Raw genomic sequence first — 72,089 nt, forward strand, 5'->3', positions numbered from 1 at the left:
CTGTTCGTGTCTATTATCTTCACCTGCAAAAACAAAGAATTACCTGTCTATTTTCTAAAAACCAAAAAGAAATCCAATATGCAATACCTGAATATTTGTCATGGGAGTTAGAGGAGTCATTTACCAATAGTACGTAGGAAAATTGGGCATCTCAACACATAAACAAAACAGGCAAAATTTGAAAAAAAAAAAAAAAAAATTTATACAAAAGTTGTATCTGCAGACCAAGCGCCAGCCAAAAATAAATAAAAAAATTTGTTAAACAAAAGGCTCAAAAGGAAAAACATAAATTGTATACACTAAGAACGGATTACGGTAGTGGTCTATGCATAGGTATTTTGTAGAAGTGCTTGGGGTCAAATTGTCAACAATCAATTGTTTCATTAGTAAATGTGGATTGGATGATTTGGGCAACGCAAGTAATAGAAAATTAACAACGCAAATATACATTGAGAACTAAATAGCTGAACAAATTATGTACCTTCAATAAATAGTTGTGGTTCTTGAAAGTGAAGAAGAACAAGACCAGACAGCAATATGAAGCATTTGATTACGAAGATAAAATCTGCAGGATGCCAAAATGAGAATTTAAACGTAAAATTTATTTGTAAATTAAAAACTGAAGGAAGAAGAAGAATAAATGAAAAAAGAGGCACATCAAGAAAAGAGGGCATACCACTGCGTGGTTGAACGCTAATCCAAAATGACTGCAGGTGGGAAACCATACCTGCCACTGAAGATGCAGATGAGCATCGAAAACAGACAGCTCGCAAAAGGGTTATAAACAATATGTTTATACTAATCCAACTTCTTCATGACCTATTTAATAGTTGTCTTGAAAGACAACACACAAAGACAACCTGCCGGATTCATAGCGTGCTTGGATTCAAAGACCAGGAGCCGAGTAATCAAATCATTAAACGGCGACAAAGGTGGAAAGTTGGTGAGCATAAACACCCAATTCTTACCGCCAAAAGGCCTCATCCCTAGTCAGATATATACGTACACATTTTGCCATAATATATCTCCTTCTAGTTTTAAGAAAAATATTTTGCTGATCATGTTCACATACATAGGTGTTTCTGAGATACAGAAATAGATTACAATTGTGTTACTTATATACATCCTTTCCTACTCACATATAACTATATTCTTCTAACTAACTTGCCACCTGTCATAATACTCTCAACTAATTATTACAGCCATGCACAGCACACATTACCTATTTCTAGGGTTTATTACAAACTGAATCTTTATTACTACAGTCCTTAACAACACGCATCTAGACATAGCTCAAAGAAATAATAATCAAGCATAACACTATTTTGCTGATCATCTTCACATACATAGGTGTTTACTTAAAGATCTCCATCACCCAAATGCCGAAGACAAAACATTCAAATTTAATGCCACTAAATCCAGCACCAGTTGCCAAAGTCATGAACTCTTCTCGGCTCCGCTCCTTTCCTCCCCTGTTTTGACTCAGCATAATCACATCAAGTAGGGAGGTGCTCTTCACGGCGGTGCTAGTCTCTGGCTTCACTGGAAGAAGTGCTTCCACGATAATCACTTTTCCATCATCTGGAATAGCGTTGTAAAAATTTTCCAACAGCTTTAGGCAGTGTTGGTCACTCCAATTGTGAAGTATCCACTACAAGTTTATCATAAGATACATTGTAACCATTGTTCGTATGACCTCAAACGGAAGAGGAAAACAAAATTAATGCTCGGGAAAATGAAAAATAACCTTCAACAAAATGACATCCCCAGATGGAACACTTGCAAACATGTCTCCTCCAACATGTTCCACCCCTGCAAAAATAAATTAATTCCTATTTTAAGTTGCATGGCTTGTGCATGATAAATAAAATAAGAAGAAAAATAATTCCCGCATGTCGTTTGCTTCTTTTGTATATCTTTGAATGTTTATGTCTTTAGATTCTCTGTATGATCTATTCAACCTAAAGCTAAAACATAAGTGTGTAGGGAATTAAAAATGGTGAGTGTGTGAACATCATGTTCCAACTAACTATTACGAATCAAATTAACTAAAGTGATCTTTACCAGGATATGAAGCGGCATGTTTTATGACATGAGGCAAGTCATAATTGATACCCTTAATATGGGGATGCTTAGAAGTGATTAGACTAATAGTGACTCCCAAACCACCACCAACATCAACAAGTTGGGTAATTTTCTCAAAACCCTTGTAGAGATGAAGAATCTTCTTGGTGACAATAGTGGTGTGGTTAAACATTGCTGTGTTGAAAACTTGATTAAACCTGGGGTCTAAACCTAGGTACTCATAAGAGTGCTTGCCGTGGACCCTGTTAAATGAAATTCCTCCTTCAACAACTGCATCTTTCAGTTGGGACCTATCAATGTCAATGTGTATCACCCAAGTTAGAGTTAAAAAGATAAATTACTTTTTTTTTTTTTTTTTGAAACAAGATAATTACCATTAATTAGGCTAATTAGAAAATAAAAGCTAGAGAGACCAATTTCTTTTCTACAATGATTGATGTGGCCATTTCTAATTTGTTGTGAATAAATAAATTGTAAGTGATTCCAGAATGAAACAAATGAAAAATTGCCAAGTGAGTTTATAGTGATTCATGCATAATAAATTATTTTCAAGTTATATTGGTTTCTTTTTTGTAATAATTTGAAAAAATTGGAGCAATTTTGGCACAATTTGAGCTTTGGCTCCTGAACAAAAAATTTTTGAGTATTGCTTTCTGAACTTACCATAATGTGAAGCAATAGTCCTTTTGAATAACATTCTTGGTAATTTTCTTTTAGAATAAAAGGTTTAAAGCGGCCAAAAAGGGACGAAGTTCAAATGGAGTTATTCAAAAAAATTATTGTTTTCCATTGTAACAAGTATATAGACAGATATTTAGAGATATTTAATTTAAAGACCAAGGTTCCAATTGAACTAAAATTCAGAACTATTGCCCTAATTATCTCTAATAATTCTACCAAAACAAAATATAGATGAATAAAAAGAGAAAAGGGTTAAGACAATGGTTAATTAGTAGGGGTTAGAGAGTAGTACTAAACAGACCAGGAGTCTAGGACGACCTTGTCTTGCACCAATGCCATCATGGGACCTAAAGAAACACCATCTTCATTAGTCACAAAGTAGTTGGACACAGGACCAAGGCCGTAGAGCCTCTGAGAATCAGACCCATCTTCTTCATTAGCAACGACAGAGCAGCTGAGAATAGAGTGACTGGCTAGGAGCCTTAGAATACGATCCAACATCATCGGTGCCTCAGAATTCCTGGTGCCGCTGTCGATATGGGCTGCAATCTCTGATGAAGACAGCTTGGCACCAGGACCGGCTTTCGCTATGATGTCGAAAACGCCTAGCTCGATTGCTGATTGCATAGACATGGACAGCACAGAAGAAAACACCAGCTGCATGGCACAGCCGAAGTTTTCCTCTTCTTCCAGCTGCAGGGCCATTGGACTGTCTATATTTGTATTGCGATACTTAATGCCACCTGAATGTGTTTACTTAACTTCTTTATATATAAAGCCAGAACTTCCTTTTGGTCAATTCGCGCTTTGTTATAAATAGATCAAAGTTGGAGAGATAACTTTCACTAGTGACAGGAGCGAAACAAATGTAAAATATTACACTATAACTATAACACAAGATGATGACAAATAAACGACGTAGGAATAGATACTGATGTTATCGATCTTTTCTTTTTTACTCTATATCTTGATAGTAGTCGGAGTGCTCTATTTATAGAGCAACTCCACACAAATATTTTGAAATTTTTAGTTCACATCTTTGAAAGTATAATCCTCCTTCAACTCCCAAATCAATATCACTTTGTGTGGGCATTCATAACACTACCAATGTTTTCAATATTGCATTCAACATTGCCAATGTTTTCAACACTGCATTCAACATTGCCAATGTTATCAACACGCTTTATATTTTAAGTCTTCTTACATGGCAACAAATTTTAGTTTATCAAGTTAGCTTAGCTGATATTTGAATTTTTGTTTAAATCCCTCTATTTTATACGCCAGTCTATTTTACATGACTCGATCAAACTTCCACCTAAATGTACAAGTGCAATTCTACTTGAAGTCTGCATAACTCTATCATCTATGTGGGGTCTGTCGAAAAATTCAAATTCTACAAATGTTATAGAATTCCACATTCAATACATGATAATGCATTGAAAACGGGAGACGTGTCATGAGAATCCATTAAAATAAGTGACTAATTAAGAAATTTTTGTTGTTGATCTACCCTTCACGGTACTACACTATGGCGGCGGGACGAGAAGACAAGGATTGGCCTAGGGCGCCTATCCTGACTTTTTCTTTTCAACACTCCTCCAATTATCATGCTTCATTCATTTACAGTCATTCTCTTATTTGTCAACAATGCAACAAATTTAAACATATTATTTCCTAATTCCAAATGCCAACTTCCATGTCTGGTTACATCCCACCACTATTATAATATTTATATGACATAAAATTAGTAATCTTTGGCATTTGATAAACAACCTTTACTTTTTTTTTTAGTACAACAAATATATTTTACACTAAGGGCAGGGGGGAGTTCGATTAAGCCATACAATGACAATCTAGTTTGGTATTGAATTCACCATCCACGAGATTCTAACCTAAGACCTCTCACTTACAAATAAAGAGGAATATCATTAGACTATAATACTAAATGGCTATAAACAACCTTAACATTAAACCTTCACTTATAAATTAAAAAAAAAAAAATCTACATTAAAGATGATCAGTGAACTCTGAGTATCATTGGTTTCAGATGATCAGTGAAGGGGAGGAAATTGAGAGCGAGGGAGGGCTAGTTCGAAAGGGACAGAAATCCCCAACACTCAAAAGCTAAAAAAACCCAGAAATTCAAAACCACAAAAATCCAATCTAAAAGATCCAATCACCAAGATCGTTTAACATGAATCACGGCCATCCAAACACAAATTGTAGTTCATAACTATTGTAGAAAATTCATTTCCAAATGCGAATTTACAGTTCTAGAAATCAGAATATATTACGGAAAATAACAATGAACTTATGAAGCAAAGCAGGAGTGGGATTTACTTGGATGCTGATGTAGAGGTTTGGAGGGTGCTTTCTTGGTAGTGGCCCGTGTGACTTTGTGAGGGTTAGGGATAGTCTGTTGGTTGCTAGTTTGGAGTTGACGCGTTATTCAGATGTGTAGGAATACTCTGTTCGTATCTATTATCTTCACCTGCAGAAACAAAGAATTACTTGTCTGTTTTCTGAAAACCAAAAAGAAATCCAATATGCAATACCTGAATATTTGTCATGGGAGTTAGAGGAGTCATTTACCAATAGTACGTAGGAAAATTGGGCATCTCAACACATAAACAAACAGGCAAAAATTGAAAAAAAAAAAAAAAAAAAAAAAAAAACCAAAAGTTAAACAAAAGTTGTATCTGCAGACCAAAAAATTTGTTAAACAAAAGGCTCAAGAGGAAAAACAAAAATTGTATACATTGAGAACGGATTACGGTAGTGGTCTATGCATAGGTATTTTGTAGAAGTGCTTTGGTCAAATTGTCAACAATCAATTGTTTCATTAGTAAATGTGGATTGGATGATTTGGGCAACGCAAGTAACAGAAAGTTAACAACGTAAAATATTTGAGACATTGAGAACTAAATAGCTGAACGGATTATATACCTTCAATAAACAACTGTGGTTCTTGAAAATGAAGAAGAACAAAACCAGACAGCAATATAAAGCATTTGATTACAAAGATAAAATCTTTAGGATGCCAAAATGAGAATTTAAACGTAAAATTTATTTGTAAATTAAAAACTGAAAAATAAATGAAAAAAGAGGCACATGAAGAAAAGAGGGCTTACCACTGCGTGGTTGAACGCTAATCCAAAATGACTGCAGGTGGGAAACCATACCTACCACTGAGAAGATGCAGATGAGCATCGAAAACAGACAGCTCGCAAAAGGGTTATAAACAATATGTTTATACTAATCCAATTTCTTCATGACCTATTTAATAGTTGTCTTGAAAGACAACACACAAAGACAACCTGCCGGATTCGTAGCGTGCTTGGATTCAAAGACCAGGAGCCGAGTAATCAAATCATTAAACGGCGACAGAGGTGGAAAGTTGGCGAGCATAAACACCCAAATCTTACCGCCAAAAGGCCTCATCCCTAGTCAGATATATACGTACACATTTTGCCATAATATATCTCCTTGTAGTTTTAAGAAAAATATTTTGCTGATCATGTTCACGTACATAGGTGTTTCTGAGATACAGATTATGAGCCGGAGTTATTTTTATTTATACACGCATCTAGACATAGCTCAAAGAAATGATAATCAAGCATAACACTATTTTGCTGATCATCTTCACATACATAGGTGTTTACTTAAAGATCTCCATCACCCAAATGCCGGAGACAAAACATTCAAATTTAATGCCACTAAATCCAGCACCAGTTGCCAGAGTCATGAACTCTTCTCGGCTCCGCTCCTTTCCTCCCCTGTTTTGACTCAGCATAAGCACATCAAGTAGGGAGGTGCTCTTCACGGCGGTGCTAGTCTCTGGCTTCACTGGAAGAAGTGCTTCCACGATAATCACTTTTCCATCGTCTGGAATAGCGTTGTAACAATTTTCCAACAGCTTTAGGCAGTGTTGGTCACTCCAATTGTGAAGTATCCACTACAAGTTTATCAAAAGATACATTGTAACGATTGTTCGTATGACCTCAAACGGAATAGGAAAACAAAATTAATGCTCGGGAAAATGAAAAATAACCTTCAACAAAATGGCATCCCCAGATGGAACACTTGCAAACATGTCTCCTCCAACATGTTCCACCCCTGCAAAAATAAATTAATTCCTATTTTAAGTTGCATGGCTTGTGCATGATAAATAAAATAAGAAGAAAAATAATTCCCGCATGTCGTTTGCTTCTTTTGTATATCTTTGAATTTTATGTCTTTAGATTCTCTGTATGATTTATTCAACTAAAGCTAAAACATAAGTGTGTAGGGAATTAAAAATGGTGAGTGTGCGAACATCATGTTCCAACTAACTATTACGAATCAAATTAATTAAAGTGATCTTTACCAGGATATGAAGCGGCATGTTTTATGACATGAGGCAAGTCATAATTGATACCCTTAATATGGGGATGCTTAGAAGTGATTAGACTAATAGTGACTCCCAAACCACCACCAACATCAACAAGTTGGGTAATTTTCTCAAAACCCTTGTAGAGATGAAGAATCTTCTTGGTGACAATAGTGGTGTGGTTAAACATTGCTGTGTTGAAAACTTGATTAAACCTGGGGTCTAAACCTAGGTACTCATAAGAGTGCTTGCCGTGGACCCTGTTAAATGAAATTCCTCCTTCAACAACTGCATCTTTCAGTTGGGACCTATCAATGTCAATGTGTATCACCCAAGTCAGAGTTAAAAAGATAAATTACCTTTTTTTTTTTTTTTTTTTTTTTGAAACAAGATAATTACCATTAATTAGGCTAATTAGAAAATAAAAGCTAGAGAGACCAATTTCTTTTCTACAATGATTGATGTGGCCATTTCTAATTTGTTGTGAATAAATAACTTGTAAGTGATTCCAGAATGAAACAAATGAAAAATTGCCAAATGAGTTTATAGTGATTCATGCATAATAAATTATTTTCAAGTTATATTGGTTTCTTTTTCGTAATAATTTGAAAAAATTGGAGCAATTTTGACACAATTTGAGCTTTGGTTCCAGAACTAAAAATTTTTGAGTATTGCTTTCTGAACTTGCCATAATATGAAGCAATAGTCCTTTTGAATAACATTCTTGGTAATTTCCTTTTAGAATAAAAGGTTTAAAGGGGCCAAAAAGGGACGAAGTTTGAATGGAGTTATTCAAAAAAAATATTGTTTTCCATTGTAACAAGTTTAGAGACCGATATTTAGAGATAATTAATTTAAAGACCAAGGTTCCAATTGAATTAAAATTCAGAACTATTGCCCTAATTATCTCTAATAATTCTACTAAAACAAAATATAGATGAATAAAAAGAGAAAAGGGTTAAGACAATGGTTAATTAGTAGGGGCAAGAGAGTAGTACTAAACAGACCAGGAGTCTAGGACGACCTTGTCTTGCATCAATGCCATCATGGGACCTAAAGAAACACCATCTTCATTAGTCACAAAGTAGTTGGACACAGGACCAAGGCTGTAGAGCCTCTGAGAATCAGACCCATCTTCTTCATTAGCAACGACAGAGCAGCTGAGAATAGAGTGACTGGCTAGGAGCCTTAGAATACGATCCAACATCATCGGTGCCTCAGAATTCCTGGTGCCGCTGCCGATACGGGCTGCAATCTCTGATGAAGACAGCTTGGCACCAGGACCGGCTTTCGCTATGATGTCGAAAACGCCTAGCTCGATTGCTGATTGCATAGACATGGACAGCACAGAAGAAAACACCAGCTGCATGGCACAGCCGAAGTTTTCCTCTTCTTCCAGCTGCGGGGCCATTGGACTGTCTATATTTGTATTGTGATACTTAATGCCAACTGAAAGTGTTTACTTATCTTCTCTATATATAAAGCCAGAACTTCCTTTTGGTCAATTCGTGCTTTGTTATAAATAGGTCAAAGTTAGAAAGATAACCTTCATTAGTGACAAGAGCAAAGCAGGTGTAAAATATTACACTATAACTATAGCACAAGATGATGACAAATAAAAGAGGTAGAAATAGATACTGATGTTATTGATCTTTCATTTTTTACTCTGTATCTTGATAGTAGTCGGAGTGCTCTATTTATAGAGCAACTCTAGACAAACATTTTGAAATTTATAGTACACATCATTGAAAGTACGATCCTCCTTCACCTCCCAAGTCAATATCACTTTGTGTGGGCATTGAAAATCTGTGTGGGCATTCATAACACTACCAATATTTTCAATATTGCATTCAACACTGCCAATGTCTTCAACACTGCGTTCAATATTACCAATGTTTTCAACACACTTTATATTTTAAGTCTTGCTTAGCTGATATTTAAATTTTTGTTTAAATCCCCCTATTTCATACGCCCGTCTATTTAACATGACGCGATCAAACTTCCACCTAAATGTACAAGTGCAATTCTACTAGAAGTCTGCATAAATCTATCATCTATGTGGGGTCCGTCGAAACATTCAAATTCTACAAATGTTGTAGAATTCCACATTCAATACAGGTTAATGCATTGAAAACGGGAGAAGTGTCATGAGAATCAATTAAAATAAGTGACTAATTAAGAAATTTTTGTTGTTGCTCTACCCTTCACGGCACTACACTATGGCGGAGGGACGACGAGACAAGGATTGGCCTAGGGCGCCTATCCTGACTTTTTCTTTTCAACACTCCTCCAATTATCATGCTTCATTCATTTACAGTCATTCTCTTATTTGTCAACAATGCAACAAATTTAAACATATTCTTACAGTCATGCACTTATTTGTCAACAATGCAACAAATTTAAACATATTATTTCCTAATTCCAAATGCCAACTTCCAAGTATGGTTACATCCCACCACTATTATAATATTTATATGACATAAAATTAATAATCTTTGGCATTTGATAAACAACCTTTACTTTTTTTTTTTTTAGTACAACAAATATATTTTACACTAAGGGCAGGGGGGAGTTCGATTAAGCCATACAATGACAATCTAGTTTGGTATTGAATTCACCATCCACGAGATTCTAACCTAAGACCTCTCACTTACAAATAAAGAGGAATACCATCAGACTGTAGTACTAAATGGCTATAAACAACCTTAACATTAAACCTTCACTTATAAATTAAAAAAAAAATCTACATTAAACCTTCACTTATAAATTTAAAAAAAATCTACTTTGTTCTTTCTTTTTCACGGTGCAACCCAGAAGTAGGACTCCAAGTCTTGAAAGCTATTCTTCTTTGAAATTCATATATATAGTCAAAGCCCAAAATTCAAATTCATATATATAGTCAAATACCAAAATTCGAATTAATTCGACAACTATAAGATTTGTAAAATCTATCTTGTTGTATATAACTTTTTATTGTTTATCTTCTATCTTACCTCTTATTTATGTGTTAGTGTTTAGATTTTTTTGTTGATTCTCCCTATTAAAATTAAGAGTATAAATGACAAGATTATCACGCAACGATTAATATTATACATGTTTGGATATGCTTTTAAAATAACTGAAAGCGCTTTTTGGGAAAGGTTTTTTGTGTTCCAAAAGCATTGTAAGTGAATTTTGGAAGAATCACTAATTATGTACGTCTTGCAAGAAGTATTTAAGTTCATTTTTAAGATTCACTTGCATTTAACTAAGGATTGATTCTAAAAGCACTTTTTTTGTTTGTTTGTTTGTTTGTTTTTTTTTTTTTTTTTTTTTTTTTTTTGTGAAGATTCTAAAAACACTTTCATTAAAAACGTCTTCAATCATTTTTAAAGCACTTTCAAACATATCAGTCTGAATTGCAACTCAAAACTTATGTATATAGTTTTGGTCTGAGTCGCAAGACAAAACTTATGTTATATAGTTTTGGTCTGAGTCGCACACAAAACCTATGTGTGTGTATAACTACTGAAGATTAGCTATGAAACATTCATATCTGATGCCACTAAATCCAACACCAGTTGCTAAGGCCATGAATTCTTCTTGACTCCTCTTCATAACCCAACACATACGGTGAGTTGGGTTATGATTTAATCACATTTTTTCGTTTGAGAATCGAACGTCCCTTACATTTTGGGGAAATCATGGACGTGCACGTAAAAGGAGTCGATCGCAGCCGTTAGGTTGTTAGGCGGCCATGTATTGTGTGCTTTAATTGAATTTAGGAAGGGCTTTGGTGTTCATGTGACAAAGGATCTTGGACACCCACCAAATTGATATGGTCACCACCATGAGGAATTAACCAAAATGGATAGCTCTTTGTTCAACCTTTCATCTTGATTTTACAGTTTCAATTAGGAAAACCTAACCACATGTAAAGCATAAAAGTTGGAGTGATAAGCTTAAATCTAACTCTCAATTAAGCTCATTTTGCACATTGCTAATTAAGAATGCTAAATATGGATGAACAGCAATTATCCACAAATGAAAAATGCATGGATGGTCTATTCTAAAATAATTTAGTCACACCCTTAAAACGTGACAAATGAAAACATAATCCAAGCTTCCAAATACTCGTCAATACAAATATGTGCGTGTACGTGTGTGTGTGTGTGTGTGTGTTTTTTTTTTTTTTTGGGAGAACGAATACCAAAAAATGGAGTACTTGAGTATATCATTTTGGCAATTACGTCAGGGGCAAGGAAACAACTCCATTCTTGAAATCCAAGATTTGTTTTAGGGTTTTGGGTTGAGAAGTGATTTTTGGACGTCATTTTTTTTTTCATGTTGATCTTTTAATTAAATAAACCAAAGAATTGTTGTAATTAATATGTGATTGTGCAATTTCTTAGTAGATTTGGTTTAGGATTCCTATAAATCTAGTGATTCTATCCTGTTAGGTTTTGTATTATTTGGAAAATAAGTATCTCTTCCTTGTGGTTTATTATAACTAAAAGCACTGGCACAAGGAAAACATATCTACAATTTCCCTGAGCCCTATTCTCTCTTTTTCTCTTTGTTGCCGCCGGTCCCCCTTTCTCTCTTTTTCTTTCCCTTCAATAAATAGGCCACAACAAGAATTATAAATTCGACAAAAATAACCATGAGTGTGCATAAATAATTTTTCTTTTGAATTATCTATATTAGGGGAAAAAGATGAACCAAGAACAAGACCAATACCAAAAACCAAGAAAATAACAAGTTAATAACATTCGAGCGGCAGAACGACGACGACAAAGTAGGCCGGTCTAAAATCTTGATTTAAGCTTGAGGAAAGACTTCTTCTTGTTTCATCCTTTGTAACAATCACATGTAATTAAAGATGTGTTCATGTGATTATTGTCACATCCCGGTCCAGGCCCCCATCATATCCTGGGCTCGACTCCACCATAACACGATATTGTTCACGTCGGGCCCCTAAGGGGGGTGGATTGTAACATCCCACATCGCTCAGGGGAGTGAATCCTGTAAGCTTTATATGTATATTCCCATCTCTACCTAGCACAAGGCTTCTTGGGAGCTCACTGGCTTCGGATTCCATCGAAACTCCGAAGTTAAGCGAGTTCGGGCGAGAGCATTCCCAGGATGGGTGACCCACTAGGAAGTTCTCATCTGAGTTCCCAGAAACAAAACCGTGAGGATGTGGTAGGGGCCCAAAGCAGACAATATGGTGGAGTCGAGCCCGAGATGTGGTGGGGTCCGAGTGTTGTATAATTAGTACTTGTCCTGTTAGACTGCACTTAGGCTACTTATGCTCTGGTTGTGTATTTCACACTTAATCTCGCACTAGCACCTTTTCTTAGCTAGTACTTTTAGTAGTTTGGCTTTTATTCACTTGTATTTCTCTATATGATTATTGCTTCCGCACTGTGCATGGTTACGTCATATGCTCTGGTTGTGTATTTCACACTTAATCTCGCACTAGCACCTTTTCTTAGCTAGTACTTTTAGTAGTTTGGCTTTTATTCACTTGTATTTCTCTATATGATTATTGCTTCCGCACTGTGCACATGGTTACGTCACTCTCACGTGATGGTCAGCACACCTTGATTTAGGTTGAGATGTGTCAATTATGGTTGCACTTTACACATGTGTTAATTAGCTTGTTAACAAATAAAAGAATGATTTAAAGGATTCCTAATTTGTTGGACAAATTTGGTTTATAGTTCATCCCAATTAATGAAGTCTACAGAGATTAAAGTTCCACGGAAGCTTTCCTCTTTGATAAATTCCTTGCATGCTATGGTTTTTCTTTTTCAATGCATGGAGAAGGATTTCATTACTCATATACATTGTTGTTGTGACAGTAATATAACGTGTAAAATTATTTTGAAATTAATATAGTATAAAAAATGTGAGACGATACAATAAAAGTGTCGCTCTTCAATACATAAGAAAGAGACATGCCGCATGACAGTTCATAATTAACTTTATGCCGTGAACGTAACATATTTACCAAAAAAAACGCGGGACCAATTTTGTCTTTCAAATATTGTATAGGCCGTTCATTAAACAAATATTAAAATCATCGTCCGTAAACCGCAGTTAAAGAACCGGGACACCAACCGTACTCCGCTTTCTCCTTTCCCCTTCCCACTTCAATACCACTTCAGATTAGGGCCTACAACTCATCACTATAGGCGCCTTTTTACGAGTGTGTATTTTTGCTTATTATTATTAGATGAATTTAAATTTTAAGGTTTATGTATATTTATTTACCAATTTTTTGAGGCTGTTATCCTTGTTTATTAATTTCTCTGTCCTCTCTCATTTATCACTCTCAACTAATAGACCGTTCCATGTATTTTTTTTTTTTGTTGTTAAAGGGTAAGCTTTATTAAATCCTAATAAAAACGCTTACATCTTCTGCAAGAATATTAAAAAGAAATTCAGGATCAGAGGGCATTCCAAGAAAAAAGCCACCATGTGAGGTAGCATATGAAGCAACATTCAATATATTTGATTGATTGATGGTTTAATGTGGGAAAACTTTGAAACTAAGAGATTTATTTTTATTTTTTTTATAAATCTTATTAATTGATTTGCCTCATGAAATTGTTATTTAGTCGGTTTTGTCTCACTTTGTCCCAAAAGACTGTCATTTCCATCTCATTTAGTCTCAACTTATCCTATTTTTTATCCATTTCGTCAAACAGATGTTAAATTAGTTTCAGAGTATAAAATGATACTAAATTACAATTTGAGGGCAAAGTAACTAATAACTTTATTTTTATAATTATTTTATTTTTAGTTAGAGCAGAAAACTTTATTTTTATTAGTAAAACTTTATTCTCATTAATAAGTGTAGGAGCTTATTTAGTGCTCTCCCACTTTCTCCCTAAAGCAAAATCTTTATAAGCTTAAACAAAAAAATGCTGTAAGAGTTAGAAACGCTTTAAAATTTTTGCTTTTGAACTTAATCGTGACATGTTTCACCTTTTTTTTAACCGTTTTAAAAGCAATTTCAATTTTTTTAAAAAACTTTTTAACATGTTCATACCAAAAATATTTTAACGGATAGGTAACGATCAATAAAATTAGTTTTAGCAAGACCAAAAACCAACATTTTATTTTTTAATTTTTGATTATGCCATCTCTGGCAAGTTTCCGGTGAGTAATTGGAGTAGTCCCCGTCATTGACCTTTTGTCGAAAAATCCCTCAATCGGACAGGGTTCGCTCACAAGGTACTTTCTTCACTCTTCGTATACTACTGATCGGAAAATTCAAGTTGAAAATATGGACTGTTAAATGCATAAAATTAAAAAAAGTTATTCTCTTTCTTGCTTTCAATTTTCTCAGCAACCAAACAGATGGTAAAGATTGCAGAACAAAGCTTCAGTCAGTACAGAAATTGCTGATGTTTACTGATCAAATTCGCCTTTCTTTTTTCCTAGTAAGATTTTTTGGAGTGTTCCGTTTCGATTTGGTGAGGGTTCTGGATAAGGAAATTTATTTAGTACTTGTGGTGAATTCTGAAATTTTCAATTTTTTAATAATTTAGGGAAATTCGTCGAAATGGTACCCAAATTGCTGACATGATTTTCAGTGTGTTGTCAATATTTAATTGATATGTCACTATTTAATTCAACAACTATTTCCAAATAGTTTCAACTGCTCACTAGGTTTATTTAAGTATCTATCTAGTAGCTTCAGTGTCAGTGCCAACTGAAATTGAACTGCTTAATTGCTACCCAAATGATAATTTAACTGTTGAAGTGTGCTGCTATAACATTAGAGACCGATTTTGTGGCTTCTTTTGCAGTTGTATCGACTAGTAATGGACACACACTCATCTGGAGAAGACTTCTCGTCAAGGTAACGCAGCAGGGTGAATCTCTTTTGTTTAAAATTGTGTCCAGTGAGTGCTGAGAGGCTGAATTACTGTTTTCGTGTTAATGGTTGTAGGCAAGAAAGCCCTATACTACTACCAAGCAACAAGAGCGATGGACAGAAGGGGAGCATAATAAGTTTATTGAGACCCTGAAGCTTTATGGCCGAGCATGGCAGCGCATTGAAGGTTACGATACATTTGCTTTATTTTTATCTTATCCGATTCGTTTGTTTCGTTACTTACAGCTACTGAGAGAGATGGAACTTGATTTGTTTGCATTCAATGTGTAAAATTCTTGTTGAGATTGAGCTAAATCTGCTTGATAGCTCTTGTTAGCAACGACTTCAACTGCTATTTTTCATGTATTTCTTTTCTTTATTTAGTAACATCATCCTATTTTCACCCCCTTTTTTCTTCTGTTTTTGATTTGCAGAACATTTTTGAACAAAGACTGTTGTGCAAATCAGAAGCCATGCTCAGAAATTCTTTTCAAAGGTAAGTGCCTTCTCATCACATGATGATCATTTGAGATGTGTGTTTGCGCTTCCTATTGCTTGGTTTTCGACAAGATCGATTCTTTAATTTGCACTTACAGGTTTTCTTTTACTGTTTTTTATGTTATATCTTTGCTATGAAACTCAAGTCACCATTTGTTTTGTATACAAAATTAATTGGTAAGTCAACAACAGTAAATTCTGGTTCCGAGTATTATGTTTGATGCGATCAAGTTCCAACGATTATGGATGCACTTCATTTGGAACCTATCTCTCAACGGTAAGATATAGTGAGAGTCACAGCGAGGGTTACTGTGCACAAGTTCTTGAGGATATCAATAGGAATCTTTCTTTTAGCTTATGCAATTGGAATGGTCGGTGGTTCCACAATAGTCTTTCCCGGAACTTCAGAGCAAAAAGCTTCTTACACTTATTCAGGAGTTTTCAGTGTAATACTATTTCAATGGCTTATTCATTTAATGTTGGAAACTGCTACCAGTTTCCAGCCGCAATACTCATATCAACAATCCTAGACAATACGATGAGATCATTATTCTTTTTCTTTCAAGTACAATTTCAGACAAATAGGCTGAATTACCGAGGCTTGAGATCTTGGAGTTTCATCAGAGTATTTGGGATATTTCACTTGTATTCTGTCTGGCATCACACCTGTAAACATGAATACTGACAAGAAAAGGTTTCACTACCAGCTGGAGAAGGAGGCACAAGCTAGTGGTGTTTCGATAGGACAATCAATTGGAATAGATATTCCACCTCCACGCCCCAGAAGAAAACCAAGCAATCCTTATCCTCGGAAGTCTAGTTCAGCTCCTTCTACATGGGCCACATCATATGCGGGAACAAAGGATGGAAGAAGTTTATCATCAGCATCTTCTTCACACTGTAAACGAGTAGTGAACTTGGAGATCAAACCACTTCATGAGGTTATTGTTTTTATTATATACGTTAGTAACATTACTAATAAATAGCCCTTTCTTGTGCTCATGCTTATTCTTTAAGCATGTAAGTCACTTAACCTACGACTTCTTTACTGTCAGAGACCTATGAGAAAAGAAGTGTCAAAAAATACAGAAAATCAGGATGGCAGTTCCTCAGATGTCTTCACCTTGCGCCGAGAAGATCACAGTTCCTCTGTTTCTTCCGCAAACAATAATGCCATACCTTCACAGGTAGCACTCGAAAATCCTGGTACGTATAGGGAGTTTGTGCCTTCGGTGAAAGGGGTAATAACTCAGCATGCAACAAATGAATCTCATGTCACTATGAAACGAAAAGAAAATCCGCATATGCATACAATATATGCCAAAAGGATAGCTGAAGATAATGGCACAAGTGAAGCCTTAGAGTCAGGGAACACTAATAGTACTTTCCATAAGAAGTTTTTTTCAAGGTGAGAAAGCAGGTCATCAGAATTGTGCGTTCCACCATAATCTAGAGGACTTCGAATCATTTCCCTGCAGTTCCTCTACATTTTCAAGTCTTATTGTATCTTCTCTGCTACAAAATCCTGCTGTTCATGCTGCGGCTAGTTCTGCTGCGGTCTGCTGCAACTGCATGGTAGGCTGCCCATGGCCTGCTTCCTCCTGTGTCCATGACTAGGGTACCTGTTCCATTAATGGATTCTGGTCAAGCTCCACCGACCAAAATTGAGAGAGGAGAGAATTCTCTTCGAATTCCTTCTTTGCGGGATCAACAATCGGACCCAAAACACTCGGAAGCTGTGGAAGCTCACCATTCAGCTTTGAAATCACCAACGATGCCTAATAGCGATGATGACATGGACATTGCATCAACTGAAGAAATTCACGATTCAAACAATGCAAAGAAAACAGGTTTCCTTCAACATTGATTGGTTTACTCTATACTTCTCATCTATTTTCAGAACTTCTTGTCAAAGAAAAAACGAAAGCAGGTCTACCATTCCTCATATGGTTCCAACACACCTTCCGGCAGTGGAGTAGAGACAGATGCGTCAAAGAAGCGTAAGAAAGGGAAGGAAGAGCTGAAAGAAACTGACATAAATCACCCATCTGCCACGTCTAGTGATCATTGCAGTAGAACTGTCAACAACACGAATGATTCATGGAAAGAGGTCTCAGAAGAGGTATTCAAACATATATGTTTTGCAATCGGATTGGATTATTGAATAATCTGTTTTTCGAGTTCATTGTTCTCTTATCGTGTTAACTTCCTCTGTCAGGGGCGGATGGCCCTTCAAGCACTATTCTCTCGAGAGGTATTGCCCCAGATTTTTTCACTTCCACATGACCTCAACCATAAGGGGCATCAGAAGGACATTATGGAAGAAGAAAAGCAAAATTTTCAATTGTAAAACTACTAGGTATAACCAAGGCCATATGTTGAATTGCAGTCCTGGCCATATTTTCAGTTGTGTCTGCTTTGCACCAGAGTTCAAATCTCCCTTCATAGTTTGAGTTATATTAGAATATCGTTCGAATAAAGAATGATCAGAGTTGGAATTTGTCACCAATGAGAAAAAGTTCGATGCGTAAATTATCAAAAGAATAAGGAAAGTTGAAAAATGTTCATGCAGTAGGTGGCTGGGGACGTGGATTCTGTACCATTCTTGTATAATGTTATTCAACCGTCTACAAAAATTCAATATTCTAGATATGGCACCATATCAGCAAAATATGTAAAATTCATTTGGGTAAAGTACAAAAAACTACCCCAACTATTGGTGTCACAACACTTTCATACCTTATCTTTTAAAATTGACAATGTCATACCTCATCTTTAGAATTTGGTCCAATGTTATATCTTTCGTTACTTGGCCGTTTACTTTTTAGTTAAATGCTGACGTGGCTGGATTCGGAGCCCACTTGCTATTAAAAAATTAATAAACGGCCAAGTAACGGAAGGTATAACATTGGACCAAATTCTAAAGATGAGGTATGACATTGTCAATTTTAAAAGATGAGATATGAAAGTGTCATGACACCAATAATTGAGGTAGTTTTTTGTATTTTACCCTATTCATTTTTAACTACTTTGGTGACTTTTTTAGAAGAATCGAATTTGACACGACAGAAGAAATAAGCTTTGAATGGAAGGTTCTTCTGATAAGTTAATGTATCCAAAGAAAATTGTGTTATTGGAAAGTTCTCTAATGGCGATTAAGTGCTTAATTAGGTAGATACAATTAAGTGCCTAATAAAAAACTAGAGAGACATTCATGGTACTGTTCACTTTTAACGAAAAATCACTTTTTAACTTTCTCTTGTACTATTCATTATATATATATTTTTGTCATTTTTCATTAAAACTAAAGTTTTTTTTTGAATTTTTCGTTAGTTTTCCTAAAAAACTGATGATGGGCAGATTAATTTTTATTATTTTCGTAGATGCTGCTACCACAAATTAAATGTATTTTATCAACTTATGGTATGGGTAGTCTTTAAGGGAAGAGACTTTCATTTTTTTTGTGAGATATACAACATATCGAATTTCAACGATTTGAATCATTTATTTTTTAAGTTGCACCTCATAGATCATTCTTACAAAATATTAGCCAAATCGGAAATACTTGAGACATCTAATTGAGTTCAAAGAAATTGACGAACATTATGTTCTAAAAAACATTGAAATTTTATTGTGAGAATTAAATAGGCAAATGATTTCAGAGTGAATTGAATTTTTGCAAGAATGATCTATGAATCGAGACTTACAAAATAAATGATTTGATTTATTAAAGTTCGATGTGAAGTGGATCTCACAATCAATCTCTATTTATTGAAAAATACGGAATTTTAAAAAACGGTGGAAGTAAAGGTGGAAGTCTCTTCTCTTAAAGAGCATAACGGTATGTGTAACATATATGATAATGTATAAAATTTTTCTTTTAATTATTTTTCCATGTACGTAGTTAGATTTTCATATTTAAATTAAAATTTCGCATAAATTAAGAAATTTTATTTTTTTGAAGTGGATCAAAGTACCCCTTTTATTACATATGCAAAATGTTAATGCAAAAGGTATAAAATCCATAATAATACTTGGCTATTCAAAGATGAGTAAGAACTCCTATTTAAAATTCTTAGTAGTTTAATCACAATGCTTTGTGCTTATGATTAGAACCGTTCATACTATGAATCACACTGTACAGATCATATCTGCAAAAAATAAATTAAAACTAAGGTCGTTTAATTAATCTATTGTGATAAATACATAAACAATTCGAAATGTTTTTACTAATACTATTTATTTGTTTTTAAACAGTTTGATGACTAAACGACCTTAGTTTTCATTGATTTTTTTGCGGAGACGATCTTTATATGGTAATTTATAATATGAACGATTTTGATTATAAACACGAAATTCTATAAATTGACAACGAACAATTTAAGAAATTTTAAGTTGAAATTCCTACTCATATTTGAGTAGTCAAATATTATTTTAAAATCCATGGAGGATTCTGTAAATGTAATACGTACCATTAGATCTCAAAATACAGAAAACACGCACAAAAGGATCCTGTAATTACACCCTACACTTATTTCTCTTTATCCTTTTCCATTTTCTCTTCTTTTACTTTTTTTAGTTTGCAGTTATGCTGCACTGATGACATTGTAAATTGATAAGCTTTGCTCCCACAAAGGGCCACCGCCCCAACTTATAGAACTATTTGAAAATCAAGCACAAGCACCAGCAGGGTCCTTGTTAGAGTTACAATGGCTACACTTTTATCTGACCTTGTGTCTGGTGCAACCCATGTTCCCTCTAACTATGTCCGACCGGCACACGATCGTCCGAATCTCGACCAGGTCCAGTCCTCCGATCACTCCATTCCTCTCATCAATCTCCAAGGCCTTGAGGATTCTAGGCGCTCGGACACAATCAAACAGATAGGCCTTGCCTGCCAAGATTACGGTTTCTTTCAGGTACAAAATTAAAATACGTCCCAAAAAACATACATGAATTTTCGAGATTATGTGTTATATATAGTTCCTTCAAACGAAAGTATATATTAACTTAATTTCTTTCTTTTAATTAATTTGTTTCCCTGTAAAATGGAGGTCCAAAACCATGGAATTGAAGAGGCCGTGATCGATAACATGCTGAGTGTATCAAAGGAGTTTTTCCATTTGCCAGAAAGTGAGAGGTTAAAGAGTTTCTCCGATGATCCACTTAAAACCACGAGGCTGTCGACGAGTTTCAATGTCAAAACTGAGGAGGTCTCCAGCTGGAGAGACTACTTAAGGCTCCACTGCTACCCTTTAGAGGACTACATGCATGAATGGCCGTCCAACCCTCCATCTTTCAGGTAATTTTCATGACATTTATCTAACAAATTATCGTGTTTTTATGAACGTTTAAGATGACCAAACGGTTTTCGATTTGATAACCTAAAATATAAGACGGTTCTAATTGTTTAAATAACCTTAGGAAAGGATATATTTAACATGCAATTATACACATACAAGTTTTGAGAAAATTTCCTCTTATTATACAGTTTGATATGCATGTTAACTAATATCGTCATACTGTTAATAATTTGTATCATTCATTTGGCAAACTTCTGCAGAATTCTAAATATCTGGCTGGCTAATTAAGAGCCTTATTAAATCAATTACAATATGTTAACTTAATTAGAACATTTTCTGCAGAGAAGATGTGGCTGAGTATTGCAGGAATGTGAGAGGATTAGCAGTGAGACTGCTCGAATCCATATCAGAAAGCTTAGGGTTAGAAGGGGATTACATGAACAAGGCACTGGGGAAGCATGGACAGCACATGGCAATCAATTACTATCCGACTTGTCCTCAGCCAGAGCTCACCTATGGCCTACCTGGTCATGCTGATCCTAATGTCATCACTGTTCTCCTTCAAGATGACGTAGCAGGCTTGCAGGTTCTGAACAATAGCAAATGGGTGGCTGTCAAACCCATCCCACATACTTTCATTGTCAACATTGCTGATCAAATCCAGGTCAGTTAACTCTCTCGTAAGTCTAAATCAAATGAAGGTAATTAAAAATGCGTTCTAATATGAGCCTACGTTAGTTGAGGATGAATCCTCCATTGATTGAAGGGAGAAGAGATTTACATGGACTTATAAGTAAGTTAGGTTACTTTTTATATTGGCAATTGATTTTATGATAGAACCTCAACTTTCTTCATGGTATTAGAGCAGGTTGTCTCTCATATGAAGCCAAACGGTTATACGCGCTCTACGTCATCCCGGTCACACACACTCCACGTCATCCAGTTGTATTGTCCACATGTATTATAAATTAGTTTTATGGTGAAACCTCAACTTTCTTCAACATCGACGGTTTAGATAATTGTCACTCGTTACATAATAATATTGAGGGTAATGCTAGAAAACTAAATTTGTAGATAAAAATGCTCATTTCTATTGATGACACATCATTTAGTTGTAAACTTTATCTTAAAATTTAGTCTCTCTAACATTATCCTACAAAGAAATATGTCTTAACATGGCCCACATCTTGCATGATTTTCTATTAATAATATACCATTTAGTTTGTAAATTTTATGAAAAATTTAATCTCTCTAACGCTAGTCTGTCAAAAATTTCTTAGCGTGGACCATACTTGCATGGTTGACAAGTGTGGCAAGTATTAGAGTAAGGACTAGGCAATAGGTGGCAGATTACGTGACCCACAAAAAAGCACAAAACTAGCCGAGATCCTGCCCGTTCAAATTGCTTTCTGTCAAATGATGTTGGCATAAATATGGTGAGATCATCGCCGATGTGCATATTTGATTAGGTCTTCCTGAATCCTGACACATAATAGTATCGATCCGAAATTCAACAACAGAAACGTGTTATTTTCAACAATCTCTGCTCCATATAACACATCTTCAACCTTTTAATTGGACCGCCAATGATCCAGTGCTGCCTACGGCCTGCAGATACTGCACGTAGTCAGTTTTGAAGAATCTACCGTTTGAAATATAATACAAATTTACCAAGTCTATGCAGTGCATAAATATGTGAAGTGTCGATCTATTAGTCCAACTTATATAGTGTCATTTGTTGTGAGTGTGATGTCGTACCTCACGCCCACTGGTAGGTACTTAACCCTCACTCGTGCTAACAAATACTATTCTAACACGCACGCTATGCATGTCACACTGTAGTTTCAAGACAACAGTACAATATCGTACTGAAGCGTTGATAAAAAAGCCATGACATTGTATATTTGCTCAAAACACTACTATTTGGACAGATGTATATAATTCACTCTCCCAATAATGGCGCACAGGTACAAATAATGCTCAAGAATACTTTATAACTATTTTGAGCTGCATTAACATGTCTTTATCTTTTATACGCTTGATTAGAATTTTTTAGGAAAACTTAAGTTATAAGAGCAACTCTACTCTTTAAGACGATAGTTGCTTGCGCTATTAGGCAATTATTGGCTTAATGATAGTAATTGTCTAAGGGTATCTCTACTAGAAATAAATTGCCTGGCCAATTGGCATTAATTTTTTTTTAAAAATAAAATATTATGTTTAATTTCAAATTCTATTCCTTTTAATTTTTTTTCTATTTTTTAATAATTTTTTTTTAATTTTATTCCAAATGAATGACATAGACTATTGGATTACAATTTGTGCAATCCAACATCCCATGTTGTACCACGTGGGCTCAACCATTTTTCAGATTTTTTTTTTTTGAATTAAAAAAAGGAAGATTAATGTGAACCGTCAAATCTCAGAAATCAAACGACCCACGTTTGAACAGAAACTGAGTGCACCTAAGTGCGGGTCCCGTCAACACTTTTTGGTCAGCTCACCCTCCCTACTTGTGCATGAAGACCAAGCATCTGATGCACAAAGAAAAAACAAATTTTAAAATGTGATTGACGTCGGATCCACTAAAGCGGACAAAGGGGCAAGAATGACCCAATCGCTTGGTCTAGGAGTGGTGTTGGGCCACTGAATGGCCCCACTGATTTGGGTGGGCTGGAGCAGTTTTTGTTGGGGTAAGAGGATTGCATCACCCAATCGCAAGGGGAATTGTGAGGGAGGTGGTGTTGCTCCAAGGAATAAGCTGGTTCCGGCCATTCCGATATAAGAAACCATATATCTTTTCCCATAGTAGAACTTCAACCTTTGCTAACTGCATGTGTGCGCTTTTTCTAATTGTTTATTTCACAGGTTCTTAGCAATGATCGTTACAAGAGTGTACTCCATCGGGCGGTGGTGAATTGCAACAAAGAAAGGATCTCCATCCCGACATTCTATTGCCCATCGTACGATGCTGTGATGGAACCAGCCCCACAACTGATTGATGATCATCATCCTCCCCTCTACAGGAGCTTCACTTATGCTGAGTTCTATGAAAAATTCTGGGACCGTGGCCTTAACACTCGATCCTCTTTGGACTTGTTTAAGACCACTTCTCATTCTGCTTAATGATTTCATCTGTTACCCCTCAATTTCTCGATGCTGCATGTTCAACATTTCAGAGCTTCTAGTTAACAGTAACAATAAATCCAGTACTGTGTAGTGTTACTATGTCTTTGTTATCAAATATTTTAGAAATAAAGGATCAACTCAAGTGATCAACTTCCCATCGTATATATGGTCAGAACTGATGTTGGATCAATTTTCTTTTTTCTTTTTGCTTACAGTGGTGTAAGAAAATCGAAACCTTTTGTTTAACCACTTGAGCTAACTCGCAAGGGCGTCCGATCATTTCAGAGATAGCAACAATCATGCCGTTGATTTGATGAAAAATAATAATTCCAACAGGTATGGGCTTAATTGATTCAAGGCTGTAAATAACTGAAAAATGCATGGCTCTTGTATCTCTAAGTTAAATAGCTAGAAAAGGATTGTCACGTGTCAGCTGGTTAGGGAGCCAAGTAAGGAGAAAAGTCTGGCTCCTTAAGATTGAGGAGTTTCTCCTGAAAAATACATAGTGACCGACATACGAAATTACAACGGGACCAAAATCCAAATTAAGTTACCTTCGCGTGTAGTACTCTTGTCTACAAATTCGTAAGCGACAACAGAGTCAAATTTGGTGAATTATGGAGAGTTTCAAAGCACGATATTCCACGTGATTGATGCAAGAACTTCCTACAGCTTGCTCTTAGGAAGACCTTGGATCCACGCAAATGGGGTAGTGTCGTCCACCCTTCACCAATGCCTAAAATTTTACCGAGAAGGAGTGAAGGTGATCCAAGGTGACACCAAGCCATTCACCGAAGCCAAATCACACTTTGCAGATGCCAAGTTCTACATGGATGAAGACATGGTACCCGAAGCCCTTCCGGAAGAGATCAAATCCACGGGCAGAGCAGCACCTAAAAAGCAAGAGTCGCAAGCCATGCCTAAAAAGCAAAAAGAGCAGGCCATGCTATCTTCAAGCAAAGACAATGACGAGTTTGCTAAACCTGCAACAACCAAAGGGAGTAGGAGTAGGATACCGTCAGAAGGACCGCACGCACCCATATTCCGGTATATCCCGATGTCAAGAAGAAAGAATGGTCAATCTCCATTCGAAACTGGAACAAGAAAAGCCGACACACAGTGGCACACGGATAATGTGAAGTTGCTCAAGACGAATGCAGTTTTGCCTCTGACACAGCTAGGGGTTGCTAAGGTCACAAGACTACCACAAGGCTTCATAAAAGCTCCACCAAAGAAGGTGGAATCAAGCTTTCTTCCAACCAAGAGGACCGAGGAAGGTTTCGACCCAAACGCCTACAAACTCATGTCAAAGGCCGGGTACGACTTCGCTTCTTCTGCGGCGGCTGGAAAGAAGGTTTCAAACACTGTCAATGACGAAGAACGTAACCTCACCAAAACTCAAAAGAAGTTGAAGGAGCATGGTTACCGAGTTAACAACAACAAAGCCGGACTTGGCTTCACACCAAATGCACCTGTGATGATTTCAAACAAAGCGAAAAACACTAGCACTCAATACGTCAGCGTGAGCATTGAACAAGACCAAGAAGAGCCTAAACCCGCCCCTCGGACGTCGGTCTTCGATAGGATGAACCATTCAAGCTCCAGAATTTCAGTGCTTAATCGCATTGGTGGTCAAGACCAAACCTCTGTCTTCAAGAGGCTTAACGCGCCAACATCCCAAAGCTCTGTTTTTGAAAGGTTGTTAAAGCCTAAGAAACAAAGCAACACAGCTATCTCTCCTCTGCGACGATCAGCTTTGGAAAGATTTGAAGATAATGAGAAGCCTTTTGGAAAGAGGAAGACAACACCAAAGGAAGAAAAGCTCGATGGGTTAGCAGAAAAAGGCGACGTTCGAAGCTTAATTCCTTCAAGGATGAAGCGCCAAGCAATCCTGGAGGTCGACACAAAGGGACCACTGAAAGTAAGAAGGTTTACTATCATCCACACCAGACAATCCTTATGCCAACAAGTTCGAGAAGACAGCACTGAAGAGGAGATCCAAGATGTTTTCCACATCACGGTTCAAGAAGGTAAAGAAGACGAAATCCTCGAGGAAAATGTCACTGCTGCACCACCACAGCTCGAAGATGGGGGGCAAGCCACGGTCGATGATCTCAAGGAACTCAACTTAGGTACAAGCAAAGAACCAAAGCCTATCTTCGTAAGTGCATTATTAAGTACAGATGAGATAGAGGAGTATTATCAGCTGTTGTTAGAGTACAAAGACGTCTTTGCCTGGACCTACAAAGAAATGCCCGGCCTGGACCCTATCATCGCTGTTCATCATCTTGCGGTCAGGCCTGGAACACGACCGATAAAGTAAACTCAAAGACACTATCGATCTGAGCTTATCCCACAAATCGAGGTCGAGATCGACAAGCTAATTGAAGCAGGCTTTATTCGAGAAGTGCAATACCCCAAGTGGATCTCCAACATCGTCATTGTCCTTAAGAAATCAGGATAAATACGTGTTTGCGTAGACTTCCAGGACCTCAACGATGCTTGCCCAAAGGATGACTTCCCCTTGCCAATCATTGAAATCATGGTGGATGTAACCACTGGCCATGAGGCATTATCATTCATGGATGGCTCTTCTGGGTACAATCAAATTCGCATGGCCCTCGAAGACGAGGAACTAACAGCCTTTCGTACTCCAAAAGGTATCTACTGCTACAAGGTGATGCCTTTTGGTCTAAAGAACGCTGGAGCTACGTATCAACGCGCAATGCAGAAAATCTTCAATGACATGCTACACAAAAACGTAGAATGTTACGTAGATGATGTGGTGGTTAAGACGAAGAAAAGATCAGACCACTTGAAGGATCTGCGAATAGTGTTCGAAAGGCTGCGAAAATACAACCTCAAGATGAACCCGTTAAAGTGTGCGTTTGGCATCACCTCTGGAAAATTCCTCGGCTTCATCGTCAAGCACCGTGGTATTGAAGTAGACCAATCAAAGATCAAGGCCATTCAAAGCATGCCCGAGCCAAGAAACCTGCACGAGCTGAAAAGTCTACAAGGACGGCTAGCCTTCATCAGACGCTTCATCTCCAACCTCGCAGGGCGTTGTCAACCGTTTAGTCGCCTTATGAAGAAAGATGTTCCATTCGTATGGGACAAAGCATGCCATAATGCTTTTGAAAGCATAAAGAAATATTTGTCAAATCCACCTATCCTGAGGGCACCTGTGCCCGGGAAACCGCTCATATTGTATATTGCTGCTCAGGAAAGTTCAATCGGAGCACTCTTGGCGCAAGAGAATGAATCCCAAAAAGAATGAGCACTTTACTACCTCAGTCGAACTCTCACCGGCGTTGAGTTGAACTATTCCCCAATAGAAAAGATGTGCCTCACTTTGGTATTTTCCATTCAGAAACTCAGACATTACATGCATGCTTACACCATCCACTTGGTTGCTAAAGTCGACCCTGTCAAATACGTTATGTCTAAGCCAATCTTGACAGGGCGACTCGCTAAATGGGCTTTGCTTCTTAATCAATATGAGATCATCTACGTCCCAGCTAAAGCCGTCAAGAGATAAGCGCTAGCAGACTTCCTTGCCGATCATCCAATCCCGGCTGATTGGAAAATCTCAAACGACTTGCCTGACGAGGAGGTGTTCTACATCGACATCCTCCCGACATGGACGATGTTCTTCGACGGATTCGCACGAGCAGACGGAGCGGCGGCATGAGTAGTATTCATGTCGCCACAAAGGCAAATACTTAATTACTCCTTCTAACTGAGTGAGCTATGCTCCAACAATGTTGCTGAATACCAAGCATTGATCATCGGGCTCCAAATGGCGATCAACATGGAAATCACAGATCTTGAGGTATATGACGATTCTAAGCTCATAATCAATCAACTCTTAACTGAATATGAGGTGAGGAAAGATGATCTCGTCCCATACTTCCGGCTAGCGACTCAACTGCTACAAAAGTTCGAAGCCGTGACATTAGAACATGTGCCAAGAAAGGAAAATCAAATGGCAGACGCTCTCGCCAATCTAGCCTCGAGTATGACACTAGGAAAAGATGAAGCTGCAGACGTGCCAGTTTGCCAAAGATGGGTGATTCTGCTCGTTAATGAAATGTCACTAAATGATACAAATGTCATCTTAGTACTTCTAGTCGATGCTGAAGAGTGGAGACAGTCGCTGATCGACTACTTAGAGCACGGAAAGCTTCCAGATGATCTTAGACACCGTTCCGAAATACGTCGACGAACACCTCGCTTCCTTTACTACAAAGGAACACTCTACCGACGCTCTTTTGAAGGAGTGCTCCTGAGATGCCTAGGTGAGGAAGAAGTTAATCAAGCCATGGAAGAAGCACATTCAGGTGTGTGCGGGGCACATCAGTCTGGACCAAAGCTACATTTCCAGCTTAAAAGAATGGGTTACTACTGGCTGAGCATGGTGAATGACTGCCTGGAACACGCCAAAATGTGCCAAGCCTGCCAATTCCACGCCAACTTCATACATCAACCGCCTGAACCATTACACCCTACAGTTGCTTCATGGCCGTTCGACGCATGGGGATTGGACGTTGTAGGACCAATTACGCCAAAGTCATCTGCAGGGGAAGCTTACATCCTAGCTGCAACAGATTACTTCTCCAAGTGGGCTGAAGCCATACCTTTAAAGGAAGTCAAAAAGGAAACTGTTGTTCGTTTCATCAAGGAGCATATCATCCACCGATATGGGGTGCCTCGCTACATTATCACTGACAACGGAAAGCAGTTCTCCAACCGACTCGTGGACGAGCTTTGCGACAAATACAAGTTCAAGCAGCACAAGTCTTCTATGTATCATGCTCTGGCCAACGGCCTCGCGGAAGCATTCAACAAGACGTTGTGCAACCTTCTGAAAAAGGTAATCGGCCAAACAAAGAGAGACTGGCATGAAAGAATAAGTGAAGTACTTTGGGCATATAGGACTACACATAGGACTCCTACCCAAGCTACACCTTATTCTCTCGTATATGGCGTAGAAGTTGTTCTATCGCTCAAAAGTCAAATCCCCTCACTAAGGATGGCTATACAAGAAGGCTTGACTGATGAAGAAAATGCAAAGTTACGCCTTCAAGAGTTGGAAGCGCTGGATGAAAGAAGGCTCGAAGCTCAACAACACTTGGAATGCTACCAAGCATGGTTATCTAAGGCATTCAACAAGAAAGTCCGCCCAAGGTCTTTCCAAGCCGGAGATCTCGTGCTGGCATTGCGTAGGCCTATCATTACAACTCACAAGACAAAAAGCAAGTTCACATCAAAGTGGGATGGACCTTATGTAATACAAGAGGTCTACACCAATGGCGCCTACTTAATCATGGCAGAAGACCGGTTGAAGATCGGCCCCATCAACGGCAGATTTTTGAAGCGCTACTACCCCTAAAGCAAACGCACCACGCTCCTGGCCCACAAAAGCATAAACTGTGTACGGCAAAATCATCACCAAAATCACCATTAAAATCATTTAAAAAAAAAAAAAAAAAAAAAAACCATCACTCATTTGAACTACGTCATGACTTGATCCTTCCTCAACCAAGGGTACGTAGGCAACTTGAAACTTCAAAACTTCAAGTACAGTCACATCATCAACAAAAACACAAACACCTTGGAGAATAAAAAGCAAATTCAAGAATGCAAACACTTTATTTCTTTGAAGGAAAAAGTCTGATTACAAAATAGAAGGCAGAAGACACTACTCGAAAACTATGTCCCTAAAACTGCGGAGGCGATCTTCAAGCAAGCCTTCCAAAGTCTTCAAAGTCTCTACCTCGGTGAGAGACAAGATAGGCAACTCCATAGCCATGTCTTTCTCTTGTTCTAGGCGTGAAATCTCCTCCTGGCATTGAGAAAGTGTAGCTCCCCGCTCCCCGAGAACACTTTCAAGTCGTGATGCTTCGATGCCCAACTGCTCTTGCTCTCGTATCAACGCATCTCGACGTACTTGGACGGAAGCTAAAGAAGTTTCTGTGGCTTGATAATCTCCCGAAGTAGCTTGCTGAGAAGACCGGACTTGGGTTAGTGACAAGTCTATTGCAGCAAGTTGGTGAACTCTAACATCTGGACTCAACTTCTTCAAGGAAATAGCACGCAAGGAAGAATACTTAGTTATTGGCAGCGCAGGATTGCAGGACAGGGCAGTCGAGATGCGAGAAAACAAGCAATGCAGTGGCTGTGCAATGGTTGTGCAGTGACGATTCGATCCGATATAAATACATACATATATATATATATATGTGCACATGAACCCAGAGAAGCGAATGAAGTGCAACGACTGTGCAAATAATGTTGCAGTGACTGTGCAAATAGCAATTCGCATGCAGTGAAGAATGTAATGAGATGACTATGCAAACAGAAATCTGCATGCAGTGAAGAATGTAATAAGATGACTGCAAATAAATAAATTAAAAAAAAATCTGCATGCGGTGCAGCAAGGAACCCAGCAATGCCAATCTACCATACTCGTCATCAAAACAATGTACATGCACACAAAAAAAAAAGGTGCAAGCTACTGTTAGCAAATTAAGAAGAAAAAGGAAAAGAGATGGTGGTGACAGAATCATTGAAAAAAAGAAAATAGGGGAAGGATGGTGCACGGCACCAGCTTGCAAAAGTATCATTTAAAAAAAAAAAAAAAAAAAAAAAAAAAAAGGAAAGAAGTAGCACATTTTAATATGTTTTGCTTATACTTAACACAATACGCTGAATGAAATAAAGCATGTCCATTGATCCTCGAGAAATTACAAATGCGTACAAAAAAGGAAAAAAAAAAAAAAAAAAAAGATGGAACGTTCACAAAGGTTGCTCACGTGAAGCCCCACTACTTGGCAAAACTCCAGGAGCGGGAGGCATCGGGGATAAATCATTCGAGGCCTCAATACTTGGTTGAACGCTAGATGACGAAGGCAAAAGGTGCCTCTGGAAGAAAGCCACAAGCCTTTGACGGTCACTTTAAATTCGACCTTCAGATTCTTGCAGCTGATCAAGCTTCTTCTTCATGCTTGTCGAATAATTATTTGCAAACATGTGCAAATCTCTATTCTCGCGCTTAAGCTGTTTGATCTCTTGTTTAAGATTTTCCACCTCCACCGTCAATGATTCAACTTGACGGGTTCGAGCAAGTAGGCGTTGGCCCATGTTGGACACAGAGCCCACACATTGAACACTGAGAGCTAGGGACTCTTGAACGGCCAACTCATCGGACCGTCTTGAAAGCAGCCTATTATCTCTAGGAGTGAGGAGGTTCCTAGCTACTACTGTAACCGTTGTTGCATCCATCATCACGGAGTCTTCACCTGTAAGAGGGCCATTAAAAGATAAGAAGGATGGGCACCATATATTACCTTGACGCAGCGCACCTATATCACTGCTGAGACTCAAATCTAAGCAAATGTTAGATGGGTTAGCCATTTTCAAAGATGTTAAGGGAAAACGGTGAGATGAAGTAAAATCTAAAAAAAAAATATACGCCGGAGATGATTTTCACGAGCAGGCAATCTTCAAAGTGTGCATGTTGGATGTGATCGATACCTTTATAAAGGGAGAGGCAACACAACCACCAATTCAAAAAAAAAAATCGAAGAGACACTACTCTTCAAATCTTAAAAGCCGGATTTTCCTGCGTAAAGTTCGTCAATGCTTTTCAAACGCAACCTCAGCTTTTCAGATAACACGTGCAACTTTGTCAAAGATCTCTAACAAAGTTGAAAACGCGTGAAGGTCATTATCCCAACCACCACACTTTTGCCAATAAGCGTGGGTGACAAAGCCGCACCCGCACTACTACTTGCCATTAAAATCCCTATATATGTCAACATTCATGGCAAGGCATACATCCAAAAACGCATGACTCTTCTTCTCGACCGAGAATGTAGCTGCAACCAAACCTCTCAATATGCTCAGTTTTCTTCTTTCCTTGAGAACACCTATTCAACCAAGTCTTCGAGAGTAAACGTATCCCATATCATTAGGGTTGAAAGCAAGAGTATCTCATAGCATGCCTTTCCCCCGTCCTTTCCTTTGTTCTTGTTCTTCCCTGAAAGACAAAGAGAGAGAGAGAGATCAGTCGGCACTTGGAATCAAGCTTCCCGTTTGGAGCCAACTGCCTGGAATCCCTTCCCTGATTGCTTATCCAGCCCTGCTCTCAAGTACTCATCTTCAACCATTGATGTACCCCCAAAGAAGATACCAGATGCCTGGAGTACAGATGAGGCAGGAGGAAACGGTAGATCGAAGCATGTGGAGACAAACGCAACAAATATATGTGCTGATTCATTCGCTGCTTCTTCAAAAGCAAAAGTATCTCATATCATCAAGGGCGAAAGCAAAGGTATCTCATATCATGCTTTTTTCCTGTCTTTTCCTTTGCCCTTACTCTTGCCTCCAAGACAAAGAGAAAGAAAGCAATCAGTCAGAACCCGAAATCAAACTTCCGATCTGGAACTGATTGCCCAGAACCTTTGCCTGGTTGCTTACCTAGCGTTGCTCTCGAGTACTCATCTTCAATTGTTGGTGAGTCTCGAATTCCCTCAGCGCATACTCCTGGACAGGTGACGGAGTGTCGGCTCTTTACACTGAAACTGCCAAGCATAGATGAATTACTGAGAAATGATGCCCTGAAAGACCATTTAAAGGCAAAGGGTTGCGCACCACCTCAGGCTATGCAAAAGAAACAAGCAGAGAAGAATGCGGTACAAGGAGCTGGAACAAATTGCTGGAGCGCGACGCCTTCCCCTGCAGAACCATCCAGACAGAGGAGTTTAAGTCAAATCCAAGCTCGACATCATTGTTCTAATCAAAGAGCTCGAGAGGCCTCAACAACCCTCCGCTGGCGCCGTCGCCAAAGAGCAAAGCCTCGCCGAGCAACGCTGTTAAATCGTCAACACTTCTTCAAAAAGCAAAAGTATCTCATATCATGCTTTCTCCATGTCATTTCCTTTGTCCTTGTTCTTACTCGCAGGGCAAAGAGAAATAGAGCAATCATCCGGCACTTGGAATCAGTCTTCCGATCTGGAACTGACTGCCTGGAATCTATTCCCTGGTTGCTTACCTAGCGTTGCTCTCGAGTAGTCATCTTCAACAGTTGATACACTTCCAGAGAAGGGACCACATCTGCGTGGAGAACAGCTAAGACGAGTGACAATGAAACATCAATCTTGTGGATCGTCAGCAAACGCAACAACTGCATATGCTGAGTCATCCTCTAACCCTCTTCAATATGAATTGGAAAGATTGAACAAAGAAACAGGTCATCACCTCCACCTCGTGCTTGCCTGCCATGTGTCTGAATCCTGAAACCGCTCATGGTCCTATTTTCACTCAAGATCAAACCTCGATGGCCCTTGAAGAAATCACAAGTCCGATTCAAAATCAAGTGTTCACCACCCTTGAATCAAATTCAACTCCAGATAAAAGGAGTAAGTTCAGACCTTCGGAGGAGACCAAAAGAATCCTCCAGCCCAGTTCAAGATTAAGCCTGTGGAAAATCAATGATTGGAGGAAACCAGAAAATCTTCCAGTCAAATTCAAGTTTAAGCCCCGACGGCCCTTGAAAAAATTTCCAGCCCAATTCAAGATCAAGCATCGACGGCCCTTGGGTTGACATCTACATTAAGGGACTTCAAAACGCATCTTCTACACGTGACAAGCACATGTATACGACGTGCCTTGAAGTGGGGGTATTTGTAGACATCGAAATTTCAGTGAAATAAATGTTAACCAATGTATTAAAATTACAACATTTATTTATTTCACCTACATCACACACTCATTTCACCTACAACTTCCACTTACTTCACCAACCTCACACACTTATTTCACCTACATCACACACTCATTTCACCTACAACTTCCATTTACTTCACCAACCTCACACACTTACTTCACCTACCAACTCCATTTACTTCACCTACAACATCCACTCACTTCACCAAAAAAATGGATGGTGGTGATTCACTCTCAAAGCCTATAAATAGGCTTCTCCATCAAGAGAAAAAAGGAAGGAATTTTAGAAACCTACACCAAAACCTTGAAGCCTTGAAACTCTAAAGCTCTCAAGAAAATCCTGAAGGATCAAGAAAGCACTCTTCGTTCTTTGTCAAATCCTCCTTCAAGGTCAAGCCCCAATGGCCCTTGAAGAACTTCCACCGACTCAAGATCAAGCCCCGACGGCCCCTTGAAGAAAGTGTTCATCATTCATCATCTATTCATCCTAAGATCAAGCCCCAACGGCCCTTTGGATCAACAATCTCAACAAACCTATACACCCATTCTTCAAGATCAAGCCCAACACCCCTTGAAGATCCATTCATCAACTGTTCATCCCTAGATCAAGCCCCGACGGCCCTTTGGATCAACAACTCATCCACAAACCTACACCCTACGAAGATAGAATCAGAGGATCAAATTACAAAGAGATTGTAACCCTAAAAATCATTAATACAAAAATATTATTTTTGTACACGTATTCTTGTTTCTTGTTTCACGAATTTTTCGTGTTTACACCAATCATCAAACTTGTTTGTATATGCTTCGAGATTGTATACGTCAAAAATTGCAAAGAACAAACATTTAAAGATCAAGTAACGGGACAAAACTTTTTGACGGTTATAAATGAAAAATCACAATTTAACAATTATTTTAATTCCGATTTTGATGATTTTTTACAGCTACACTCCTTGACCCTATATGAATACAATGAATGAACTCGATCTTCAATTTAAAATATTTAAACTAGTGGATACCACAAAATCTTATGTTATACTTAATGAAAGTGTAAATAAACTCTTTAAATGTTAGTTGTTTTGATGGGATACGCATTCAACGAAACTAATTTCAACGATCCAACCGTCAAACTTGTTTGTATATGTTTCGAGATCGCATAAGCCAAAATCCGCAGAAAACAAACTTTCAGAGATCAAGTAAGGGGCAAAACTTTTCAACTGTTATAAATGTAAAATCACGATTTAACGGTTATTTTAACTCCGATTTTAATGATTTTTTACAGCTGCACTCCTTGATCCTATATGAATACAATGAACTAATTTGATTGTCAATTTAAAATATTTACACTAGTAGATACAAGATCTTATGTTATACTTAATGAAAGAATAAATAAACTCTTAAGTGTTAGTGAATCTGTTGTTTTGATGGGATATGCATTCTATGAAACTAGTTTCAACAATCCAACCAAAAAACATGTTGGTATATGCTTCAAGATCGCATACACCAAAAATCACAAAAAACAAACATTCAGAGATAAAGTAACGGGACAAAACTTTTCGACGGTTATAAACGAAAAATCATGATTTAACAGTTATTTTAACTCCGATTTTGATGATTTTTTACAGTTAAACTCCTTGATTCTATATGAATACAATGAACTAATTTGATTGTCAATTTAAAATATTTACAGAAGTGTATACCACAAAATCTTGTGTTATACCATAAAGGCATTGACTTTGCGCGACGAAGGTGTGCATTCGTTGTGCAAAAAAGGTTGTCGTTGCACAAAACTGCTTTGCGCGACATAGGTGCACCTACGTCACCTAAACCAAGACCTTTACCTCTTTTTTCCCAACATTCCGCAACGAAGGTGGTCCTTCGTCGCGTGAAGCTGTTTTGCGTGATGGCGGTCTTTGTCGCGCAAAGTTCTGTTGCATGAAATGCCTTTGCGTGATGTTTTGTTGTTACCATTGCACAAACATGAGCAACGCAATTTTCTACGTCGCACAAGTTGTCATCGTGTAAGTATGTTTTTGTACTACTGGTAGCACTCCCCTAAATAGGTGCATACAAAGAAAACATTGAAGAATTTTATGAACCATGCATCATAACTCTACCTACTCTTAATTTGGTGGAATTTGTCTTTAAAATTAAAATAGTCAATTAATAAAACAACCCTCATAAGTTGTACTTTTGGTGCTATAGTATTGACACTCCAAAAATTTTATTAGATGTGCACTCCTCATACATGTACTTTTTTTTTTTTGAGTATGGAAAGTTTCTTTACAAACACTTTCAGAACCAGTTAAAGCAACAAAAAAAATATCTTAACTAGTCACTTGTCATATTTTAGTTGATTCTCATGACAATTCTCCGACACACAAACAATAATTCATGATCGTAGATTTCTAATAAAGGCCACATGTGACATCCCGTCCTGAGATTTATCGTATTTTATTCTCAATAGTAGTGAAATTATCAAAATAACCCTAAGATGCCACGTAGACCTTTTATGTAGACTTCAATTTTCCTTTCACTGTTCCAATCTTATTTTACTATTTTTGAATAGTAGTCATTTTTTACGAACATGTGGCAGTAGATGGAACTCAATTCCGAGTTATAACAAATAAGTTATGTTCGAAACAGTACAAATTCACCTAAGATAGGTTCAAACTTTAAAAATCAACCTCGTGTAGTGTGCACCACTACCTTGATTCAGCCAGCCCTCCATTTCTCTCTACTTACACACTCAATCATTATTATATTCATCCTTACTCTAACACTCTTATCTCACACCTATTTCTTTAGCTTTCTTTATTTATTTATTTTTATTTCACACTCTCTCTCCCTCAACTGAAATCACTCTCTATCTCTCCATTCTCTCTGTGCACTATCGAACTCATACTCTCTCTAGCATCAAGAGAGAGAACCCACACTATCACCCTAATCCCTCCACAAATCGAACTCCAAAACCACGAAACCTTAATCTTTAGGACTCAGGGAACCTAGTGATGGTCTTGCATGCGCCATCGGAGCACTGTGAAGTGTAGTCCCATTAGACTCGAGAGCTTTGAGCTCTCACCTTCAATCTCATATGAGAGTATTTCCTTCTCTTCGATTTCTGGGTTCCTATCTGGGTCTGAATTGAAGTTTCTATTGGATTGAGTTTTAATTTGTGTGTTCTTAGCCCATCCGTTGCATATGCATGCCTAACCCTGACATCAAATTCCAACAAAACTTTCGTCGAGTTCTTGAGTGGTGGCACTCAGACTCGCTTGGAATTGATCCTAGGTAACTAAATATATTCATGCATGTGTTTTTTTTAGCTGGAAATTACTAAGGTATGACATGCATGCATACTGCTTCTTATTTCCTAGAATTCGGTGAGTTGCACCAAGCACCACCATACCCAGTCAACTTCGGCGAGTTCCACCCAATCACCACGTCTCTTCCTCTCTCTCTTGTCACTCTCCCTTACCTCAACCTTTGTCTCCCTCACATTCTCTGCACTCATGGTGTTGAGATGCCGAGACCATCACCGTTCCCGATGAATCTCCGCCGTTCACGGCCTAGGTAAGCTTTGGGGTTCCTCCTTTCTCTTTGTTTTTTATGTTTAGTTCAACCTTTGGGCTATTACCGACCCGGCCCAATTCCAAAATGCATCCTGGAATATTCTTTGTGTTGAGTTTTACGAAATTTTCTCAAAAACCCTCCTAGGCGAATTTCGATGTCTCGAGTCCATTTTGGAAAATTCTGAAGTTTTAACATAGTTGACCACCGAAGCGTCTCGGTTGACTTTTAGGGTTGACCGTTGACTTTTTTGTTGACTTTTTACAAAAATTCGCCCGGGATCCCTCTTAACGTATTTCGACACTTTGATTCAAAATCCGCACTCCGCTTTCTCAAATTTGATTGTTTAAGTTGAGTTTTACTAATGATTCCCAATATTATGCTTAGGTGTGATTACTATCAGAGACTCCGACTTTCTTAGCTCAAAAGGATGTGGCATCGCAAGTAACTATGAGTGGGTCTTTTCGTTTTTACGTATATATATATGCAATTTTTCCCAACAACTGCTTATATGTACTATGATGTGACATGCCATGTTTAGCTTTACAAATATACTTTCTGTATGCTTTATGTTTTTAATATTATTTGTGAGCATAAACTTGTGGCATGACATCCTTGCGTTTTGCCTGCACATGATTACATGTTTGCACGGTGTCTCTTAGTTATTTGTACTGCCTTGGGTCAAGGACTAGCTTCACGTGTAGTGCACCTGCACCATTTACATTCGCTTTGGAACCATAGTTAGGTGCCAACCTGTCCTTTTGTGTGATGTTTTGGACTCCTATGTGATGCGACTAGGGTAGCTCATGTGATGTAGTACGAGAATGTAAAGCCTACACTTAGCCTCTTCCATTGTTTGAATACCTCTGTAGTGGACTTGTGTGCCTACATAAATTAATGAGCATTGATTTTGTTATAATAATTTTTTGAGATTTAATGTTGAGATTCCTTGTTGTTGTACCCTACATCTTTGACTCACTTCTGCTGCAAGGTACGTACCACATACTATTATTATAATATTTTTGAGAAACCATATACTTGTTTTACAGCGAGGGGTTACACTTTTTGAAAAGGTTTTTCAAAACTTTATCCCACTCATCCCTGTTTTTCACCCTTTCCCGGATTTTAGTGGCAGAGGTTTCATGACGATAAGGATTGTTGGGAAAAGCTGTTATGCAGGAGACTTCTGCTTTTGCTACAAATGTTCTTACTCTTCTTTTACTACAATTTATCTATGTTCCGACATCACTTGTGTGATATGGGTTCAATCCCACTCACATGCGCACTCTAAATTAGTTACTTTTAGGTTTTAATTTCTTCACATTTCCACCTCATTACACTTTATGGCTTCGTCACCTTTCAGATGTTGGTTAGTACATTACGATTTGGGTATCTAGGTGGTCATTTCAGATCGGGTGTGTCACCACATGTATCCACGATTGAGAATCACCGACGCCCAACTCTTGTAGTTGTTCGTAGAACAAATATCTGATCATGTATTAAATATGAAATTCTATAACCTTTGTATAGACTTTGAATGTTTACACAGAGTCCACGTAGAGTTTTGACCCATAAAAAAAATAAAAATAAAAAAGAGACTCCGGATAGAGTTTTGCAGACTTCTATAAGAATTGCACTTGTAGAGTTAGGTGGAAGTTTGATCGAGTCTATGGGAATTTAACAAACGTTTGGTAGAATTCTAAGGAGTCCCACTTATAGATTTTTATATGTTTGTTTTTTTGAAAGAAAATCACATTGCATCACCGTGGGCTACATATTCTAGCTAGATAATTAAAAATATTTGGTGCGGTGAATATTGGCAAGTTTGAGTGCATGAATATTGAACTGTATTCAAACAGGGTTATGGTGACATGTAAAAAAGACGTGCGTATAAAATAGAGGAACTAACACAAAAATTCAAATCTCAGTGGCACAAAGTAAACGTACTTGATAAAAATAAAATTTGTTTCCATGTAAGAAGTCTTGAAATAGACGAGTTGGAAATTGAGAATAGAAAACTCTCTTCCGCCGGCTTCTGCCTTCGGTTTTGAAGTCGGTAGCAATCTTCTTGAAATCAGTCTTGATCTCTTGCCTCTCACACTTCCCTTTCGCATTTCGTTCACTTTATTTGGTGTTGAATTGTAATCTTAAAACATTGTAGTTGTAGTGATACTTGGCCGGCCCTGAGAATTTGGAAGCCCTAGACAAGCTTTAGAAGTGGGACCCTAAAGTTTTCTAACCTCTAATTCTTTTTACATTGATATGTATGAAAAAGAATTTGCTAAATACATAAAAAGTGTATTTCTACATGATATTTTTGTGTGTTGTTCGAAGGGATTTTTAGTAGCTAATTAATTTCAGTAGTTATATACACATAAGTTTTGTGTTGGGACCTGTTTATATTTTATGTTGCGACTCAGACCAAAATTTTATTGATATGAAGTAAACAAAGCATTAACATTGTCGCGAAGGTAATTAAGAGTTAACCAACCCCGGAATGAAATATTGTAGCACTATCAGAAAAAAAAAAAATGATTATTTTTTATGTTGGAAATTTAGTGTCAAAACTTTTGATTGAAAATATATGTTGCCTAGTTGTTAATAAATAGATGAGTAATGCTCTGTAGGTCAAAATTTTAGATCATATTTGCAAATCATATGATGTGTCTCAAAAAAAATTAAATACGTTAATCAACGCTTAAGTAATATTTCATTCATCAACAACCACATCATATATTTTAGAAAGAATTAACAAAAAAAGGTTTGAGCCAACATTTTCTTAACCAAAAAGAATCTACAACATTTATTTAATAAAAAGGGCTTGGAATTTAATGAAAAAGGACAAAAGTTACATAAAACAGGCTGAAATCAATTAAATCCCACAGGCTGAAACAAAGCCCAACATGCAGCATTAAATCTTTCGTCCAGCTTTGCCCCTGACAGAAATTAACCCAATTCTGATAATACAACTTCGCGTTATTTACGAAATTTCCATTAAGCCCATAAAGTCAACTAAAACCAAAATTAATTTAATTTTCAATTCTTTTTCCAGCAGCAAACCATTCTCCCAATTAAAACCCATGTCATTCCACTTCCATTTTTCCTCTCTCGCGTCCACCATCCCTACTTCCATTTTTCCTCTCCACATTTCTCACAAACTAAAAATATTACTTTTCAAATTCAATTTAATAAACAAGAAACTTATCCCATTTGAAGCTTTCAATAGTCTAGACCTCCCATGGAAGGAGTAGATTTTGCGTCAGGATGCAAGAAGGGTGTAGAGGAGCAGGTCACCCTGGAAAAGAATACAAGGAGGGAGATAGTTGTGTGGGGGAAACTGGCATTTGGTTGGTGAAAGGTTAATTATGCTAGTGCATAGAGAGAAGAGACGGGGATTGGTGGTACGGGTTGGGTGATTAGAAACAGCAATGGTTAGTTCCAATTGGGAAGAGGTCGTGGTGGAGTAAGGGCAGCCTCCAGTTTAGCCATCGAATCTATGGCGGTGAGGGAGGCCTTATGGGCGTACGTTGAGAAGGGAGCAAGTACTTGTGGAGTCTGACTCCCTTAACCTCATCTTCTGACTCCTTAACCTCGTCTTTGTGCTAAGAAATATATGATGCTGCCATTGAAAGTTTAATCAGGCGAGGATCCTCATTCCAAAATTACAACCTTCATCCCCAATTATTAGTCCGCTATTAGTATTTTAATTATTAATTTATTAGCACTATAATCAGGCCTATAAATATATGTGCATCCACCATAAAATACCATATCAAAATCGTGTTGAAATGCTTATTGAAATAATAGAATCAAAATAAGATTAATATAAATTTCATTTAAGTTATTTACAATGTCAGTTTGAGATTGTTGTGGGTTTAAAAAAGTTACTAAACGAGTATTACACTATTTCTGAAACTGACTATTTCTGAATTAAACATGGGTAGTACACTTTTTCTGAAACTGAACACGAATATTACACTATTTTTAAACTGAACACGAGTATTATACTATTTCTGAAATTGAACACAAGTACCACACTATTTATGGAACTGAACACAGGTACCACACTATTTATGAATCTAACTATTTATGAAACTGACTGCGGGTACTACACTATTTTTAAAACTAAATAGGGGTATTATACTATTTATGAAGCCGACTATTTATGAAACTGAACTCGAGTAATATACTATTTCTGAAACTAAATATTGGTACTATCAATATAAAATGTATGCACATAAAAATCAAAGTTTATAATAACATGAACCTCCTCTCTTGGCAACTTCAACCGAAACTTCAAACAACCAAAAACAAAAATTTCACAACCAAAATATTATAAGAGTCAAGAAAACTATCTTGTAATCGGTGACACTACTTGATAAGTACATAATGGACAAATTGTACTATATAAACACATGATAATTTATCTATTGCACCATTGAGACCTTTAAAATAATATATTTGTTGCACGTAATTTTTACTTACAAATAAACATGAATACTACTAAATGCAATGACATTAGCAAGATGAACCGAAGTTAATTGAAGGTCTAAACTCGAAATAATAAGAAATATCCAAACCAAAGCTTAAAGAATAATAGTTATTTGGTTAAAGTTTCACTTAAGCTTGACAGAATATATAAAATCAAGCAAAAGCTTTGTCACCCTAATGCATGTAAACTCAAAACTTCGATTTCGATAACTCGAAAGGCCGCAAATAGAGAGAAAAAAACAAAATGCAGAGCCGTGCCGCACACAAATAGCTCTTGGCAATTTTGAGATAACAGTTCACACTTCACAACCAAAGGCAAAGCTGATAAGGTTTTCTGCATTTTCAATCAATTTTGGTGGCCATAGGAAAGATTGATGAACTTTAGATATTGATGGTGGACTGACACATATAAGAGAAATAATAATAATCACTAAAACAAGCTGTGCTCTTAAACCTGACGGGGTCTTCTCAAAACGTGATTTTAGTTCAACCATGGATCCGTCCACCCGTCCATATAGCAATAAAGCATCTCGCGGCATCTGAAATACAACGCCATCATTGACAGGTGAAAGCTTGTGGATATCAGGAAATTGAGTGTGATCTTAAGGTTGCCGGAGATGGTGGATGCGAGCGCTTTGGAAGACGTGGATGGCTTTTGTGGTTGTAGAGACAGTGGGTTTATGAGGTACTGAGATGACGTCGTGGCAGACATGGAGGAGGAGGAGGAGTGTAGGCAGGGAGAGAGGAGACGATCTCCGGATAAGAAGAACACCCGTGATGGAAACGGAGAACATAAACTGCCAATACTGATGGTAGGGTAAAATTGGAAGCTCAATAAATTATTTATTTGGGCCAGTCTTTATTGGGCTGGTTTGATATTGTGTTTTTCCCTAATCATTAAATAAAGTTATTACATGGTTTTTTTTTTATTAAAATTCAAAGTATTGAAGTCTTTTTCATTAGTTTTCCTAATAATTAAATAGTGGCTAAAGCCACCCTAACGTCAGTGTTGCATCACCTAGCCCTCTAGCTCTCAGGCCACCAATTCGAGCAGAACCTCTCACTCGGGCCCCCCTCCCCAAACGTCCGCATGGGCTGGAGGTTGTTGCTGGGGCTATTGCGTCTTCAAAGTCGCCAGTCCATCGGGCTCCAGCTCCCGCTGGAGTTGCTCTCAAAAACACCTATGTCTGTGAGCATGATCAAGAAAGTATTTTTCTTAAAACCACAAGGAGATTTGTCATGGCAACATGTTTACGTACATATCTGATGAACTAATAATTAGGTGCTTATAAATGTATCTCATAACTTAGTAGCGGAATAAAGCCTGAAAAATGTGGTTGTTTTAATATGTAGTCGTCTTGGCAATTTGTAGTCTTCTTCTTTGTTTTGATCAATGTAATAAGAATTATAGTTTGGAATCTGTTTTTCTTCTTTCCTCGTCCTTAAAAAGATGTACTCATACAATTCTGAAGCATTTAGAGGTTCGCAAGCAGACGCATTTGGTCGTATATTCATTGATTCTAATCCTCTAAAGTCATTCAAGGTTACATAAATTTATGGCTACTAAAAATCAATTGCGCGGGTGTTTTTTCCTAAAAACACTTACTTGTACAATTTTGCAGTGTTTGAAGTTCAACAAACAACACGCAGTATTTGAAGTCTTTGAAGGCTACGACAATTTATTGCTACTAAAAAAACCAACTATGCGGGTGTTTTAAAAAAAAAAATAAATAATATTATCTACACTAGGGGAAGGGGTGACTCAACCTCACAATGGGCTTGCAATAATGTGGTTCAAATTTTCCTGTGACAAGGATCGAACCGAAGCCATTTCACTTACAAATGAAGAGGAATACCACTAGACCGTAGTACTTAGTGACAACTAAGCGGGTGTTTACTTCCTAAAACCAGGTACTTGTACCAGTCTGAAGTGTTTTGAGGTTTTCAAACAGCACGCAATTGGTTATAAAACTATGTGGGTTCTGTCTTCCTAATGCAATTCTAAAGTGTTTGGAAATCCACAAACAGCACGCAGTTGTTATATATATATCGACTCTAAAACCCTCTAAAGTCTTTCGAGGTTATGTCAATTTATGGTTACTAAAAAATCAATTGTGTATATTTAGGGCTCAGATTTCTGCTTCTTTTTGTTCAAATAGGGTTCAATATTTTCATTTTGCAAAAATAATTTGGTCTTTATTGCTGAAATAATTTACTTTTACACAATTAGTAGAGTCTTTATTGTGAAACAATTTATTTTTGCAGACTGAGTTTGCTTTTAAGTAAATAGTTAACATATTCCACATAGAGACCTAACCACCTATGTGAAAAATTTTCCTTTTGACAAATTCACTCATTTGACTATAAAAATAATGAATAAAAGAATTAGGCATTGCAAAAGGGTCCCAAAAAGGATGAGAAAAGGGCTTCTGCCAAGCTAGGACCATCGCTTGTTGCCCGACTATTGCAACAATTGTAGCGGCTCAATTGTCTTCACTAAAGCAGCACTAAAATGAAGCACTATTGCACCCCCCCCCCCCAACAAAAATACATTCAAACACTTTTTTATTAGTTAAAGTAGAAGTAGACCGCTTGTAGTAGCAAACTTTTAGCCAATAGAGTTCCTTTAGTTGAGCCTTTAAGAGCCATGCGAAAGCAATATCATGAACGTATGAGAGGAAGATGAACATGCTCCAAGTAGGCTTGTTTCTACTTATTATATCTTATAGTTATATTAGCCCTGTGGATCCACCATTCGAGCGATGGCCCAAGCACGGTTTAGCATAGGAATAGAAGAATAGCTTTTTAATAACTGTATTATAAAACAAATTATAACAACTAAGTTATTCAAATCCTAGAAAGCTTTTCTTTTTTTTGATTCATCAGATAAAGTGAATGAACTATCTTACTTGGGTGGATGAGTAGAAAGAGGCATCTTACGACACCCCTGTTAAGGGAGAAACTTTCATATGTAGAATGTTGCACATCAAAAGAATCCGAGTGCTTGCTAGTAGTTTAATTGGCACGTTTTAAACATTAGAACAAGAAATCTAGTGACTAATGGTTGGTCTTTCTCTCGATAAAAGACAATGCATAGACTGCAGTACTAGTCAAGCATGAAAATGCAATCATTATAAAGTGGCTTTGAACAATTCAGATTGTGTTGACCGTATAAGGAAAAATAAAGTCAAGAAAGAAGACTAAGCTTAACCAAGGAACTCTATATAATTCCCCACTTGGATTATGAGTAATAAACATGGTAATTCTAATTTATATTCACAATATCTATTGTGGGTAATTCCCATCCACTCGAATTTAGGATTCTAAGATCACCTTAAGGAAATGAACAAGAGCAAGGATTCCGGACCACTCAACGAAATCCAACAACATCGGGTTCTGGACCACTCAACGGAACCAAAATAGACAATGCATAGACTGCAGTACTAGTCAAGCATGAAAATGCAATCATTATAAAGTGGCTTTGAACAATTCAGATTGTGTTGACCGTATAAGGAAAAATAAAGTCAAGAAAGAAGACTAAGCTTAACCAAGGAACTCTATATAATTCCCCACTTGGATTATGAGTAATAAACATGGTAATTCTAATTTATATTCACAATATCTATTGTGGGTAATTCCCATCCACTCGAATTTAGGATTCTAAGATCACCTTAAGGAAATGAACAAGAGCAAGGATTCCGGACCACTCAACGAAATCCAACAACATCGGGTTCCGGACCACTCAACGGAACCAAAATATCAAGCGGTTTTCTCGTAATCTACCCAGACCTATTATATGTAAAGTCAATGCCTACATTATGGGATTGGTGCACTGGCAAGTTAGGCACTCAGATACGCTGCGAGGCGTGGGTGAGTGACAATAATATAAGCATGTGATACAATAATAAAACCAGCCATCAATCACAATTTATAAACATTGAATATAAATCATTCATAAGAAATCAATACCAAACTTTTAAAAACTCCAAAGGAGTCACCCAAACATCCAACGTTCGTCTGAAACAATCACAACATCTCACAACCATATTCTCATACACACAATGAAAAGTAGGGTTAGAGCGACACAGTTTGGCCGAAGTCTACATCTTTGAAGCTATTTCAATCCTTAGAGCGACAAAGTTCGGCCGAAGTCTACATCTTTGAAAATATTTCAATCCAAACTCAATGACACCCAAGGGGGATGCGATCTCGGACCATCACTCAACGGAATTCAAACTAGGATACGATTCCGGACCATCACTCAACGGAATCGCGGAGTGGAGTAGGAAGGATTCTGGACCATCACTCAACGGAATCCAAAAACCATCACTCAAAGGAATCGTGGAGTGGAGTAGGAAGGATTACAGACCATCACTCAACGGAATTCGAACCAGGACATGATTCCGAACCATCACTCAATGAAATTGTGGAGCACAATGCATAATAACCAATCAATGAAACAACACATGAATCAAGTTACTCAAGTTATAAAAGCTCAACGAAACAAGAAATGAAATAATGAAACGAGCATTGACACATGTTTCGAAGCAACAAACCCCATGACAATGGGTTAACGGTCCACCACTAGCCCTCACCTTTCATCAAATCAAGCCAATCATACAAAACAAACCATATTTCCAATATGCACGTCAAATCCCACTTCATATAACTACATCAATGGCTAAATATAAAAATTAACAATTTATAGGAAACATAATTATAAAACCATTTCATATTCACATATATTAAAGTCACTCACATTTCATCATATCATACCATCTATGTAAATCAACCACCTTTCGAATATGCACGTCAAATCACATATCCCGATCATCATCAATACACAAGCCAAATCATATTTAATAAACATAGGTCTATGGCTAAATATCTATATATATATATATATATATAATCACATTTCAATACAAAATCACATTATAAAACCAAGTCATATTCACAGGTGATACCAATATAAGAAATCAAGGTAATAACCATATCACATATATTAAAGTTTGGTGACGATCCAACGATCAGATCGTCGATTCATACTTTTACCAATTAACGTATCGTAGAGAATTTAGGTTCCAACCATCAACCTATGTCATACAATTACCAAAACTGAGCTTAAGGCATCTAATTTAGCCTAAGAGTGACATCGACGGCCCCCTGGCCACGCACCACCGTGGGTGGCGATCGGTCGCCCGACTCGTCGGAAAAATCCAACTATTTCCAAATATTACCAAAATGTACAAAAATGAAGATCTCAAAGAGAGGAACAACTTTCATACCTACCACAAAGTCCAAAAGTGGATGGAAGGGAGTCAATTTTTCCCATAAAGCCAACGGGTGCCTAAAACTTCCCAACGTCGATTCGTCGTCTACAGTGGTCCAACAGGGTCAAGGTTGGTTGGGATTTTCTCCTGGGAGTACTATTGATTTTCGTTGACTTTCGTGGCCTCAAACCACCATATACCATGGTTAATCAAGGTGGTTCATGGGTGGGTTTTGTCGAGGGGAATGAGAGCTTCAAGATGGTGGCGGCGGCGTCGAAAATCTCCACCGAAGTTGGCCGGAATCAACCTTGGAAAATGAGAGCTCGCGGTGGGTGTGGGTCGATGGGAAAGCTACTCCCCCGCCCCCCCCCCCCCCCCCTTTTTTTTTTTCCTTCTTCTTCTTTTTTGATTTCTCATTCGTCCTCCATCCCCTTTTTATTTGATCCTTTTTTCTCTTTACTTAAGGCTGATTAGTTAGTCTTCCCACAAGGTGGGAGTTTACCTTTAAATAACCAACTTCAAACGTCCATAATTATACCGTTATAATCCGGACTCGCAAACGGATTTCGCCTATGCGTTTGTGGGATCGAGCTCTATTCAGAAATATAAATTGTGACCTCGAAAGATCTACGGATTTTAAATAATTAATTTCTAAACTTCAAACTTCGCAACTGGTTTAATTAAAATCTAAATTCAAATAAATTAATATAAATTCCCGAAAATAACATAAAATTTCAATAATAACAATGCGTAGATTATAACAGTGAAATCCGGGAACGAGATTTCACAAATACAGTATCGTACTGAAGTATTGATAAAAAAACATGACACTGTATATTTACTTAAAACACTACTATTCGGACAGATGTATATAATTCACTCTCCTGATAATGGCGCACATGTACAAATAATGTTCAATAATGCTTTATAACTATTTTGAGCTGCATTAACATATCTTTATCCTTTTTACGCTTGATTTGAACTTTTTGGTAAAACTTGAGCTATTAAGAGCAACTCTACTCTTTACTCTTTAGGACGATAATTGCTAGTGCTATTAGGTAATTACTGGCTTAATGAACAGTAATTATCTAAGGACATCTCTATTAGAAATAAATTGCCCGGGCAATTGGCATTAATTTTTTTTAAATATTATGTTTAATTTCAAATTCTATTCCTCTTTTTTTTTTTTTTTTTTCCATTTTTTAATTTTGTTCCAAATGAATGATATAGACTGTTGGATTACAATTTGTGCACTTCAACATCCCATGTTGTACCACGTGGGCTCAACTATTTTTCAGATATTTTATTTTTGAGTTAAAAAAGGTAGATTCATGTGAACCGTCAAATCTAAGAAATTCAACTATCCATGTTTGAACAGAAACTGAGTGTGCCTAAGCGCAGGTCCTGCCAACACTTTTTGGTCATCTCACTCTCCCCACTCGTGCATAAAGGCCACGCACATGATGCCCAAAAAAAAAAAAAAAAATTAAAACGTGACTAATCCTGGACTGACCTAAAGCGGACAAAGGGGCAAGAATGACCCAATTGCTTGGTCTAGGGGTGGTGTTGGGCCACTGAATGGCCCCACTGATTTGGGTGGGCTGGAGCAGTTTTTGTTGGGGTAAGAGGATTGCATCACCCAATTGCAAGCGGAATTGTGAGGGGGGTGGTGTTGCTCCAAGGAATAAGCTGGTTCCGGCCATTCCGACATAAGAAACCGTATATATTTTCCCATTGTAGAACTTCAACCTTCGCTAACTGCATGTGTGCGCTTTTTCTAATTTTTAAGACCACATCTCATTCTGCTTAATGATTTCATCTGTTACCCCTCAATTTCTCGATGCTGCATGTTCAACATTTCAGAGCTTCTAGTTAACAGTAACAATTAATCCAGTACTGTGTCTTTGTTATCAAATATTTAAGAAATAAAGGATCAAGTGATCAACTTCTCATAATATATATGGTCATACTGATGTTGGATCAATATTTTTTTTTTTTTTTTTTTTTTTTTTTTTTTTGCTTACAGTGGTGTAAGTAAATCGAAACCTTTTGTTTAACCACTTGAGCTAACTCGCAAGGGCGTCCGACCATTTCAGAGATAGCAACAATCATGCCGTTGATTTGATGAAAAATAATAATTCCAACAGGTATGGGCTTAATTGATTCAAGGTTGTAAATAACTGAAAAATGCATGGCTCTTCTCTACGAATTCGTAAGCAACAACGGAGTCAAATTTGGTGAATTATGGAGAGTTTCAATGTCTTATCAAAAGTTATCATGAAATCGTAACGACGTCCACCATCTTCTTATAAACACATTTTTGGATAAATAATATGAATGTAACTTCCAAAAAAATTATTTTTGCTTGATAATAAATTTCTCGGGTCTCATGAATATAAAAAAATAAATTTAACTCGTCACTTGATATTGTTATTTAGTTGTACTTATTATAAATAAAAGATGTTAAGTTCTAATTTCGTAAATAATAAGTTTAATAAAAGATGTTGAGTTCAAATTTTGTAAATAATAAGTTTAATAAGAATTTAGTATGACTAATCATTTGACTGATTTAGTCCAAATTACAGTATTAGTGTAAAGGCGCATCATTTTAACCAAAGATAACCATAGGCAAAAAGATTCGCACGTTTGTCTTATTTTAAACTTGCAATTAGTAACAACGTACAAAACTCGTCGCATCATTAGGTCGACTCTTCATTCATTGGTACAGAGAGTCAAATGAATCAGTTATTCATCAGCAACTTTAATTGAAGTGGTTGTTGGAGACTTTTAGTTTGCTACTTGGACCAATGGTTTTAACTCCTGCTCTGAAAAAACACTCAATTTAATATTCAAATTTGTGGATTTGGATCTCATGCAATTCTAAGTTGTGGGGATCTTAATGATTCTCACATCCTAACTGTTTATTGTATATCGTACGATTAAAAATTATTTAAATTTTTTTATTTAAGATTAAACACAAATAGTATCTAATGAAAACTGACGACCCGATTTACAATGAACTATCATGATGTGAGGATCCCACAAAAGGAATCCGGATAGGATCCTCATCCCAACTTTGTATGGTGTTCATGTAATAGACTCTACGCTCACTGTCATTCAAAATTATTTCCCATTACTTAATTTGACTATTCAAGGAATCCATGCCCGCAGACAACTTTGTTTAATCCCAACTTGTTAGCTATAATATATCAAGTATGAAAATAAAACAATAAAATAAATCCAGTCAAAAATAAAACAATAAACAATGAAAATGGCAGAACACTTAACCTAATAAATCGAAGATTTTTTAGCATATAAATCAATGTAGACAGCTTAGCTAGATGCACAAGCACTAATCCAATGGCTTCTCTAGAGGAACCAAAAGGCCTTCCTGACATTCCTCTTGATGATGAAGCAAGGAAAGAAGAAGAGAGCTACTGCCATGCACTGCAGCTGGTGGTTTCTTCAGTGCTGTCCTTCTCCATGCAGTCAGCAATTGAGCTTGGCGTTTTTGACATCATAGCAAAAGAGGGTCCAAATGCCAAGCTCTCTTCAGCTGAGATCGCAGCTCACGTCGGAACCAAGACCCCTGACGGACCCATGATGCTAGATCGCCTTCTAGCTGTCCTGGCCAGCAACTCCGTGCTCGACTGCACAGTTGTTAACGGTAAACTTGACAAGTGTTTCCGGAGGCTCTACAGCCTTACCCCTGTGTCCAAGCACTTTGTGACTAATGAAGATGGTGTTTCCTTAGCCCCTGTGTTGACTATGGTTCAAGACGAGGCCTTCATAAAAGGCTGGTATGTTTTTTTCGTCCAGACTTGTTGCTCAACCACATTTTGAAAATTGGGCATGTTCATGTATGTATGAAGAGGATCAAAATGTGTCCCAGCTTCGTATATACATGAATGTGTCCCATATTTGTTCAAGGATAAGATCGGAAATAAGGTTTACGATTTTCATTCCAAAATTTTTGTCCGATCAAAATTTCCAAATCCGAAACTGTTAAATTATTTTAGAACTGGAGTTCTCTCTTTTATGGAAAGGTTTATATTTGATCAGAAATTTTAATGGTAGAATCGAAAATTCCTAATCTAACTAGCACTACCCCTAGTCTAGATCTAAGAATACAACATTAAAGTAGCTATAGCTAACTCTAATTTTGTGAACATCGACAGGCGTAAGGTGAAAGATGCAGTTATTGAAGGAGGAATTGCATTTGACAGAGCTCATGGCATGCACCACTTTCAGTATCCAAGTGTCGACCATAGGTTTAATGAAATATTCAACAAGGCAATGTTCAACCATAGCACCCTAGTTATGAAGAGAATTCTCAAGCTCTACAAAGGTTTTGAGCACGTTACGCAGCTTGTTGATGTTGGTGGTAATTTGGGAGGGGCAATTAGTCTAATCACTTCTAAATATCCACATATTAAGGGCATCAATTTTGACTTACCTCATGTTATAAAACATGCCTCCTCTTATCCTGGTACTACTTTAAATTTATAATATTATGGCCTATATACAATTTGAATTCTATCTTTTCTGCGTAATAAGAGATTGGAGTCGTTTATTTTGCAGGTGTTGAAAATGTAGGAGGAGACATGTTTGAAAGTATTCCAAATGGGGATGCCATTTTTTTGAAGGTGAATTTTAAACTCCTCATGCATTATTTTTGTTTGACCTGAGAAAAGTAATAATATAAATTGGAATTTTCTCTTTATTTGATCTTTTATACCATGAGAAGCCTTTTTCCAATGAATATCATTAACCGAAGCTTTTCTATTTAATTAATAATTCCATTTTTGTTGGGACTATTTTGTAGTACATACTTCATGACTGGTTGGATAAAGACTGCATAAAGCTATTGAAAAATTGTTACAATGCAATTCCAGACAATGGAAAAGTGATCGTGGTGGAGGCACTTCTCCCAATTAAGCCAGATTCTAACCTATCTGTGAGGACCAACGGCCAACTTGATCTGCATATGATGACTCAAACCCCTGGAGGGATGGAGAGGAGCCAAGAAGAATTCATGGCCTTAGCAACTGCTGCTGGATTTAGTGGCATCAGATATGAATGTTTCACTGCTAATCTTTGGATCATGGAATTCTACAAGTAGAGGAGTGTTGTTAAGGTTCATGGTCCTGATAATCCCACACGCAAATACCTAATAATCCCATCTTTTTCTTTTTCTTCTGAAGTTTATTTTCTGTCATACAAAATAAGAATACATTTTTATGTATGTGTAACTTGACGTTTGAAGGGGACTATTTTTGTGTGTTGTTCAAAGGGAATTTTAGTAGCTAATTAATTGCAGTAGTTATATACACATGAGTTTTGTGTTGGGACCTGCTTATATTTTGTTTTGCAACTTAGACCAAAACTTTATTGATATGAAGTAAACAAAGCATTAACATCGTCGCGAAGGTAATTAAGAGTTAACCAACCCAGGATTGAAATAGTGTAGCACTATCAAAAAAAAAAAAAGATTATTTTTTCTGTTGGAAATTTAGTGTCATAACCTTTGATTGAAAATATATGTTGTCTAGTTGTTAATTAATAGATGAGTAATGCTCGATAGGTCAAAATTTTAGACCATATTTGCAAATTATGTGATGTGTCACCAAAAAAAAATTAAGTACGTTAATTAACGCTTAAGTAATAATTCATTCATCAACAACCACATCATATATTTTACAGAACATAATTTAAGTAAATAGTACTCGTACACTAGTGCAAAAAACAGTTTGCGAGACGCAAGTCCTTCATTGAGCAAAGTCAAAAAACGTCGCGCAAAAATTAGGCCAACGAAACCTTCGTCGCACACCAATTGTCGTGCCAAGCAGTGAAAGCACGGTTTGCACGACGAAAAAGTAACGTACATCATGCAAAGTAGTTTTGCTCGACGCATTTCCCTACATCGCACAAAGTGTCTTTGTGCGACGCATATCCCTACATCACGCAAAACTACTTTGCGTGACGTAGGTTATCTGTCGTGCAAAGACACTTTGCGCGACGCAAGTTACTTCTTCGTCGCGCAAACCCTTATTTTTTTGGCAAAAATATTTTTTATTTAATTTTTAATAAATATTGTAATTAAATTCTAAACAATAATTAATTTACTAATGGAAATTGAGGCAAAAAATATATGCTTTTTTGGTAAAATTTCCACTGAGCATTGTTTAAAGAATATTTTGTATTATCAGTAATAAAAACAAACGTATATAAGATCAATGTGGTAAAGCCAATACATTCATTACAAACCTAAGATATGTGTTTGAAAATATTAACACACGTCCTCGAACTCCAAAAATACAAACTTGAATTCTTTCGAAGACGAGTAGATAAAAGCATCTTCCCTCTTGTACATACAATGTATGTAGCTCCTTCATCACTCCTTCATATAGCTCCTTCATGTATCTCACTACTTCATGCAGCTCGCTACATTTTGTGTAGCTCCTTCATCACTCCTCATATCTCAATACACCAAAACCACACAACCACAAGTTTAATTATGATACAAATATCAATACACCAAAACCACACACCCTCTTTGTTCTAAATATGAGCTGCCATGTGATAAAATGTAATAATTGAGCCATTTCTCACTTAGACTCCAATAGGCTGCAGAGAAGATATAGGATAAAAAGATAATATACAGATTAAGGGAACAAAGGCAATACCAAAGTTCATTACATTTAATAGTTCTCAATGCAAATTGAAAGCTTAAGTACATGGAAGATAAGGTTGGCTTGTAGCTACCATTTGAAATAAAAGTAGTAATTCAATGATTAAATTGATTGACATCATGATAATATCATCAAGTTCATAGCTTGCCAGCTAAGGTAGAGAGAAAGTTCGAAAGGATAAGAGGTCGTCATAGTTGGCAATTGGCACATGATTTATATATTGGAAATCTGCCTTAATCCAATTATTAATCCTAAAAGTGTATCTTACGACATAGGCGCATTGCAAATACGAGACAAAACCCCTCATCTGATAACTCTCAAGCAAGCATGTAGCTAAAGAAAGATAAACAGATTATGCATGCAACAAATAGCTATTTTAATTATGTTTCTAATTTTTAAATTCTCATACCAGGAATTTGAAATGCTATTTGAAGATTTTGGAGGGTTTGATGGGCTGTACATGAAAATGCTTGCCTGTGGTATTCCAACTGCTGTTCACCTGATGTGGATTCCTCTTTCTGAGTTGGATATCCATCAACGATTTCTCATACCCATAAAGCTCGACCTCAATCCTTAAATTCAGAGAACTTGTGAAAAGGCATGTTTTCAGTTCAACTGCAATCATTGCCCTCCGTTCAACATCAATACCTTTTAATGGTAGTTCCCTCTGGAAAAATAGATTCACAAAAACACCCATTCGCTTGACCTCCGTGTACTAAAAATAGCTTATCAGTTTGACAGCTTTCTCTGATGCATCTCCCGGGTCCCAAATAGGCCAAAAATCAAGGTTATGAGTGAACCAAAGATAGAAATCAGCATGTAAATCAATAGCCAAGGCACCAAAATTGCTTTCTAGGTGACCTTCGAGAGAGCATGCTAAATCAAAATAGGTGCCCATAGTGCATTCACTTTGTCTCTTAGATTTTTCATCAACCAAGAGAAATAAGATTGAAGCAGTTGGTAGTACTATCCATCTGACCCCCACATTCTCAATTGCCTTCGCAACATGATCAAACTCCACATTTTGAAATTGGGAAAGCTCATTCCATTTGTATTTATAATTTGGGGTTGGCTTCCAGGGAATAGCAAAGGCAATTGGTGGTATACTTGTAGCATATTGGTGAAAAGTAGCAGAGATTCCTTGAAATTTACTTACTAAAAGCTCAACAATAATTGTGCAACCAGAGGGATTCCAGATATAATTAGTGCTCTCGAAACTGTAGAGGTCTCTCTAGTGAGATATTTCCATTTTGTCTTCACTACCTTTCTCAGACATTTTCTCAAACAGTTCCAATGCATAAAAATATTTCTTCACAAATTTTCCCACAAGATACCAATTAACCCATCCACATTTATCAGTCAAGAAATCTTCATACATGATCACAATAACACCAGTATGATATGCCGGAATAAACTGCAAAATCCAATACCATTTCTACCCAACATTCAACCAAATTAAAGTTTTCCAATTTCTACCCCACATTTTAACCAAGTTAAGTTTTCTAATTTCTATCCAACATTCAACCAAATTGAAATTTTCCAATTTCTACCACATTTTAACCATGATAAAGTTTTCTAATTTCTATCCAACATTCAACCAAGTTAAATTTTTGCCTAAGAGACGGTAAAACAAAAAGGAATTGAAAGCAAAAGCAGTACCAAAAGTGACGGCCAAGAAGGAGGCGGCGGGAACAACGAAGGAAGCAAGCTGCTTGACAGGAGCAACAGACAATGAGCCTCCGTTCTGCGATTCTCTGTACACTCTTCGAACACCGGATGGCCTAGAAGCGGCTTTTACCGCTAAGCATCTCCTCCTTCGCGGTAGGATAGCAAGTAAAACCACGCCCTGCCCACGATAGCCCAGAAAAGCACTCCTAAACCTTTGAGACCGCAGTAAAATCTAAGAACCGAATAGGAGTTTTAGTATTCAAGTAAGAGAGAAAGAGAGAGAGAGAGAGTACCTTGGGATGAGACCAGAGAGAGATGGCGGAAGTGGAGCCCATATGGTGAGAACAAGCTGAAAGTTAGAAGAGCATAGAGGTAGGGTTGTTGGAATGAACGAATACGTCTATGGAGGTTTGTTGTTGTTGCAGAAAACGAAGCAGCTGCGGGACTCTGGAGATTGTTATCCACGGTCTCGCGAATCGAAGTCTCGCTCACAGTAACCATGCCAGAAAAAGGAGGTGGGTGGGTGTGCACAGGAGGTAAACCAGCATTCGAGAAGGATAAGGAGGAAGGATGAGGAGGAGGCTGGCTGGGTGCAATCGCAAGGAAGGCTATGCGAGACAGAGTGAGAGAGATGGCGAGATGAGCGAGAAGGATGAGGAGGAAGGTCTCTTTTCCATTTTGTCCATGTAATTGGGGAAAATTCAAAATAAGCGCCTACTTCTTACAATTGGACCACCTTAATTTGAACAACTTAGGCGACGTAGGTGCATCTTCATCGTGCAAAACAGTTTTGCACGACAAAGACTGCCATTGCGCAAAGCTATTTTGCGTGATGGAGGTGCACTTACATCGTGCAAAGGATGATTGCGCGACGCGGCTTGTGCGTCGCGCAAAATTTTAGCGCCAAACCAAGACTTAAAATGTTTTTTTCCCACAATAATATATTTTTCCAACGAAAACCCGATCCGAACTACAATAGTAAATATAAAGCTACTTCATAAATATACATACCATTCAATTTCTGAAGTGTTATACGTACAAAATAAATAAATTTAAAGCTACTTAATAAATATATATACACAATTGAACTTGATGTGATATGCATTCTACGAAATTAGTTTCAACGATCCAACTGTCAAACTTGTTTGTATATGCTTCGAGATCACATACGCAAAAAATAAAAAAAAACAAACATTCAGAGATCAAGTAACGAGACAAAACTTTCCGACGGTTATAAACGAAAAATCACGGTTTAATGGTTATTTTAACTCCGATTTTGATGTTTTTTTACAGCTACACTCCTTGACCCTATATGAATACAATGAATGGACTCAATCTTCAATTTAAAATATTTACACTAGTGGATACCATAAAATCTTATGTTATACTAAATGAAAGTATAAATAAATTCTTTAAGTGTTAGTGAATCTATTGTTTTGATGGGATTTGCATTCTACGAAACTAATTTCAACAATCTAACCGTCAAACTTGTTTGTATATGCTTCGAGATCGCATACACCAAAAATCGCAAAAAATAAACATTCAGAGATCAAGTTACGGGACAAAACTTTTTGACGGTTATAAACGAAAAATCACGATTTAACGGTTATTTTAACTTCGATTATGATGATTTTTTATAGCTACACTCCTTGATCCTATATGAATACAATGAACTAATTTGATCGTCAATTTAAAATAGTTCCACAAGTGGATACCACAAAATCTTATGTTATACCACAAAGTCATTGACTTTGCGTGACGAAGGTGCACCTACGTGGCGGAAAGGACGTTTGCGCGGCTCGGCCTATGCGTTGCGCAAGATTTTAGCGCCAAACATTTTTTCGCACAATAATATATTTTTCTAATAAAAACCCGATCTGAACTACAATAATAAATATAAAGCTACTTAGTAAAGATACATACCATTCATTTTCTTAAGTGTTATACGTACAAAATAAATAAATTTAAAACTACTTAATAAATATATATATATACACCATTGAACTTGATATGCATTCTACGAAATTAATTTCAACGATCCAACTGTCAAACTTATTTTTATATGCTTCGAGATCGCATACACAAAAAAACAAATATTCAGAGATCAAGTAACAGGACAAAAGTCTTCGATGGTTATAAACGAAAAATCATGATTTAATGATTATTTTAACTCCAATTTTGATGATGTTTTACAACTACACTCATTGACCCTATATGAATACAATGGATGAACTCAATCTTCAATTTAAAATATTTACATTTGTGAATACCACAAAATCTTATGTTATACTTAATGAAAGTATAAATAACTCTTTAAGTGTTAGTGAATCTATTGTTTTGATGAGATACACATTCTACAAAACTAATTTCAACGATCAATCGTCAAACTTGTTTGTATATGCTTCGATATCACATACGCCAAAAATTACAAAAAACAAACATTCAGAGATCAAGTAACGAGACAAAACTTTTTGACAGTTATAAATGAAAAATCACGATTTAACGGTTATTTTAACTCTGATTTTGATAATTTTTTACAGCTACACTACTTGACCCTATATAAATATAATGAATGAACTCGATCTTCAATTTAAAATATTTACTCAAGTGGATATCACAAAATCTTATGTTATACTTAATGAAAGTATAAATAAACTCTTTAAGTGTTAGTGAATCTATTGTTTTGATGGGATACGCATTCTACGAAACTAATTTCAACGATCCAACCGTCAAACTTGTTTGTATATGCTTCGAGATCGCATACGCCAAAAATTGCTAAAAACAAACATTCAAAGATCAAGTAACGAGACAAAACTCTTCGACGGTTATAAATGAAAAATGACAATTTAACGATTATTTTAATTCCGATTTTGATGATTTTTTACAACTACACTCCTTGACCCTATATGAATACAATGAATGAAATTGATCTTCAATTTAAAATATTTACACTAGTGGATACCACAAGATCTTATGTTATACTTAATGAAAGTGTAAATAAACTCTTTAAGTGTTAGTGAATCTATTGTTTTGATGGGATACGCATTCTACGAAACTAATTTCAACGATCCAACTGTCAAACTTGTTTGTATATGCTTCGAGATCACATATGCCAAAATCCGTAAAAAACAAACATTTAGAGATCAAGTAAGGGGCAAAACTTTTCAACGGTTGTAAATGTAAAATCACGATTTAATGGTTATTTTAACTCCTATTTTGATGATTTTTTACAACTACACTCCTTGATCCTATATGAATACAATGAACTAATTCGATCATCAATTTAAAATATTTACACTAGTAGATACAAGATCTTATGTTATACTTAATGAAAGAATAAATAAACTTTTAAGTGTTAGTGAATCTGTTGTTTTGATAGGATACGCATTCTATGAAACTAGTTTCAACGATCCAACCAAAAAACATGTTTGTATATACTTCAAGATCGCATATGCCAAAAATCACAAAAAACAAACATTCAGAGATAAAGTAATTGGACAAAACTTTTTTACGGTTATAAACGAAAAATCACGATTTTACGGTTATTTTAACTCCGATTTTGGTGATTTTTTTTACAGCTACACTCCTTGATCCTATATGAATATAATGAACTAATTTGATCATCAATTTAAAATATTTATAGAAGTGGATACCACAAAATCTTGTGTTATACCACAAAGTCATTGACTTTGCGTGACGAAGGTGTGCATTCGTCGTGCAAAAAAGACTGTCATCGCACAAAACTACTTTGCGCGACATAGGTGCACCTACGTCAACTAAACCAAGACCTTTACCTCTTTTTTCCCAACATTGATCGACAAAGGACGAAGTTGTTTTGTGCGATGGCGGTCTTCGTCGCGCAAAGTTCTGTTGCGTGAAATGTCTTTGCGTGACGTTTTGTTGTTACCATTGCGCAAACATACTTTGTGCGACGCAATTTGCTTTGTCGCACAATTTGTCGTCGCGTAAGTATGCTTTTGTACTACTGGTAGCACTCCCCTAAATAGATGCATACAAAGAAAACATTGAAGAATTTTATGAACCATGCATCATAACTCTACCTACTCTTAATTTGGTGGAATTTGTCTTTAAAATTAAAATAGTCAATTAATAAAACAACCCTCATAAGTTGTACTTTTGGTGCTATAGTATTGACACTCCAAAAATTTTATTAGATGTGCACTCCTCATACATGTACATTTTTTTCCAAGTATGGAAAGTTTCTCTACAAACACTTTTAGAACCAGTTAAAGTAACCAAAAAAAAAAAAAAAAAATTCTTAACTAGTCACTTGTCATATTTAGTTGATTCTCAAGACAATTCTCCGACACACAAACAATAATTCATGACCATAGATTTCTAATAAAGGCCACATGTGACATCCCGTCCTGAGATTTATCATATTTTATTCTCAATAGTAGTGAAATTATCAAAAGAACCCTGAGATGCCACGTTGACCTTCCATGTGAACTTCAATTTTCCTTTCACTTTTCCAGTCTTAGTTTACTATTTTTGAATAGTACTCATTTTTACGAACACGTGGCAGCAGATGGAACTCAATTCAAAGTTATAACAAATAAGTTATGTTCGAAACAATACAAATTCACCTAAGATAGGTTCAAACTTTAAAAATCATCCTCGTGCAGTGTGCACCACTGCCTTGTTTCAGCCAGCCCCTTATTTTCTCTCTACTTACACACTCAATCATTATTATATTCATCCTTACTCTAACACTCTTATCTCACACCTATTTCTTTAGCTTTCTTTATTATTATTTTTTTATTTCACACACTCTCTCTCCCTCAACTGAAATCACTCTTTATTTCTCCATTCTCTCTGTGCACTATCGAACTCACACTCTCTCTAGCATCGAGAGAGAGATAACCCACGCTATCACCCTAATCCTTTCACAAATCGAACTCCAAAACCATGAAACCTTAATCTTTGGGACACGGGGAACCTAGTGATGGTCTTGCATGCGCCATCGGAGCACTGTGAAGTGTGGTCCCATTAGACTCGAGAGCTTTGAGCTCTCACCTTCAATCTCAGGTGAGATTATTTCCTTCTCTTTGATTTCTGGGTTCCTATCTGGGTTGGAATTGAAGTTTCTATTGGATTGAGCTTTAATTTGTGTGTTCCTAGCCCATCCTCTGCATATGCATGCCTAACCCTGACATTAAAATTCCGGCAAAACTTCCGTCGAGTTCGTGAGTGGTGGCACTCAGACTCGCTTGGAATTGATCCTAGGTAACTAAGGGCTGGTTTGGTATTGCTGTGCTTTGAAAAAAAGCTGCTTCTGCTGTGCTGTGAGAATAAGCAGCTGTGAAATAAAGCAGCAGAGTGTTTGGTAAACTTTTTTGTAAAAGTGCTTTTGAAAAAAAAAAAGCAGTATTAGGGCTGGTTTGGTATTGTTGTGCTTTGAAAAAAAGCTGCTTCTGCTGTGCTGTGAGAATAAGCAGTTGTGAAATAAAGCAGCAGAGTGTTTGGTAAACTTTTTTGTAAAAGTACTTCTGAAAAAAAAAAAAACAGTATTAGAGTGTTTGGTAAACTTTTATGTAAAACAGATGTGAAAAAAAACCGATTTTTCAAAGCTAGGTTTTGCAACTTCTTGTTTTTGGCTTTTTTTCATCCAAAACTGTGAAAAAAAGCTGAAGCTGAGTGTTTACCAAACACAAAAACAGCTCCTAGCTTTTTTCAGAATCACCTCAGTACCAAACCAGGTCTTAGAGTGTTTGGTACACTTTTATGTAAAACAGATGTGAAAAAGCCGGTTTTTCAAAGCTAGGTTTTGCAGCTTCTTGTTTTTGGCTTTTTTCATCCAAAACTGTGAAAAAAAGCTGAAGCTGAGTGTTTACCAAACACAAAAATAGCTCCCAGCTTTTTTTTATAGCAGCTTTTTTCAGAATCACCTCAGTACCAAACCAGGTCTAAATATATTCATGCATGTGTTTTTTTTAGCTGAAAATTACTAAGGTTTGACATGCATGCATACTGCTTCTTATTTCCTAGAATTCGGTGAGTTGCACCAAGCACCACCATACCCAGTCAACTTCGGCGAGTTCCACCCAATCACCACATCTCTTCCTCTCTCTCCTGTCACTCTCCCTTACCTAAACCTCTGTCTCCCTCACCTTCTTTGCACTCATGGTGTTGAGATGCCGAGACCATCACTGTTCCCAATGAATCTCCGCCATTCACGGCCTAGATAAGCTTTGGGGTTCCTCTTTTCTCTTTTATTTTTATTTTATTTTATTTTATTTTTATGCTTAGTTCTATTTCTAAGTCGACATGTTCGTTTTGGTGAGTTTGGGATGCAGAAAAAATGAGGACAAAAAAATTTCCCAGATTTTCCAACGGACCCGAAGCCTTTGCAGGCTTTTCCCAACCAACTTCGGCCACGACCAAGCAACATAATGGTACATTTCGATTCCTTGTTTCCTGGGCTTCAATGTGATATATTGGGTTGCTAGTTTTAGTTGAGATTTGAAGCTAAACAGAGCCGGGGAAGTTTTTCAGCTAAATTTCCCAATTTACGATGTTCTTCTTCTCTTGGTCCGGCGGGTTCAACCCGCGAGCCTAGTGAGTCAACCCGACCCGAGAAAAAAATCCTGATCCGATAACCAGCCTAAACCTTTGGGTTGTTACCCGACCTGGCCTAATTCCAAAATGCATCCTGGAATATTCTTAGAATATTCTTTGGAATATTCCTTGTGTTGACTTTTACGAAATTTTCTCAAAAACCCTCCTAGGCTAATTTCGATGTCTCAAGTCCATTTTGGAAAATTTTGAAGTTTTAATATAGTTGACCACCAAAGCGTCTCGGTTGACTTTTAGGGTTGATCTTTGACTTTTTGTTGACTTTTTACAAAAATTCGCCTAGGACCTCTCTTAGTGTATTTCGACACTCTGATTCCAAATCCGCACTCTGCTTTCTTAAATTTGATCGTTTAAGTTGAGTTTTACTAATGGGTCCCAATATTATGCTTAGGTGTAATTACTATCAGAGACTCCGACTTTCTTAACTCAAAAGGATGTGACATTGCAAGTAACTATGAGTGCGTCTTTTCGTTTTTACGTATATATATGTATATGCGATTTTTCCCAACAACTGCTTATATATACTATGATGTGATATGCCATATTTAGCTTTACAAATATACTTTTCGTACACTTTATGTTTTTAATATTATTTGTGAGCATAAACTTGTGGCATGACATCCTTGCGTTTTGCCTGCTTATGATTACATGTTTGCACGGTGTCTCATAGTTATTTGTACTGTCTTGGGTCAAGGACTAGTTTCACGTGTAGTGCACATGCACCATTTACATTTGCTTTGGAACCATAGTTAGGTGTTAGCCTGTCCTTTTGTGTGATGTTTTGGACTCGTATGTGAGGCAACTAACGTAGCTCACGTGATGTAGTACTAGAATGTAAAACCTACACTTAGCCTCTTCCATTGTTTGAATACCTCTGTGGTGGACTTGTGTGCCTACATAAATTAATGAGCATTGATTTTGTTATAATAATTTTTTGAGATTTAAAGTTGAGATTCCTTGTTGTTGTACCCTACATCTTTGACTCACTTTTGCTGCAAGGTACGTACCACGTACTATTATTATAATATTTTTGAGAAACCATATACTTGTTTTACAGCGAAGGGTTACACTTTTCGAAAAGGTTTTTCAAAACTTTATTTTCAGACCCACTCATCCCTGTTTTTCACCATTTCCCGGATTTTAGTGGCAGAGGTTTCATGACGACAAGGATTGTTGGTAAAAGCTGTTATGCAGGAGACTTCTGCTTTTGGTATAAATGTTCTTACTCTTCTTTTACTGCAACTTATCTATGCTCTGACATCACTTGTGTGATATGAGTTCAATCCCGCTCACATGCGCACTCTAAATTAGTTACTTTTAGGTTTTAATTTCTTCACATTTTCCACCTCACTACACTTTATGGCTTTGTCATCTTTCAGGTGTTGGTCAGCACATTACGATTTGGATATCCATATGGTCATTTCGGATCGGGGTGTGTCACCACATGTATCCACGATTGAGAATCACCGACGCACAACTCTTGTAGTTGTTCGTAGAACAAATATCTGATCATGTATTAAATATGGAATTCTATAACCTTTGTATAGACTTTGAATGTTTCCACAGAGTCCACGTAGAATTTTGACCCATAAAAAAGAAAAAAAAAAAAAAAAAAAAGGAAAAAAAAAAGACTCCGGATAGAGTTTTTCAGACTTCTATAAGAATTGCACTTGTAGACTTAGGTGGAAGTTTGATTGAGTCTATGGGAATTTAACAAACGTTTGGTAGAATTCTAAGGAGTCCCACTTATAGATTTTTATATGTTTGTTTTTTTGAAAGAAATTCGCATTGCGTCACCGTGTGCTACATATTCTAGCTAGATAATTAAAAATATTTGGTGCGGTGAATATTGGCAAGTTTGAGTGCATGAATATTGAACTGTATTCAAACAGGGTTATGGTGACATGTGAAAAAGACGTGCGTATAAAATAGAGGAACTAAAACAAAAATTCAAATCTCAGTGGCACAAAGTAAACGCACTCGATAAAAATAAAATTTGTTTCAATGTAAGAAGTCTTGAAATAGACTAGCTGGAAATTGAGAATAGAAAACTCTCTTCCGCCGGCTTCTGCCTTCGGCTTTGAAGTCGGCAGCAATCTTCTTGAAATCAGTCTTGGTCTCTTGCCTCTCACACTTTATTTTTTGGTCTCTTCCCTTTCACATTTTGTTCATTTTATTTGGTGTTGAATTGTAGTCGTAAAACGTTGTAGTCGTTGTGATACTTGGCCGGCCTTGAGAATTTGGAAGCCCTAAACAAGCTTTCGAAGTGGGACCCTAATGTTTTCTGACCTCCAATTTTTTTTACATTGATATGTATGAAAAAGAATTTGCTAAATACATAAAAAGTCTATTTCTACATGATATTTTTGCGTGTTGTTTGAAGGGATTTTTAGTAGCTAATTAATTTCAGTAGTTATATAGACATAAGTTTTGTGTTGTGACCTGTTTATATTTTGTGTTGCGACTCAGACCAAAATTTTATTGATATGAAGTAAACAAAGCATTAACATGAGTAATGCTCGGTAGGTCAAAATTTTAGACTATAATTGCAAATCATGTGATGAGTCATCAAAAGAAATTAAGTACGTTAATCAATGCTTAAGTAATAATTCATTCATCAACAACCACATTATATATTTTAGGGAGTTTTAACGAAAAAGGTTTGAACCAACCTTTTCTTAACCAAAAAGCATCTACACCTTTTATTTAATAAAAAGGGCTTGGAATTTAATGAAAAAGGACAAAAGTTAAATAAAACAGGCCGAAATGAATTAAATCCCACGGGCTGAAACAAAGCCCAACATGCAGCATTAAATCTTTCTTCCAGTTTTGCCCCTGATAGAAGTTAACCCACTTCTGATAATACAACTTCGCATTATTTACGAAATTGCCATTAAGCCCATAATGTCAACTAAAACCAAAATTAATTTAATTTTCAATTCTTTTTCTAGCAGCAAACCATTATCCCAATTAAAACCCATGTCATTCCACTTCCATTTTTCCTCTCTCGCGTCCACCGTCCCTACTTCCATTTTTCCTCTCCACATTTCCCACAAACTAAAAATATTACTTTTCAAATTCAATTTAATAAACAAGAAACTTATCCCATTTGAAGCTGTTAATAGTCTAGACCTCCCATGGAAGGAGTAGATTTTGCGTCAGGATGCATGAAGGGTGTAGAGGAGCAGGTCACCCTGGAAAAGAATACAAGGAGGGAGATATTTGTGTGGAAGAAACTGGCATTTGGTTGGTGCAAGCTTAATTATGCTGGTGCATAGAGAGAAGAGACGGGGATTGGTGGTATGGGTTGGGTGATTAGAAACAGCAGTGGTTGGTTCCAATTGGGAGGAGGTAGTGGTGGAGTGAGGGCAGCCTCCAGTTTAGCCATCGAATCTATGGTGGTTAGGGAGGCCTTATGGGCCTACGTTGAGAAGGGAGCAAGTTATTGTGGAGTCTGACTCCCTTAACCTCATCTTCTTGATAAACCATGTTAGCCGTACAAGTCGAAAAGTGTGCCAAGTTAGCAATCCGGGTCATCTATGTTTGAAATCCCAGTTCCCGCTATTCAAACAGAATGCCACAGTTCAAATATCAGTCAAATGATATCTGAACAATCCTAGCTTATCTACATATCTCTTTGTAATCTGTTTAGTTGTTTTGTAAATCTGAAATACTTGTAATCTGTAACAAACATATTCATGTAATCTCTATAAATATGAAGTCAATGACTCACTTATAATTAACTGAGTTGAGCTTATGCAATTCAAATCTTCATACCCTAGTTTAGTTTCTTTCATGGTATCACAGAGCTAAAGTCATACGACAATCTTGATCCAATTTTTTTTTCCTCTCCTCACTCAAATGGCAACCCAATCTCCTCTCCCTGTTCTACCCAATGCTTCCAATTTTCTTACGATCAAATTAGATCATACGAACTAATCCCCTTTGGCATGCCCAGATGTTACCCTTACTTAGAAGCCGAAATCTTGTTTCCTTTGTGGATGGAACAAGCAAGTGCCTGCCTGCATTCCTGAAAGATGATGTTGGCAACGTCACCGACTTGGTGAATCCTGAATTTGACATCCGGATACAATAGGATGCCATGGTAATGTCATGGATCAACTCGTCCGTTCACCCTACTATACTAGCAGCCTTGATTGGGAAGACTAGTTCCTATTCTTCTTGGACCACTCTTCGTGAGAGATATGCCTCTCAATCCACCGGTTGTGTTCTCCAGCTTCGTAGTGAGTTAATGACTACTCACATAGGTGATTATTCCATTTCTGAATTTTTGGATAAAATAAATTGTCTTGCCGATACATTGTCACTCTCTGGTGCTCCTATATCCGATTCAGATTTAGTTGCTGTTATACTTAACAATGTTAGCCCAACATATGAAAGTACAGTTTCCTCTACTCAAGCTCGTGAGGAAGCCATTAGCTACAGTGCACTTGAAGCCTTTCTCATAGGCGCCGAATGCAGGCAGAAGATGCACGTGGTCATGGAATTGGACCACAACTCTTGTTGCCACTCGAGGTGGTCGTGGTGGCAGCCACAACTGTCGTGGTCATGGAACGTTCTCTTCCTCTTCTCGTGGAGGACGTGGCTCATCATCAAATATGAGAAATCAGTACAGGCCTGCCAATCCAAGTCATCACCCTGGAGCTCAGTTTCGTGCTGTCAATGATGGAGTTCTTGGTGCTCTTCCTCTTCCTGGTAATTTTTCTGGACGTATACACTGCCAAATTTGTCACCGTCCTAGTCATTCTGCGATTGACTGCTACAATCGCTTAAACATGGCTTATGAAGGACGTGTCCCAGCACCCAAACTCCAAGCATTTGCTGCTGCTGCACCATTGTCTTTTGCCTTAGCTCCTACAGTTCAAAATTGGCTATTTGACTCCGGTGCAAATGCGCACATCACCAATGACCCTGGACAAGTTAGTAATCCACGCCCTTACAATGGTACAGATCATGTTAATGGAGTCGTGGGTGGAACAGGTTTGGTTATCACTCATATTGGTTCCTCTTGCATTCACACACCACACCGTAAATTTAACCTTCCAAATACCTTACTTTGCCTTAATGCTTCTACCAATGTCATTTCAATCCATCAATTTACCAATGATAACAACTGGTCCCTAACACTTTACCCTACCTCTTATCATGTCCAGGATCTTCACACGGGGAAGACCTTTTTCCATGGCCGGAGTAAGAATGGTTTCTACCCTTTTTCAAATGTCTCATCAAATAACAGTGACGTCCATGCATTTGTGGGAAGTAGAGTGTCAAATACTATGTGGCACTCTCGATTAGGGCATCCATCATCAAATGTTTTGAAGTTTTTAATTAATAGAAATAAATTACCAATTAGTGGTAATGTAACTCCTGACTTTTGCCACTCATGCCCTATGGGTAAAAGCCATAAGTTACCATTTAGTTTGTCTACTTCTTTTTCCTCTTTTCCATTAGAAATTATTCACTCTGATGTATAGACTTCTCCCACTTATTCAATGAATGGTTTTAAGTATTACGTTGTGTTTGTTGATGATTTTTCTCGTTACTCTTGGCTATTTCCTTTAAAATTAAAATCGGATGTGTTTGCTACATTTGTGTCATTTAAAAAGCTTGTTGAAAATATGTTTAACACAACCATCAAATCGTTTCAATCTGACGGAGAAGGAGAATTTGTAAACAATCATTTCAAACAATTATTCGCTAATCATGGGATTAATCATCGTCTTACATGTCCTCATCACCCTGAGAAAAACGGAATTTCCAAAAGAAAACATTGTCATTTAGTTGAAACCGGATTAACATTACTTGCTCATGCCTCTGTCCTCACCTCTTTTTAGGATGAGGCGTTTCACACTGCCACTTACCTAATTAATAGATTACCAACCAACGTTTTAGGTGATGAGAGTCCTTTTCAAAAATTGTTTTCAAAACCTCCTCAATATGATTTTTTAAAAGTTTTTGGTTGTGCTTGTTTTCCATATCTTGGACCCTATAACACAAACGAACTTGAATTTCGATCCAAAAAATGTGTTTTCTTAGGTTATTCCTTAAACCAACAAGGATATTGGTGTTTATATTTGTCCACAGGTCGCATTTTTCTTTCTCGCCATGTTATTTTTTATGAGAAGTGTTTTCCATTTAAAGAAACCACTCCTATTACGGCTGTGACTTCATCAACAGTTTCCCCTATCCTAGATATTGATTCATCCCCTTTATCTCTTCAACCTTATCCTTCACCAACTCCACTGCTTCACTCCAATCCTACTCATATTAACACTCCTCAAACCACCACACCTGTCCCATCTCAACAAACCCCACCTCAACCATCATCTATTTCCATAAACTCACCAACTCTAACATCAACTCAACCATTACCTCAAACACACACCCCGACACCCTCTCTTCCCCCTGTCGTAGCACCTATCCTAGAACTCTTACCTGTGAATGCAAGTTTACCAACTACTTCTACTGGTCATCAAATGATCACTAGAGCAATGGATGGCATAAGGAAACCCAATCCTAAATATAGCTTTCACATTGTTTTAGCTAATGATATTATTGTGCCGACTTGTTTTTCCTAGGCAAATAAGTCTCCTGAATGGAGAATAGCTATGGCGGACGAGTTCAATGCCTTGCAACGTACCGGAACATGGACTCTTGTTCCTGTTCACCCATCAATGAATGTACTGCCGAATAAATGGGTATATCGCATTAAAACAAAATCTGATGGTTCCATTGAGCGATATAAAGCTCGTCTTGTTGCCAATGGATTTCATCAACAAGAAGGCATTGATTACAGTGAAACATTTAGTCCTGTTATGACTCATGCCATCATTCGTATGATATTGTCCATTGCTTTGCACTATCAATGGCCCATTCGACAACTTGATGTCCACAATGCATTCCTTCATGGAACACTAGCTGAGGAAGTTTACATGCGTCAACCTTCAAGTTTTGTTGATCCTCAATTTCCTTCTCATGTTTTCCATTTACACAAGTCATTATATGGATTGAAACAAGCACCTCGTGCCTGGTTTCAATGTTTTTCCCATCATCTTGAAGCCTTGGGATTCATTGCTTCTGTTGCCGACTCTTCCCTTTTCACATTCTTCAACGGGAAAACTATGGTCTACTTATTAATTTACGTGGATGATATTCTTAAGGAAATGATACTTCACAAATTTCAAGTCTGATTGCACAACTCGGTAATATGTTCTTCATAAAGGATCTAGGTCCTTTAAGTTATTTTCTGGGGATGGAAATAAAGCGTACCTCTTAGGCCATGTACTTATCTCAGTCTAAATATATTCTTGATCTTCTCAAGAGGACAAATATGGCTGATGCAAAGCCACTGACCACTCCCGCTGCTCCTGGATGTAAACTCAGCTTATATGAGGGTGAACCTTTTCCTGATGGCACTAGATTCAGAAGTGTCGTAAGTGCTTTACAGTACTTACTTTTCACATGTCCAGACATCGCCTTTGCCGTAAATCAGGTATGCCAATACATGCATTCTCCCACTACCAGTCACTGGGCAGCAGTGAAGAGAATCCTTCGATATTTAAAAGGCACTCATGATCATGCTTTAGTGTACACACCCAGTTCCTTGGAGCTCACGGCCTTTGCTGATGCTGACTATGCGGGTGATCCTGATGATCGTCGATCCACAGGTGGCTATTGTATTTTTTTGGGAGATAATCTTATTTCATAGAGTTCTAAGAAGCAACGGGGTGTATCTAGGTCCAGCACAGAGGCCGAATATCATCAATTAGTATACACAATAGCCACTTTATCATGGTTTAGACAACTTTTTCGCGACCTTCACTTATTTGTTGCACCTCCACTTCTATGGTGTGATAACATAAGTGCCCTAGCAGTTGCTTCCAATCCAATCTATCAAGCACGCATGAGACATATTGAAGTCGATTATCATTATGTTTGTGAAAAGGTTGTTCGAAAGGAAGTTGATTGAGGATATGTGGCTACTATAGATCAACTTGCTGACTTGTTAACCAAAGGCCTTTCAACGTCTCATTTCTCATATCTTCTCTCCAAGCTTCTTGTTCGTCAACGCCCGTTAAGCTTACGGGGGAGTGATAAACCATCTCAGCCGTAGAAGTCGAAAAGTGTGCCAAGTCAGCAATCCGGGTCATCTATGTTTGAAATCCCAGCTCCCGCTATTCAAACAGATTGCCACAGTTCAAATATCAGTCAAAGGATATCTGAACAATCCTAGCTTATCTACATCTCTCTTTGTAATCTGTTTAGTTGTTTTGTAAATCTGAAATACTTGTAATCTGTAACAAACATATTCATGTAATCTCTATAAATATGAAGTCAATGACGCACTTATAATTAACTGAGTTGAGCTTATGCAATTCAGATCTTCATACCCTAGTTTAGTTTTTTCACTTCTGACTCTTAACCTCGTCTTTGTGATGAATGGTAAAGAAATATATGATGCTGCCATGGAAAGTTTAATCGAGCGAGGATCCTCATTCCAAAATTATAACCTTCATCCCCAATTATTAGTCCGCTATTATTATTTTAATTATTAATTTATTAGCACTATAATCAGGCTTATAAATATATGTGCGTCCACCATAAAATACCATATCAAAATCGTGTTGCAATGCTTATTGAAATAATAGAATCAAAATAAGATTAATATAAATTTCATTTAAGTTACTTACAATGTCAGTTTGAGATTGTTGTGGGTTTAAAAAAGTTACTAAACGAGTAATACACTATTTCTGAAACTGAAACAGTACTACACTATTTATGGAACTGAACACAAGTACTACACTATTTCTGAAACTGACTATTTCTGAATTGAACATGGGTAGTACACTTTTTCTGAAACTGAACATGAATATTAAACTATTTTTGAAACTGAACACGAGTACTACACTATTTCTGAAATTGAACACAAGTACCACACTATTTATAAAACTGAACACAGGTACCACACTATTTATGAATCTAACTATTTATGAAACTGACTGCGGGTACTACACTATTACTAAAACTAAATAGGGGTATTATACTATTTATGAAGCCGACTATTTATGAAACTAAACTCGAGTAATATACTGTTTCTGAAACTAAATATTGGTACTATCAATATAAAATGTATGCACATAAAAATCAAAGTTTATAATAACATGAACCTCCCCTCTTGGCAACTTCAACCAAAACTTCAAACAACCAGAAACAAAAATTTCACAACCAAAATATTATAAGAGTCAAGAAAACTATCTTGTAATTGGTGACACTACTTGATAAGTACATAATGGGCAAATTGTACTATGTAAATACATGATAATTTATCTATCGCACCATTGAGACCTTTAAAATAATATATTTGTTGCATGTAATTTTCACTTACAAATAAACATGAATACTACTAAATGCAATGACATTAGCAAGATGAACCGAAGTTAATTGAAGGTCTAAACTCGAAATAATAAGAAATATCCAAACCAAAGCTTAAAGAATAATATTTATTTGGTTAAAGTTTCACTCAAGCTTGACAGAATATATAAAATCAAGCAAAAGCTTTGTCACCCTAATGCATGTAAACTCAAAACTTCAATTTCGATAACTCGAAAGGCCACAAATAGAGAAAAAAAAAAACAAAAAAACAAAATGCAGAGCCGTGCCGCACACAAATAGCTCTTGGCAATTTTGAGATAACAGTTCACATTTCACAACCAAAGGCAAAGCTGATAAGGTTTTCTGAATTTTCAATAAATTTTGGTGGCGATAGGAAAGATTGATGAATTTTAGATATTGATGGTGGACTGACATATATAAGAGAAATAATAATAATCACTAAAACAAGCTGTGCTCTTAAACCTGACGAGGTCTTCTCAAAACGTGGTTCTAGTTCAACCATGGATTCGTCCACCCATCCATATAGCAATATAGCATCCTGCGGGATCTGAATTACAACGCCATCATCGACAGGTGAAAGCTTGTGGATATCGGGAAATTGAGTTTGATCTTCAGGTTGCCGGAGATGGTGGATAAGAGCGCTTTGGAAGACGTGGATGGCTTTTGTGGTTGCAGAGACAGTGAGTTCATGAGGTACTGAGATGACGTTGTGGCGGA

At 37.1% G+C, this 72,089-nt stretch overlaps 5 protein-coding genes and 1 long non-coding RNA gene across 6 annotated transcripts; 4 read left to right on the forward strand and 2 right to left on the reverse strand.

The window, feature by feature from the left end:
- Positions 1-1,274: 1,274 nt before the first annotated feature.
- On the reverse strand, positions 1,275-3,506 carry LOC137720307 (cathecol O-methyltransferase 1-like). Its single transcript, XM_068459357.1, has 4 exons — positions 3,068-3,506; positions 2,065-2,375; positions 1,748-1,812; positions 1,275-1,651 (listed from the first exon to the last, which is right to left on the reverse strand). The coding sequence occupies exons 1-4, from the start codon at positions 3,469-3,471 to the stop codon at positions 1,355-1,357; spliced, it is 1,077 nt and encodes a 358-aa protein (XP_068315458.1). The 5' UTR covers positions 3,472-3,506; the 3' UTR covers positions 1,275-1,354.
- A 2,734-nt stretch (positions 3,507-6,240) lies between these two features.
- On the reverse strand, positions 6,241-8,571 carry LOC137720306 (cathecol O-methyltransferase 1-like). Its single transcript, XM_068459356.1, has 4 exons — positions 8,143-8,571; positions 7,133-7,443; positions 6,818-6,882; positions 6,241-6,721 (listed from the first exon to the last, which is right to left on the reverse strand). The coding sequence occupies exons 1-4, from the start codon at positions 8,544-8,546 to the stop codon at positions 6,425-6,427; spliced, it is 1,077 nt and encodes a 358-aa protein (XP_068315457.1). The 5' UTR covers positions 8,547-8,571; the 3' UTR covers positions 6,241-6,424.
- Positions 8,572-15,490: 6,919 nt separating this feature from the next.
- On the forward strand, positions 15,491-18,012 carry LOC137719374 (uncharacterized). The gene is made up of 3 exons (XR_011066389.1): positions 15,491-17,353; positions 17,434-17,625; positions 17,722-18,012. It is a non-coding gene; the product is annotated as an uncharacterized lncRNA (long non-coding RNA).
- A 2,200-nt stretch (positions 18,013-20,212) lies between these two features.
- Positions 20,213-24,006, forward strand: LOC137719498 (protein DMR6-LIKE OXYGENASE 2-like). The gene is made up of 4 exons (XM_068458548.1): positions 20,213-20,422; positions 20,558-20,805; positions 21,149-21,470; positions 23,675-24,006. Exons 1-4 carry the CDS (start codon positions 20,213-20,215, stop codon positions 23,930-23,932), a joined length of 1,038 nt encoding a protein of 345 aa, XP_068314649.1. The 3' UTR covers positions 23,933-24,006.
- A 26,308-nt stretch (positions 24,007-50,314) lies between these two features.
- Positions 50,315-52,335, forward strand: LOC137721176 (cathecol O-methyltransferase 1-like). Its single transcript, XM_068460282.1, has 4 exons — positions 50,315-50,801; positions 51,180-51,490; positions 51,583-51,647; positions 51,827-52,335. Exons 1-4 carry the CDS (start codon positions 50,362-50,364, stop codon positions 52,121-52,123), a joined length of 1,113 nt encoding a protein of 370 aa, XP_068316383.1. The 5' UTR covers positions 50,315-50,361; the 3' UTR covers positions 52,124-52,335.
- Positions 52,336-69,309: 16,974 nt separating this feature from the next.
- Positions 69,310-69,687, forward strand: LOC137719760 (uncharacterized mitochondrial protein AtMg00810-like). The gene has a single exon (XM_068458787.1). It carries the CDS (start codon positions 69,310-69,312, stop codon positions 69,685-69,687), a length of 378 nt encoding a protein of 125 aa, XP_068314888.1.
- The last annotated feature ends 2,402 nt before the right edge of the window (positions 69,688-72,089 follow it).

The sequence above is a fragment of the Pyrus communis genome, chromosome 16, assembly GCF_963583255.1.
Source record: "Pyrus communis chromosome 16, drPyrComm1.1, whole genome shotgun sequence".
Classification (NCBI taxonomy): Eukaryota; Viridiplantae; Streptophyta; class Magnoliopsida; order Rosales; family Rosaceae; genus Pyrus; species Pyrus communis.

Coding starts and splice junctions, on each gene's coding strand:
- LOC137720307 (XM_068459357.1), bottom strand. CDS start 3,471: ATGGCCCTGCAGCTGGAAGAAGAGGAAAACTTCGGCTGTGCCATGCAG. Junction 2,376..3,067: donor AAGGTCGTCCTAGACTCCTG/GTCTGTTTAGTA, acceptor TGACATTGATAG/GTCCCAACTGAAAGATGCAG. Junction 1,813..2,064: donor ACATGCCGCTTCATATCCTG/GTAAAGATCACT, acceptor TTATTTTTGCAG/GGGTGGAACATGTTGGAGGA.
- LOC137719498 (XM_068458548.1), top strand. CDS start 20,213: ATGGCTACACTTTTATCTGACCTTGTGTCTGGTGCAACCCATGTTCCC. Junction 20,806..21,148: donor TCCAACCCTCCATCTTTCAG/GTAATTTTCATG, acceptor CATTTTCTGCAG/AGAAGATGTGGCTGAGTATT. Junction 21,471..23,674: donor ACATTGCTGATCAAATCCAG/GTCAGTTAACTC, acceptor TTTATTTCACAG/GTTCTTAGCAATGATCGTTA.
- LOC137720306 (XM_068459356.1), bottom strand. CDS start 8,546: ATGGCCCCGCAGCTGGAAGAAGAGGAAAACTTCGGCTGTGCCATGCAG. Junction 7,444..8,142: donor AAGGTCGTCCTAGACTCCTG/GTCTGTTTAGTA, acceptor TGACATTGATAG/GTCCCAACTGAAAGATGCAG. Junction 6,722..6,817: donor GGGATGCCATTTTGTTGAAG/GTTATTTTTCAT, acceptor ATAAACTTGTAG/TGGATACTTCACAATTGGAG.
- LOC137721176 (XM_068460282.1), top strand. CDS start 50,362: ATGGCTTCTCTAGAGGAACCAAAAGGCCTTCCTGACATTCCTCTTGAT. Junction 50,802..51,179: donor GAGGCCTTCATAAAAGGCTG/GTATGTTTTTTT, acceptor GAACATCGACAG/GCGTAAGGTGAAAGATGCAG. Junction 51,491..51,582: donor ACATGCCTCCTCTTATCCTG/GTACTACTTTAA, acceptor TTTATTTTGCAG/GTGTTGAAAATGTAGGAGGA.
- LOC137719760 (XM_068458787.1), top strand. CDS start 69,310: ATGGCTGATGCAAAGCCACTGACCACTCCCGCTGCTCCTGGATGTAAA.